At 54.8% G+C, this 69,349-nt stretch overlaps 1 protein-coding gene across 8 annotated transcripts; it reads left to right on the plus strand.

Annotated features, from left to right (window-relative positions):
• The first annotated feature begins 263 nt into the window (after positions 1 to 263).
• On the plus strand, positions 264 to 58,837 carry NKAIN1 (sodium/potassium transporting ATPase interacting 1). Of its 8 annotated transcripts, none has more exons than XM_089301126.1 (7): positions 264 to 733; positions 50,892 to 51,029; positions 53,030 to 53,110; positions 54,667 to 54,880; positions 56,346 to 56,406; positions 56,820 to 56,901; positions 57,048 to 58,837. In XM_089301126.1, exons 3-7 carry the CDS (start codon positions 53,031 to 53,033, stop codon positions 57,055 to 57,057), a joined length of 447 nt encoding a protein of 148 aa, XP_089157252.1. In that variant the 5' UTR covers positions 264 to 733; positions 50,892 to 51,029; position 53,030; the 3' UTR covers positions 57,058 to 58,837. The 8 variants fall into 8 exon arrangements, 7 of the variants coding, with proteins under 7 accessions (XP_089157252.1, XP_051712721.1, XP_051712723.1 ...); XM_051856761.3 differs by having other exon boundaries at positions 326 to 733; positions 54,683 to 54,880; XR_016211171.1 differs by having other exon boundaries at positions 543 to 733; positions 56,820 to 56,895.
• Positions 58,838 to 69,349: the final 10,512 nt, after the last annotated feature.

The following is a 69,349-nucleotide window of genomic DNA, read 5'->3' on the forward strand; positions in this document are numbered from 1 at the left end:
CACATCAACACGGAAAAGGGTATTGTTTCTTCACTTTGTTCAAGAGAAAACGGACGCCCAGAGAGGTGACGCGATTTGTCCAAGGTCACACAGCGAGCCAGCGGCCAAGTCCGCATTGGGCTCAGGGCTGCCAGCCCCCAAGCCCGCACTCTCTCTTGTCGCGCCCGGCCTCTCTTCCACCCTCCCCCACCTTTCCCTCTCCCCTCCCTTCCCTTCCCGCGGCCGCCCCGCCCCACCCACCTCTCCCTCCCTCCCGTTGGCGGCAGCGGCGGCGGAGCCACGTGGTGGGGCCGGGAAGCCGCGGCCGCCGAGCGCCCGGGCTGCTGCCCCAGCTGGGCAGTGCTGAGCTGCGCCGCGCCGCGCTCGGTGTCTGCACTCCTGGCTCTGCGTTCCCCGCCAGCCACCCCGGGGCAGGCGGTGCGCCCGATCGCCGGCCCGCCAGACAAAGGAGGCGCGGCGCGGCAGAGCCAGCGCGCGGTCGGACGGACCATGGGCTCGGAGCGCGGGCGGCCGGCGCCAGCCCTGGGGACCTGGGGCTCCCGGGCTCGGCCCTAGGCGGTCGGCCCCGCCGCCCGGGGCGCCCAGCGGAGAGGACGCGGAGCCCGCGCGGTGCGGAGGAGGCGGCGGCCGCCGAGCGAGAGGGGGCGCCGCGGTGGGCGGCCCGCGCGGCCCCGGAGCCATGGGCAAGTGCAGCGGGCGCTGCACGCTGGTCGCCTTCTGCTGCCTGCAGCTGGTGAGCGCCGTGCGTCCGGGGCAGGGTGGGGCGCGGCGGGGCGGGGTCCTGGGCGTGCGGCTGGGGTTGTGGCCCCCGGGAGTGTGTCCCGGGCGAGTGCCTGGTTGGGGGTGGTCCGGAGTCACGGAGCGGACGGGCGGAGCCTGCTCCCGCTGGCCCGGCTGTCTCTTTGTGTGCGCTCCTCGGCTGTGCCCGGCGCTCCCCCGCCCGGCACTGCACGCACGGCTCAGCGCGTCCTGCGCGCGGGTCCCCGGCCCGCCCGGCGCCTGCCCCACGGTGCGAGTGGCCTCCTGCTGGAGGGCGTGCTGAGGGGCTGGCTCTCCGGGGCTGGGGGTGTGTCCCTCCAGGTCGCGCGTGTGCGTGGCTCTCTCCTCTGGCCCCTGCCGCCCATCGCCGCCCCGGCGTGAGTGTCACAAAAGTGCTCCCTCCGGGTTCCTCTGTGATGTGTCTCCAGACCGCTGACCATTTCTGGGCCATGCTCATCACAGGCTCCGAGAACCCCTCAACCCTCTTTTGTGCAGTTTCTGCCTCCTTTCATCCTCTGGGCTGGGCAGCCGGGGCCGCCCCCCTGGAGGAGGTGTCCAGGAACTGCCAGATCCCGGCCGGCGTGACCTCACCTGGCGCCGGACACCCCTCCCAGCTTGCGTGCACCTGGCCACCGAGGCCGTGGGTCGTCTGCCAGCCTTCAGCTCTCCCAGAGCAGCCGGGTGGAGACAGGCAGGTCCGCTCCTCTGCCTGGACTGGCACCAATTGCCTGGGGACACTTGAGTGCCCCCGGGAGCGTCCGGGGGACTTGTGCCTCCTCCTTGCTTAGGGAACTCAGGTCCTTGTCTCAGGAGGCCAGAAGAGTGAATTTGGAGGCCGAGGGAAAGCAACTGTGCCGGTCCGGTCAGGCGCTGGCAGTGGAACTTGGGGGGCGTTTAAGGAGAGGGGAGTCTCCTGCCCACCCTCAGCTCAGGCCCAACCACGGTGGGTGGGGGGGTGAGGGGACTCCTAAGGAGGCAGAACTCTGTGGGAGTGTTGGGGAAGCTGGACTCCACGGCCTGGGTGTCCTCTCTTGCCCCCCTCCCCCCCAGCAGGTGCAAAGATAGTGGGACGCTCTAAGCCCGGGTGTGTAGATCTCAGCTTTGCCTCTCTCTTGCCTTTCTCCTCTCGGGGACCCCAGCCCCAAACACGCCATCCCCAGACCTGTCCTTTTGGGCAATGGTAGAAACAGCCCAGGCTCAGAGCACTGTAGCCCTGCTACCCGCAGTGGGAGACTGGGCGGTGCCTCTGGTCAGTGGGCTGCGCTGTCTGTAAATGGGGGTCCCCGTGGCCTGCAGAGCGGAGAACGCCAACTCCAGAAGGGCCGCCGAGATTGCCTGTCTTGTTGGCTGCTAAATCCCCAGCCGCTGGGCCAGGGCCTGGCACTCCGTGAATATTTGCAAAATGAATGAGATTTGACGGTTCCTAGCTCATGGCACAAACACCTGCTTTATCTACTTTAAGGAACAAAAAATGCCAAGAAACGAGAAACTGCTTGGAAGATTCTGTTTCTATGTTTGTTAGTGTCTAAGACCTTGAATGAGGGTGGTTTCTTTAATTAGAAAACAACTATATCCTGGAAAAATGAATAAATCAGTAGATAATTGGAGCAGATGAAGGTGAGCGTCCCCCCCAAGGTAAACCTGCTACCAGTGTGTCCCTCGCTCGCAGTCCCTGTGGACGTGGTGACCACGGTGACCCAGAGGGGACCCAGGTGGCTGACCACAGCCTCTGTTGTCTTCTTGGTTATGAAGTAGTTCGTTCTGTGCCTGGGAAGTCCAGGGCTCCTTGGGGTGCTTACTGCTCTGCGGAGAAGGCAGCCTCCCTGCCTTCACAGTTCTCCCTGGCTGGGCTGCACCCACTCGTTCCCATAGCACAGGGGTGGGGAACGTCTGGCCCATGGGCCGTATAAGGCCCCTGGAAATCACGTGGTCTGGCCCTGCCAAGGCAACCACAGGTGGGACTCAACATTCACTACATCTGTAGCAGGCTCAGTGTTAAGTTGGTGATTTTGTGTGACCTGCAAATGGTGCCATAATAGATCCGAATGGCCCTTGGCAGAGAAATGGTTGCCTACCCCTGATTTCACTAGCACGAGGGGCTCTGGAGTGGGGACACCTGTGTGGGATTCCGGCTCTCCCACGGCCTGGCCTGGTGGCTTTGGGCAGCTTGTGAGTATTACAGGAGAGAAGGTGGGGGAGGCTGGTTGCCCAGGGAGACCCTCCAGCTGTCCCTCTGCCTGCGGGCCTCTGCTGCAGGCAGCCTCCACAATGTTCCCCCGGCCTCTGGAAGTCCCCAGCCTGAGAGGGGAAGGGCAGTTCAGTTTTCTCATCCCAGGAACTGGGTTGTCGGGGGAGGCGGGAACTAAGTGTTTTGCAACTAAGAACAGAAGAGGAGACATTGTGCCACTCTGCTTTTTCTTTTTAAAATATTTTATTTATTTATTAGAGTTACAGACAGAGAGAGGGAGAGACAGACAGAGAGGTCATCCATCCGCTGGTTCATTCCCCAAATGGCCACAACGGCCAGAGCTGGGCTGATCCGAAGCCAGGAGATTCTTCCGGGTTTCTCACCTGGGTACAGGGACCCAAGCACTTGGGCCACCTTCCTCTGCTTTTGCAGGCCATTAGCAGGGAGCTGGATTGGAAGTGGAGCAGCCGGGACCCAAACTGGCGCCCATCTGGGATGCCAGTGCTGTAGGCAGAGGCTTTACACCACAGCACCGGCCCCCACTTTACTTTTTTCAAATGGAGCTCATCATTATGTCAAAGCAGGCTGGGTCTCTACACTTCTGTAGTTGGGATAGATCTGCTTGGGTGTGGGAGTAGGAGGTGAGGGGTTATGGAGGTTTGGGGAAGCAGGCAAGGGCTGTGTCATTCGGGCTGCAAGTGTAGGATAGTAGTTAAGGCCCTGGAGTTCAACAGGACAGAACCAGATTCCAGTCCTGGCTCTGGCACCTTCTGTGTGGTCTTAGGTGAGTTACCCTCTCTGAACCAGTTTTTTATCATCTGTTAAATAGAGCAAAAGTAAATAGCTCCTTACTGTTCACATTGTGGTGAGATGAAACCCACGCAATGGAGGTAGCACCGTGCCAGGTACAGAGTGAGCGGTAGCTTTTTATTTTTATCGTAATGATTCATACCGTGGGAAGATGCCCTGGAATTGTGGCTCCCACGTGTCCAGGTGCCACCTGCAGCAGATGGTTGGACACTGAGCTGAGAGGCAGGAGGCCTGGATTCAGATCCGCTTGGCCACTACCATCCTGCTCCTTCGGGAAAGTCTCTTCCTCATGCTGAGCCTTGTTTTTTTTTTTTTTTTTTTTTTTTTTTTTTTGGTCTGAAAAATGGGAAGAAGCGGGGTCTGGCTCCCCAAGGTCCTGCCAGCTCTGCCTGGGACTGGAGCTGACGTGTGGCCTGCCCTGGAGGTTTCTTTGCATCCTGGTCGGTCTGGTTCTGTCCTTTGGGTCCTTTGCTTTTCCCTGTCTTGAAGGCTTGTTAACACGATTCCTAATTGTTACTCCTTTGCCTTCTCCCTCCCTTGGCCAGACCCTGCCCTTTCTTCTTTGTTCGCCTCTTTCCTGAAACCTTCCACGCTACTCTGTTCTTCCAGTAAGGGGATGAACCAGGGAGCTTTGCCCTAGGGAGTGGTCATCAATTTCTTCATCATCATCATTATCACTCCCATCTCAGGAGTCCTGTGCTAAGCACTTTATATGCATTACCTCATTTAACCAAATGAGCTTACATATGTAAAGTGCTTGGCAACGCGCCTGGTACATGTTAAGTGATCAATAAACTTTAGCTCTTGGACTGTTTGTGTCCTTATTGTCATTCCACACATCGGGGTGGATGTCTTTACTATCCCCTTTTTCGGATGAGGAAATTGAGGCTCCCAGAGCTGCTGAGGTTGGCCCAAGGTCAGTGTCAGCACCAGGGTAGGAGCGCTCTTCTGCCTGAACAGACAGCTCGCTGTCAACCCCAGCCCTGTGCTGCTGCTCACCTTTAACCAGCGTATCATCTCAGACGGGTCCAAGCCTCAGTTTCCCCATCTGAACATGAAAATGATGTTTTGGTAGGCTCACGCATTGCTGTGCCTTAGTGCCTGGCGCTGTGAGCCGGGGGGCGCTCCGTAACGTGTCACTGCCATGGCTGTTCCGGCGCCGGCTCTGGGTGACCTTGGACGCATGCACCTGCTCTCCTGCACTCTTGAGCCTTGGTCCCTACCTCACAGAGTTGTAGAAAGGGCTTCCTTTCTTAGGCATACGCCAGGCACGCAGTAGGTATTCAGGAAGACACCGCTTTCATTCTTTCCCCTTCCGGAAAGCTCCTTGCTTTCTGGAAGGTGGTGGGTGGACGAGGGGGACAACAGGAGCCCGGGCGTGCAGCTTCCAGCTGAGCTGCAAGTAATGGTGTGAAGCCCGGTCAAGCTGATTGATGTCGTTATTAGCCGCTGTGATGGTGAAGGCCAGAGGGAGCTGGGCTCCGGCGGGGGCCTCTCTCCTGAGCAGCTGCATCGGCCAGCTCCTGGCTGCCTCGGGACAGCTGGCTCTGCACGGGGTGCCTGAGGCCCTTCAGCCAGGCTGCAGAGTCCGGAGCGTGAGACTGTCCAGGCCGCTGGCCCCTTTTCTTCTTCTTTCTCTGTTGGGTGAAGTGACACTGTCCACTCCCTGGTGCAGATGGACAGCCTGAGGCCAACAGCCCTCGTGGCCCTTAGGAGGTGGGCGGAGTGAGGAGGAGTGGGACTGGCCCTGCTTCTGCTCCCAGGCGGGGGGAGTGGGGGTGGATGATGTATAAATAAGTGCCTCATAAATGGCAGCCGCTCTCAGATCTGCCACAGAAGTTAAGAGCACTGCCTGGGGTCAGGCAGACCCTGCTGCTCTGCTTTGTGACTTCCAGAAGGTCCCTTAGCCTCTCTGAGCCTCTGCCTCCTCACCTGTAAAGTAGTCACGACTTGGGGTAGCCGCTTCTACCCCTTGGCAGTTGGGGGGATTTGGTGAGATGATGGCCGGACAGCACCTGGTGCGGCGCCCGGCCCGGGGAACTGCTGCTCCCTCTGTCTCGCTGTTGTTGGCCTGGAGACTTGGACGTGGGAGGTCACTTCAGCCCCATCTCTGCCTACGTGAGAGGCTTTTAGTGATCAGGGTCATCCCTGTAAATACTCCAAGGCTTCATTTCTTCATGTGGAAAATACGGGGCCCAGGGTGGCACTGTGACATAGTGGGTAAGGCCGCTGCCTGCAGTGCCAGCATCCCATATGGGTGCCAGCTTGAGGCTCGGAGGCTCCACTTCCAATCCAGCCCTCTGCTGTGGCCTGGGAAAGCAGTAGAAGATGGACCAAGTCCTTGGGCCCCTGCACCTGTGTGGGAGACCCGGAGGAAGCTCCTGGCTCCTGGCTTCAGATTGGGCCAGCTCTAACCATTGCGGCCATTTGGGGACTGAACCAAAGGATGGAAGACCTCTCTCTCTGTCTCTGCCTCTGCCTCTCTGTAGCTATTCAAATAAATCTTAAAAAAAAAAAATTAAAAATACGGGGCCCGTGGGAAAGCACAGCAGTGAGGGTCTCCTTCGTCTGCTGCGAGCCGGGCCCTGTGCCGGGCACTTTGAATGTCTTGGTTCTTGTCCCCTCTGGCTCGTCCACTGCCACGTAAGCAGTAGGAACGGACTGAGGAGTGAGGCCCGGATCTGGGCTCCCAGTTCTGCCCTGTGTGCCCCAGTGCTCCCTGCTGGGGGTTGGAGCGGGGCTGGAGTGGAGGCTCTGCCCGGCATGAGTTCCTGTTAGGTGATGAGGATTCTCAGAGCTACTCCAACGCCCCCTCGCCCCATCTCAGCCCGTCCCAAGCTCTGTGTTGGGCTTGAGCTGTGGTGCAGGTTGAGAAAAAGTAACCCCGGCAAGAAACTACTTGTGTGGACAACTTGTCACTCCCATAACCACTCTGTGAGTTAGGTGTGGTGGCTTTTTTTTTTTTTTAAGATTTATTTATTTATTTATTTGAGAAGCAGAGTTATAGACAGAGAAAGGGAGAGAGAGAGAGAGAGAGGCATCTTCCATCTGCTGGTTCACTCTCCAAATGGCTGCAATGGCCAGAGTTGTGCCAATCTGAAGCCAGGAACCAGGAACTTCTTCCAGGTTCCCTATGTGGGTGCAGAGGCCCAAGGACTTGGGCCATCTTCTGCTTCCCCAGGCCACTAGCAGGGAGCTGGATTAGAAGTAGAGCAGCCGGGACTTGAACTGGTGCCCATACAGGATGCAGGTGCTGCAGGCAGAGACTTAACCCACTACGGCACAGCGCCGGCCCCAGGTATGGGTTTTATACCCATTTACTGCTGGACATACCGAGGCTTGGAAGAACAGAGTGCCTTCTTACAAGGGCCCAGGAAAGAACTCTCGATGAGTCATCAGGGGAGAGGATCCGAGAAGAACTGTTCGAAAATGTGGATCAAGCAAGCTGTGACCAGTGATCACAGGGCTTGTCGTCCAGCGTTAGGAGAGGTGAGTGACAGGAGCGCAGACTGAGACCACAGGCATGTTTTTTTTAAAAAGTCGTTCCAGGCCATGGAGGGGTGGAGCTGACTCTGGGCCATGTCCCAGTGCCTTGCCTTCCCCTGCTTCGGGCTGGAGAGGGATGCTGCTTTGTTCAGAGACTGAGGGAGAGAGAGCCCCAGCCAGCAAAGCCAGCATCCCCGAGTCACCTGCGTCTGCCAGCGCTGGGGAGTGGGCACCGAGGTTCAGAAGAGCCGTTCACCATGGTTTCAAGATTGAATGGATTACCTCGGCCTCCCGGCCCCTGCCCCTCGGAGCGGCTGGCAAATGCAGAGGCAGGGAGGTGGCCTGGGGAGGGCCTGGGCTCCGGGGTCCGGCTGTGGCTTGAGTTCCAGCTCTGCCTCTTTGTAGCTGGATGCCCTTGGGTAAGACACTTGACCTCTCTGAGCTCCACCTGCACTTCTCTAAATCAGAATAATGATAATCTGCCTGGGAGAGCTGTGGGGAGGCTCCTTAGTGATATGCAGAGGGGGCGCTCCTAAAGACTTTGAATCGTAAATACCCAGGCAGTGATCAGCAGGTGCCGCATGCGGGGTGGGAAGTGGAGAACAAGTCCCCCCCAACTTGTGGAAGACCCTCGCTGGGGCAGTGGTTCTGCTTAATCTGTGTGACCTTGGCCTTGCTGTCCCTTGGTCTTCTTGTCTGCAAAATGGGAATAGTAATAGCACCCTCCTCATAGGACAGTCATGAGATAAGGCAGGGGAGCTCTGGGCGGGGCCTGGTGTCACCTTGAGGGAGGCTTGGCCCTCTCCGGGCCTCTGACCCTCTGGGAAGGGAGCTGGCTGGGTTCATTCTCACCTCAAAGCACCCTGCCAGCTATGTCTGAATGAGCAATGAGCTCCCTCCTTCCCAGGAGGAGGTCAGAGTCACTGCTCTCACCTTGCTGCAGGCAGTGGTGATGGATGGGGGAGCTGGGCCTGGGGCGGGGAGGAAGCGCTGCCTCTGATGGCCTGCTCAGGGCTGCACACCTGGGAGTCCGGTTGGCAGGGCCTCAGCTGACCTCTCCTTCCCTCTGTCTGCCTGCCTGGATGAGGGCGCTGTCACCGTCCCGAAGGCCTTGATGGCATCTGTGTTTGTAATGTCGTGTCTCAGACTGCAGAGGGTCAGGGCCGGGAGGTTCTGCCCTGCACTAGCCGCTGGGGCACTGCAGGTGTTTCCGGAATTCCAGAAAGACTAAGGCTCCGAGAGTACGAATTGCTACCGGCTAAAACCCCATCCCGAGCGGAGCTCAGCTTAAGTGTAATGTAAGTGCCAGGTGGGATTCTAGGTGCTAGGTCACCAAAGTGCCCAAAACGTATCATCCGCTGCCAGTCAGAATCCCAGGATTCGTGTAGTCGCTCGCCTTGCAACTTTGAGCCGGCCCTGGACCTCTCTGGGCCTTTCCTTGCCTGGTCTGTGAAATGAGAAATCAGGGGAGGGTGTTGGGCTCTTTGGTGGCTTTCACACTCTACAGAGGCTCTGCAGGGCTGGGGTGGGGCTGACGAGCAGGTGGTGAGTCTCCAGTCCCTGGCGAGGAGTAAGAATTCACGTGTAAGATGAATGACTGTGTGGACACCAGACCCCTTGCAGCCCCCAGATGCTGGTCCTCGGGCCAGTGCCAGTGGCATAAAGTGGTATCTTATTCTGGGTGATGACAATTGTGGACATTTTTGTGCTCTTACCGTGTCCCTTTGCTTTAAGCACGCTCCTTCCTGCCCCCACTTTGAATCCCACGGCACGACTGAGCGCCTGGCACAGGGGCAGGGAAACGGGCGGGCGCGGGTGTTTCCCCTTTGCCTGCTCTGCCACTCCCTGCCCTCGAAAGAAAGGCAGCCCTGAGGTCTTCAGGGTAGGAATTGGCTCCTAAGCCTTTCTTTTTGGGGGTGGCGGGGTAGGTTCTGCAGCCCCAGCCTGAACCAGAGATGTGGGTTTTCAATTACACAATTAAATGCACAATTAGGCATAATTACCAGTGCTCAGAGCCCGAGACTGCTCATAATAGGCGTGTAATCTAGTGCAGCCTCTGTTTATACTACTCAGCGCGCTCCCTAATGATGCCAGGATGCCTTCACACTGCACTGTTGCTATGGAGACAAGCCCGCCACCACCAGGCGAAAGCTGACAAATGGTGTTCTGGTCCCGGGCCCCTGGATTGCTTCTGAGGTCTCTGCAGCCAGCCCTGGGGTGGAGGGGCCGGCCAGGTGGGCCAGGAAGGCAGGTCAGCCCTCCCTTCCTCTGACGCAGTTTCCCCCCCCCACTCCCACCCCCGGTCAAAGCAGCCTTGGCATTGCCAAGGGTGGGCGGGGAGGGGCACATCAGTGGCCTGGGTCAGCAAGCCCTGAGCACGATGGCTCAGGTGCTATGAAAGTTCTTGTGGTTGTCCCTTTAAGCGTTGTCAGTCTCGCAAGGAAGCTGAGTCCTGGACAGGGGCCCTGTGGACACCTGGTTCCCAGGTGGGCCTGGCTCTGCTGTGACCGTGACCTATGACCTTGGGGGAGTCCCTGCCCCTCTCTAGAGAGCTCTGTTTTCCTGTTTCACAAGTGGACTGTGGGGTCTCTGCACGTGTTTTTGTCTCGGAAGTGGAGGAGACCTGTGAGCATTTACGACACGAGTACCTGGAGTAGTTCAGCCGTCCTCACAGGGGCTCTTGGTGGGGGGCACGGCTGTGACCCCCCACTTCACAGAAGCAGAATCTAAGGCTGGGGTGGCTGCATGGGTGGTGGCAGGGCAGTAAACAAACCTGGCCCCTCTTCTCCCCCAGGCCCTGTGCCTTCACATGGGCCCACTCGTGTCATCCTCACGAGAGCCCTGCAGGTGGGACCATGTCCTGGGTGAGGGCTGTGAGGCTCAGAGTGGCAGAGTCGCTTGCCCAGAGCCACACAGCGAGGCAGTGGCAGAGGTTGGTCTGACTGGTGCCAAAAGCCAGGGTTCCTAACTTGGGCTTCCCAGCGGAGGTCATGAAGAGGCAACAAGACTTCCCTCAACAGCATGTACCAGGGCCCCCCAATGTAGGCATCAGCCTGGGCCCCGCTGTGAAGGAAGCAGCGAGTCCTGGAGTCCCTCAGACCCAGCACTTCACTTTGACCTTGAAGGACACGGTGGTCATTTTCTCCTGCTTCAGCCCACCCCCACCTTGAGGAATAGAATTTGGTCTGATCTGATTGATTGACCTGAAAGGCGGATGGACACAGAGGGGGAGAGAGATCTCCCACTTGCTGGCTTATTCCTCAAGTGCCCACAAGAGCCAAGTGCCAAGGCTGGGGTCAGGCTGAAGCCAGAAACTAAGAATGCAACCTAGATCTCCCATGCAGGTGGCAGGTCCCAGTTAACTCAGCCATCACCTGCTGCCTCCCAGGTACACGTGAACAGGAAGCTATTTGAAAGGCAGAGAGAGAGAAGGAGAGACAGAGAGATATGTTCCATCCACTGGTTCACTCCACAAATGGCTGCAACAGCTGGGGCTGGGCCAGGCCAAAGCCAGGAGCCTGGAACTCTGTCCGGGTCTCCCATGTGGGTGGCAGGGGTCCAAGGACTTGGGCCATCTTCCACTGCCTTCCCGGGTGCAGAAGTGGAGATTAGAAGTAGAAAACCGACGCTGGCATTGCAGACGGTGGCTTAACCTGCAGTGCTACAACGCCAGCCCCCAACACAGTATTTCTGGACACTTACTCCGTGGCAGCCACACAGACAGATCAGTCGCTCCATCTTGCCACTTAATGCGTGGTGTTTGGCAAGTCGCACGACCTCTCTGTACCTTACTTTTATACTTACTTTTATACCTGTGGTGAAGGCAACAGCCCGTGTCTTGCAGGGTTGTTGGCAATGCAAGCCAGCGCAGCTACCCCTCATCAAACCCGCACCATGTGCCAGGCCTCGCCCAAGAGTGCGGCCAGTGAGTGCCAGGGCAGCCATCTGCCCAGCAGGGGGCCCGCCTGCCTGCAGGTGTCACCAGAAGTAGATGGCCGTTCCCCTCGCCACTTTCCTAAGTCTGCTTAGAGAATGAGACACTGGGGCTGGGGGGCGGGGACAGCACCCACTGGCGACCCCCAGGCCCGGCCAGCTGCCTGACATCCTGGCTAGCAGATGGACATTCTCAGGTCTGGGGCTTCTGAGGGGGGCATCAGACATCACCCCCACTCTCACTCTTTTTTTTTTTTTTTTAGATTTATTTATTTATTTGAAAGTTACACAAAAAGAAAAGAGAGACAGGGATACATCTTATACCTGCTGATTCACTCCCCAAATGGCTGCAGCAGCCCCGGGCTGGGCCAGGCCGAAGCCAGGAGCTTCTTCCAGGTCTCCCACGTGGTGCAGGGGCCTAAGCACTTGGACCATCCTCCACTGCTTTCCCAGGCCATAAGCAGGGAGCTGGATTGGAAGTGGAGCAACCAGGACTTGAACTGGCGCCCACACGGGATGCTGGTGCACGCAGAGGCTTTCCTTGCAATGCCACAACACCGGCCCCCACCTTCACACTTTATTACTGAGAAAACTGAAGCCCGGAATCACAGCACAAGTCCGGTGGAGTTGGGATGCAGCCCCTCTGGATGCTTCTCTCCCCCGCCCCCGTCGGTCTGTTTGGCAGAGCTCTGGGGGCTGTGGCTGGGGTGTGTGCGCTTGAAGCCGCACAAGCACTCGTGGGGCAGGCGCTGGCACGGAGAGATTTGTGGATCAATAAACAGCCCTGCCCGCTTCCTCTCTCTTCATTTATTCATGAACTCTGAACTCCTTGGCTCCAGAGAAACTGCCTGGAAGAAAGCAATTAGAGCATAATTACAGCCACTCCTATCATCAGCTCTCAGTGGGAGGGGAAGGGGCTGCCAGGGGCGTGGGGAGGGAGGACCCGGGAGTTCCCTGGAGCCCCACTTGGCAACCCCCAACTCCGCACCTGCTCCGCCTCCCCTGAGTCCCAGGCTCGGAGGGCCCTGGGTGGGGCTGGAGGACCCGCCCCCCCCACCCCCCCCCGCCAGGCCGTGAAGTGCTGATAAGGACGGGGCCCTTCCAGGCTGGGCTTGTGGGGTCCTCCCTGCCAGAGGCCGGGCCAGGCATTCAGGAAAACTGAAGCGCACCCTTGGCTCCTGCTTTCTAGAAATCCTCTTCTCAAGACTGCCAGGGCCACAGGAAATGTAAATTACCTGGAGGAAGCAATTACCAGGCAGGACTCCATTCACTGCCCAGTGACACACTGTAATAACAGGGTGCGCAGTCAAGATTGATGGGGGGTTTCTGACCCCAGAGCTGCTGCTCTTCCCCACAAGGTGTCCACCCACGAGGAGAAGCCCCCCCAGGGCGGGCCTTCTGTCATCTCCTGTGCACAGCAGGCATCTGAGCCTCGGGGCCGACAAAGCCTGAACAAGGGAACACGGAGTTGGTGCAGGACTCTGAACCGGGCCCCTGCAGCTCCAGACCCTTGAACTTGGCACTCTACTGGGTGCTTTGCTTTCTTGCCTTCCTCTCTCAGGTTGGGCCCCAGGTCTGGGGAGGCCTCGAAAAGCTATTGCATGTGCCTCCCCTCACCCCCCCCCCCAATCTGTCTCCTGGCTGGAGGAAATGCACTGAGCCCTCCTGTTGCTCTCTTGTGCCCTGTGCTGGCTGAAGAGAGGGTGGGAGGGCCTGGCCCTGGGTCTGGGCTGTGGCTAACAGGCCAGCCTTGGCAGAGGAAGGTGAAGGCCTGGCAGCTGAGAGGAAGCCCAGCTGTAACCAGGGAGACAGCCCCAGAGCCCTTAGCTGTGACACGGAGGGTGTGGCATCATCACAACAGGGGTGGAGGGGGCTGCCACCTGCATGGACAGAGGAGCAGGTGAGGGGCTAATGGAGTTGGAGAGGGGACGCAGGGCTGCAGGGTCACTGATTCTCCCTCCTGGAAATGCATTTGGGCATCCTAGGACAACCAGGCTTCCTTCTTCCCTTATGCTGCCCCACCTGACCGGAGGTTGCCATGACAACTAGCTCCTCATCATTGGCCCTCTGTAGGGCCCTGCCCCCTTTCTCTAAGTGACAGGTGGTCACCGTGGCAACAGGCCCTGCGCCCAGCAGGGGCTTGGCTGGCCAACTTTCCGGTGAGGACCTTCACAACCCGCCCTAGGCCGCCTGGCATCCATCCTCTGAGTGATCTCAGCAAAGCGCGGCTCTGATCCTGTCTCCCCTCTGGTCCGCCCTGCCCGCGGCTCCCCTCTGCCTTCAGGATGATCCGCTCTCCAGCTTCCCAGACGCTAGTGGGCAGCAGACGCACTTGCAGGGCTTGTGGACATCCACACTGCTGGGCTTCGCCCGAGTTTCTGATTTAGCAGGTCTGGGGGAGGGCCCTGGAGTCTGCATCCCTACCAAGGAGACGCTGATGCTGCTGGTCTGGGGACCACACCTTGAGAACTGCTGGTTTAGACAGACACTGAACGTCTGCCCAGGCTTGCATGCTCACCTGAGCTCAACAGCTGTGTGTCCTCAACTTGGGTCACGTTGACCTAAGCAGCCCGAGTCTTTCCAACCTCAGTGCCTTTGCACCTGCTGCTCCTGCCTCTGGAAGTCCTTTCCCAAACCCTTATCTCCTTAGGCCGGCCCATCCCTCATTGCCTCCTCACAGCATCTCTGTACCCCTATGTCCTCACCACTCACTGACAGCACCTTGCCCCTCCACCTGCATCATGGTGGGGACCACACACGCTCTTATCATTCTGCTCCTATTTCCACAGCCAATCCCTCTGCCTAGGCTGTGAGCTCACCGAGGCCTGGAAACTGCAGTGGCCCTCAGAAGGCACTCAGTGAGTGTGGGAAGCTTGAATGAACCCCATTGTGGCAGCCAGCCAGTGAGGTCGCCATGGGGTGCGAGGTGCTGGGATCCAGTGGAGGGGAGGCAAAGGCCCGGCCGTGCAGGCTCAGGTCCTGTCGGTGGTCCTGTTGCCACCCAGCCAGTGCCACACAGGAAGGGAGGACAGCAAAGGGTCCAGGTGGCTGGAGAGGGCTCCGCACAGCCGCTGGTCAGGCAGGAGCAGAGCAGTCTACAAGCAACGTACAAGCCTTGGCACGCACCTCGTCGCCCTTGCTCCTCACTGCAGCCTGCCCTGCACAAACTGTCATCCCTGTCCTACAGATGAGCAAATGGGACCCAAGAGGGGGATTTGCTGGGCTGCAGTCACAGCCTGCACAGGGCAGAGCTGGGACTTGAACTTGGCTTTCCTAGTGCTAAATCCTCGACTCTCCACCTGGCCCTTGCCTGCCCCTGGAGCCGAGGCACCTGTGTGGCCTGAGACTGTCCCTTGGGAATGGCCTCCCAGTGAGGATTTGCTGGTTCGATTATAAACAAGACACCTCCTTGCAGGGGACCTGGGAAACGTTAGCTGGCCCTGTCCCTGCCTTCCTCTGCCTGTGCCCCTTGCCACAGGCCAGGGAGTCCACAGAGCCGGGGACCTGCACCCAGAAGTGCCCATGCCCCGAGCCTGACTGGATAGTCAGGACCCAGAGCCCCCTAGCTGGTCACCCCCAAGCCCACTCAGGCCTGCCAGGGCCCTTTCAGAGGAGGCCAGCCTGGGCTGCTGGTGTGTGCGCCCCCAGCCCAGGGGCTAGACAAGGAGCGGCTGCTTGAGGGCAGGAGTGCTTGTTGTGGACATGAGTGTCCAGCCCTGGGTGTGAGGCCCCAGCCAGAAATGGGAACTCTCGCTGGGCCTGGCTTCCCCAGAGGCCGAATGACATTACTGCCTTCTGGCCCAGATTGCCAAGGAATCAGACACTGAAATCTCAAAGCAGCCCTTCCAGGCCATTGCGGCTGGGTGAGGAGACAGTCCGTGTCTTATCTGGGAGTTGGGAGGCTCGGCTGGTAACTGGAATACTTAGACCAAGGACACGGAGGCCACTGTGGGGTCCCCTCCCTGGTCCTGAAGCCCCCCTCCCCCACCAGACATCAGAGAAGGGTCTAGGGCTGGGATGCAGGCAGAGGACTGCCCCCTCCCCCGACCCCCCGAGCCAGAGCAGCCTCCGGCACTGCCAACTGCTCAGCCTATCAGTGCCTGTCCGCTGGTCAGCAGCCCCAGGAGCCATCTGGGCCGACTGCAGTCCCCAAGCTGCCACTCCCCTGTCATCCCCAAGACAGGCCAGCAGGGACTCTGGGTTCCTCCAACGGAGTGAGAGGCTGTCTGGGGCCCAGCCTGGGGGGGGGGTCACACCGTAGTTGTGGTTGTCGCGGTTGTCGACTGTGACAGGTTGGACCAGGGCCCAATAGGACAGGAAGTGGGGGGTGGGGTGGAACTGCGGTTTGTTTCTAGGCCTGCTATGGCCAAGTACCAGTTCTTACGCTCCTAGCTGCACCGGGCGTGGGTGAGATTTCTCCCATTTTGCAGAAGAGGAAGAAGCTGAGAGGGTTGGAGTAATGCTGCTCCTGCCTGCTGGGCAGTGAACTGGAGTGAGCAGCTTCGTCTCTCTGAGCCTCATTTCACCACCTGTCAAGAGGAGGTGATGGTGCCTGCCTCTTAGGGCAGCAGCGCAGCACCTGGCACTTAGCGAAGGCTCAGACCGTGGAGACACTGTAATTATGGCCAGGACAGCTCATTATTAGGCGCCTAGAGGGCAGGTGTGAGTAGTCAGGACATGGCTGGATGGAGGCGTCCCAGGCATAGCATCCTGGAACTCAGAAGCCAGGAGAGTCCCCAGAGAACATCCCTCCAACTCTGTATTTGTCACAGGAGTACACAAGGGCTCAGGGAGGTGGTGGGGACCCTAAGTCCAATTCTGTCTTCTTTCCTGGCTGCCCCAGGAAAAGGCTCGGCATCGGAGCCCTTCGTGATCTGCTGCATGAAGTGGGTGGGTCCAGCCAAAAATCCCCCAGAGCAGGCGTTGTGACAGCAAGTTAAGCAGCCGCCTGCAACACCAGCACCTATATGGGCACAGGTTCATGTCCCAGCTGCTCCACCTCTGATCCAGCTCCCTGCTAATGGCCTGGGACAGCAGCAGAAGGTGGGTCAAGTGGTTGGGCCCCTGCCACCCATGTGGGCAACCTGGATGAAGCTCCTGGCTCCTGGCTTCCTACAGAGAGAGGGAGAGACAGGGAGAAAAATCTTCTGTCTGCTGATTCACTCCCCAGATGGCTGCAAGGGCCAGGGCTGAGCCAGGTGGAAGCCAGGAGCCAGGAGCTTCATCTTGGTCTCCCATGTGAGTGGCAGGGGCCCAAACACAGTCCATACTCTGTTGCTTTACCCAGGCCATTAGCAGAGAGCTGGATTGGAAGTGGAGCAGCCAGGACATGAACTGGAACCCATATGAGATGTCTGCATCAAAGGTGTCATTTCCTACTGTGTCACGGCACCAGCCCCGATCAATTTTTTTTAAGGATTTATTTATTCGTTTGAAAGTCAAAGTTACAGAGAGAGAGAGATAAAGAGAGAGAATACCTTACATCCATTGTTTCAATCCCCAGCTGGCCACAATGGCCAGGGCTGGGTCAGGCTGAAGCCAGGAGCCAGGAGCTTCTTCTGGGACTCTCACATGGGTGCAGAGGCCCAAGAACTTGAGCCATCTTCTCCTGCTTTCCCAGGTGTGTCAGTAGAAAGCTGGATTGGAAGAGGCACAGCTGGGACACAAGTTGGCGCCCTCATGGGACTACAGGCCTAACTTGCTGCCTCATAATACCTGCCCTATGCCTCAAAAAAATCTTTTGTTTTTAAGATTGATTGATTTATTTATTTGAAAGGCAGAGTTACAGAGAGGCAGAGAGAGAGAGAGAGAGAGAGAGGTCTTCCATTGCTGGTTCACTCCCTGATGGCCACACCGGCCAGGGCTGGGCCGGTCCAAAACCAGGAACCAGGAGCTTCATCCGGGTCTCCCATGTGAGTGCAGGGGCTGAAGGACTTGGGCCATCCTCTACTGATTTCCCAGGCCACAGCAGAGAGCTAGATCGGAAGTGGAGCAGCCAGGACTTAAACCACCACCCATACAGGATGCCAGCACTGCAGGTGGCAGCTTTACCTGCTATGCCACAGTACCAGCCCCACCCCCCAAAAATCTTAAAAATAAAATAAAACAAAGCCAGAGCTCCTCCAGCTGGTGGAAGCAGTCAGCCCCTCTGCTGCACCCTGAACGAGAGTGCGTTTCCCCACGGTGTCCGTGTTTCGGGGCAGAGGTTGGCGGGGAGCAGTGGCAAGGCACCCATCAGTCCAGGAGGTGCCACAGGAAGTCACAGATATCACAGGAATATGGAGCCCAAATGCCACTGCCGCTGGGTGACCTCGAGGGGCACTTGGTGTCTCTGGAGAAGGGCGGCTGCTCTCTCGGTGCAGGGGTGGGTCTGGTAAACTCGGGGCTCTGGAGCCCAGGACCTGGTTCAAGTCGGTATTGGCTGCGTGCCCTTGGGCAAGCTACTTTGCTTTGTGCTTCATTCTCCCCATGTGCCAGGCGGGTGTGTTTCCGCGCGTGTTAAATGAATCAAAGCATTCTAAGCGTTGGAGAGGTGCTTGGCACATAATGCGTATTAGCTGTTAGCACCTCTTAGAGTGTTCCTGGGATGAAATGAAATGGGACCTGAAAGAGCCGCGCTCAACACACGCGCACAGAGGTCCGAGGGCTGAGCTCCCTGTGCTTTCTCCCCGCGCCCCTCCTGCTCCCCCGCTTCCTCCTGGCCCGGAGCCAGGCGGAGATTGCAGGACGCCACTCGACCCTCTTTCCTCCTGCTCCTCTGCCCTCCTCTTTAATCTTCCATCCTGCCCCTGGACCCACCGAGAGAGAAAGAGAAAGAGAGAGAGAGAGACAGGTGGAGGGAGAGGGTCTCCTGCCGGCTGCACTTCCCCGCCTCCTATTCTGAGATCTTGGGCTGGAGACCCTCTGTGTGCAACCCTGTGGAATCATGAGGCAATGAGCCTTTCTCGCCTGCACTTGGGAGAGCTAAAGGAGACGGTGCAGCCAAGTGCGTTTGGCACAAAGCCTGGCACAGGTCAGTGCACACAGAATATCAGCCTTTGTTGGCCATGCTTGCGTCAAGCTGAGAGCCAGACATTTTGAAAGGAAACCCTGGGTGGGGGGCCTCTCCTGCCATCTGCCTTGGCTCTTTCAGCCCCCAAGGGACACGCCCCCACCCTAGTCCTCACTCGGGCAGGGCACACCACCCCCCATAGCAGGCAGGTTACCCGGAAAAGAAGTAGAGACCGCAGAGGGGTGGGGGCAGACCTTCAGCCTGTGGGAGGGAAAAGGCAGTGCAAGGGGCTCCAGCAGGCCCCCTCCACACTTCTTCCAGCCACGGCGTCCTCCTGCGTCCCACAGAGCTGATGGTCCCACAGCACAGCTCTGAAGGGTTGGCCAGATGTTGGTGGCTACTGCGAGTCCCCGCTGGAGGAGAGGCAGGAAGGCTGGGATCCAAGCCAAGGCGGGGACAGTCAGTGGTGTAAATGGCCAGGAGGATCCCGAAACCCCAGAGTGGCTCCTGACCCCTGCCCGCCACTGTTGCTAGGCAGACTTCCCCACCTGGCTCTTAGTCGGGGGGAGGAGAAGCCAGAGTGCTTGCAGTTGCCATGGCAGTGAGGCTGGTTTTCATCAGCCTCCTTCCTGGAGCATCCGTTCAGGAGGCGCCACTGGAGAAGTCTGGGGACTGGATTTTTCCTCCTCCATCAGGTCGCAGGACCAGTGGCCCCAGCCCGGAGAAATGACTTCCATTCCCAGCACAGCAGGTGCCTGATACCTCCAGGAAACTGGGAGGGCTCGGTGCCCCTTCCCAACCCCTGCTGTCTCCCCACTCAGACTCAGTCCCTGCTACTTGTTGTTTTGTAGATTTTTTTTTTTTTAATTTGAAAGTCAGAGTTACAGAGAGAGAAGAGAGAGATCTCCCATCTGCTGGTTCACTTCCAAATGGCTGCAATGGCAAAGGCTGGACCAGGCCAAAGCCAGGAGCCAAGAGCCAGGAGCTTCTCCTGCACATGGGTGCAGGGCCCAAACACTTGGGCCATCTTCTACTGCTTTCCCAGGCACAGTAGCAGGGAGTTGGATTGGGAGTGGAGCAGCCAGGACTCGAACCAACACCCACATGGGATGCTGGCACCGCAGGCCAGGGCTTTAATCCACTGCACCACAGCACCGGCCCCTCCAGGGCCTTCTACTTGCCCAGGTCTCTCCCTGCACAGGTTCTCTGTCCATGCTCTCCCCACCTGAACCTTCTCCTTTCCTCTGGCCTTGCCCACCTCTCGCCCTCAGATCACAGGCTCAGGAAGTCTTCCTTGACCGCTGGGCTCCTGGCACCCTTTCTTCAGAGCACTTAACACTGTGTGTGTGTGTGTGAGTGTGAGAGAGAGACAGAGACACAGATATACACACACTCTGAGTGTGAGCTCTATGGGGGAAACAGCTGTGCCTGAGTGTTTTCTTTCTTCTTTTTCTTTTGTTGAGATAAAAGTCACACACCATCAAATTATCCATTTTTTTCAGATTATCCATTTTACAATGTACAACTTAGTGCTTTTTGTATATTCACCACTATTTAATTTGAAAATACATATATTTTTAAATTCTGGAATATTTTTATCCTAGGGCTAGCACTGTGGCACAGTGGGTTAAGCTGTTGCTTGTGATGCTGGTTCAAGTCCTGGCTGCTCTGCTCCCAATCCAGCTTCCTTTTAATACACCTGGGAAGGGCCGGTGCTGCGGCTCACTAGGCTAATCCTCCGCCTTGCGGCGCTGGCACACCGGGTTCTAGTCCCGGTCGGGGCACCGGATTCTGTCCTGGTTGCCCCTCTTCCAGGCCAGCTCTCTGCTGTGGCCAGGGAGTGCAGTGGAGGATGGCCCAGGTGCTTGGCCCTGCACCCCATGGGAGACCAGGAGAAGTACCTGGCTCCTGCCTTCGGATCAGCGCGGTGCGCCGGCCGCAGCGGCCATTGGAGGGTGAACCAACAGCAAAAGGAAGACCTTTCTCTCTGTCTCTCTCTCTCACTGTCCACTCTGCCTGTCAAAAAAATAAAATAAAATAAAGACTCAAAAAAAAATACACCTGGGAAGGCAACAGATGATGGCTCATGTGCTTGGGCCCCTGCCACCCACCTGTGAGACCTGGATGGCGTCCCTGGCTCCTGGCTTTGGCCCGGCCCGGTTCTGGCCATTGTAGGCACTTGGGGAGTAAGTCAGAGGATAGATCAATCTCTTTTTTTCTCTGTTGCTCTACCTTTCAAATAAGTAAGTAAGTAAGCAAATAAATAAATAATATTTCTGGGCCAACGTTGTGGCATGGTGAGTTAAGCAACCACTTGCAATGGCAGCATCCTATATGGGCACTTTTCAAGTGCTGGTTGCTCCACTTCTGATCCAGTTCCCTGTTACTATGCCTGAGAAAGCCGTGGGAGATGGTCCAAGTGCTTGGGCTCCTGCACCCAAGGAGGAGACCTAGATGGCTCCTGGCTTTAGCCCATACCAGCCCTGGCCGTTGTGGCCATTTCGGGAGTGAACTAGAGAATGGGAGATTGATTCTGTCTTATTTCTCTCTCTCTCCTTCCCTCTCTCTCTCTTTCTGTAACTCTGCCTTTCAAATAAATAAACAAATTTTTTTAAAGAAAGAATATTTGGGGCTGGCGCTGTGACAAATAAAGTCACTGCCTGCAGTGCCAACATCCTATATGAATGCCGGTTCAAGTCCCGGCTGTTCCACTTCCAGTCCAGCTCTCTGTGGCCTGGGAAAGCAGTGGAGGATGGCCCAAGTCCTTGGGCCCCTGCACCCATGGGGTAGTCCTGGAGGAAGCTTCTGGCTCCTGGCTTTGGATCTGCCCAGCCCTGGCCATTGTGGCCATTTGGCGAGTGAACCAGCATATGGAAGACCTTTCTTTCTCTACCTCTGCCTCTCTGTAACTCTGACTTTCAAATAAATAAATAAATCTTTAGAAAAAAAAAGAAAGAGAATATTTGGAGAATATTTGTATCCTGAAAAGAAACTCCAAACCCACTCACAGTCACTCTGCAGTCCCGCTTGCCAGCAGCCCCTGGCAATCACTGCTTTACTTTTTGGCTTTGCCTGTCCTGGACACTTCGTGTAAGGAAGTTGTCCAGTGTGTGACTGTTTTCACTTAGCAGAGTGTGTTCAGGGCCATGTGTGTCACAGCGTGTATCAATACGCCATTCCTTTTCATGGCTCAGTAGTATTCCATTGTGCACATATCTTCAGACTGTTCCTGCATTTTTGTTGCTGTGAGCATCTGGGTACAACTTTTATCAGAGCTTAGTTCTCAGGTTTATATTCCTACAAGTAGAAACGTTGGGCTGTGTGATGATCTGTGCTTCACTTGGTGCGAAATCACTCATTGCCACCAGCCAAGTCTGAGAGTCCCAGGTTCTCTCCATCATTGTTACATGCATTGTTATTGTCTGTGTTCTTGTTTGTAGCCATCCTAGTGGGTGTGAAATAGCATCACGTGGTTTTGAAGCCCCTTTCCCTAATGACTCTGACTTTGAGCATCTTTGCACGTGCTGATGAGCCGCTGGAGCTGGCACACCTTGGAGGCAGTGCAGGTGTGCTTGCAAATCACCTCCCTAAAGCACACATTGCAATAAAGCGAGTTAACTGAAATTCCCAGTGCACAGAAATGTTATAAAGTTACATTAAGTGTGCAGCAGCATTATGTCTAAAAACCAGTGTGCATACCTCAATTTAAAAGTATTTATTGCTAGCAAATGCACCTTCAGTGAATTGTATTCCTCACGTTGGAGAAGAGTTTTGCCTCATCGTTGTTGATTTGAAAGGCAGATTGGGGGGCGGGGAGCACTGTGGCATAGCAGGTAAAGCTGCCTCCTGTGGCATGGACATATGGGCCCCAGTTCGAGTCCCAGGTGCTCAACTTCAATCCAGCTCCCTACTAACACGCCAAGGAAGGTAGTAGGAGATGACCCAAATGTTTGGGCCCCTGCACCCGTGTGGGAGACCAGGAAGAAGCTCCTGGCTCCTGAATACAGACCAGCCCAGCTCCAGCCTTTGTGGCCATCTAGGGAGTGAACAAGCAGATAAAAGATTTCTCTCTGTATCTCTCCCTCTCTCTCTGTAACTCTGCCTTTCAAATAAATAAATAAATATTAAAAAAACAGCATTATTTTAAAAAGAAAGGCCTGGCATTGTGGCATAGCCGAGTTAAGCTGCCACCTTCAATGCTGACATCCCATATGGGCATTGGTTCAAGTCCCAGCTGCTCTGCTTCTGATAGAGCTCTCTGCTTATGCACTTGGGAAAGCAGCAGAAGATGGTCCAAGTGCTTGGGGCCCTGCACCCATGTGGGAGACCCGGATGAAAATCCTGGCTCCTGGCTTTGGCCTGGGCCATCCCTGGCTGTTGTGACCATTCTGGGGGGTGAACCAGTGGATGTAAGTTCTCTCTATATTTCTCTCTCTGTGTAAGTCTTCCTTTGAAATAAATAAAATCAATCTTAAAAAAAAAGGCAGGCAGACAGAGATCTCGTATCTGCTGGTTCACTCTCCGACACACAACAGCTGGAGCTGGGCCAGACCAAGGCCAGGAACCAGGAACTCAGTCTGGGTCTTCCATATGGGTGGCAGGGACCAAGCCCATTTGAGCCATTACCTGCTGCATCCCATTAACAGGAGCTGGAATTGAAAGGGCAGCCTGGACTTGAACCCAGGCACTTTGATATGGGATGTGGGCATCCCAAGCAGTAGCTTAGCTATTGCACCAAATGCCTGCCTGTTGATGCTGATGTTGACGCCTGTTGGCTGCTCAGGGTGGCAGTTGCTGGAGGCTGGAGTGGCTCTGGCAAACTCATTAAATAAGACTGCGTAGAAGCTGGCCTCGTCGGTTGTTCCTTCCAGGAGAGATTTCTCTGTAGCATGCGATGCTATCTGGTGGTGTTTACCCACAGCGGGGCTTCTTTCAGAACTGGAGTCAGAGGCTGGGCACTGTGGTATAGCGGGTAAAGCCACCACCTGTGGTGCTGGCATCCCATATGGGCGCTGGTTCAAGACGTGGCTGCTCCACTCCAATCCAGCTCTCTGCTGTGGCCTGGGAAAGCAGTAGAAGATGGCCCAAGCCCTTGGGTCTCTGCACCCGCGTGGGAGACCCAGAGGAAGCTCTGGCTCCTGGCTTCTGGTCAGCACAGCTCTGGCCGTTGCAGCCACTTGTGGGGGTGGGGGTGTGAACCAGCAGATGGAAGACTTCTCTCTTTCTCTGTCTCTACCTCTCTCTGTAACTCTTTAAAATAAATAATAAATAAATAAATCTTAAGAAAAGAACTGGAATCAGTCCTCTCAAACCAGGCCACTGCTTTCCCAGCTAAGTAGTCTTCCAGGTGTTTTGCTGTCATTCAGCTATGTCCCGCATCTCCCCCAGGAGCCGATTCCATCTCATGAAACCACTTTCTTTGGTCACCACAAGAAGCAACTCCTCACCCATTAAAAATTTTTAACTTTTTCCTTTATTTGAAAGAAAGACACAGTCAGCCAGCCAGCTAGGACTGAGCCAGGCTGAAGCTAGGAGTCAGAAACTCAATTCAGGTCTCCCAACTACTTGAGCCATCACCTGCTGCCTCCCAGGGTGCACGTTAGCAGGAAGCTGGAATTAGGAGCAGAGCTGAAATTTGAACCCAGGAACTCAGATATGGGATGTGGGCATCCCAAATGATATCTTACAAGCACTGCACTAAATGGCCAAATTTGATCATGAGGGGTGGAAACTGTGGCACAATGGGTTGAGCTACCACTCATGATGCCAGCATTCCATATTAGACTGCCAGTTCGAGTCCTGGCTGCTCCACTTCCAATCCAGCTCTCTGCTGTGGCCTGGGAACGCAGTAGGAGATGGCCCAAGTCCTTGGGCCCCTGCACCTGCATGGAAGACCTGGAAGAAGCTCCTGGCTTTGGATCAGCTCACCTCCGGCCATTGCAGCCATCTGGAGAGTGAATCAGCAGATGAAAGGTGCCCTCTCTCTCTCTCTCTCTCTCTCTCTCTCTCTGCCTCTGTCTGTAACTATGCCTTTCAAATAAATAAATAAGATCTTAAAAAATGAAAAACATTTGATCATGAGTTTGTAGCTTTTCAGCCCCGCCTTCCAGCTACACTTTGAATTCCAGTTCTCTTCCTGTTTCCACTACCTCTGTAGTCACTTCCGCCGCTGAAGTCTTGAACCCTCAGCGTCCTCCAGGAGGTGGGGGCCAGCTTCTCCCAGACTCCTCCAGTGTTGACATTTCCACCTCTTCCCATGAATCACAAATGTCCCCAGTGGCGTCTGGAATGGTGATGCCGTTCCCGAATTTTCCATTTCCTTGGCCCAGCTCCATCAGGAGAATCACTGTCTGCGAGAGCTCTCGCTCCGTGAACTGTGTTTCTTAAATAATAAGGCTGGAAAGTTGAAATCACCCCCTGACCCACGCTTGCAGAGTGGCCGTTGCCTAAGCAGACATGAAAGCGACGTTGGTCTCGCTGCACAGCTGCGCCAGGGCTCTTGGCTGACCACGCACGTTGTCGGCGAGCAGTCATGTTTAGAAAGACATCCTTTTTTTTTTTTCCCTGAGCTGAAGGTTTCTGCCGTGGGTTTAAAATATTTAGCAAACCGTGTTGTAAACAGATGTGCTGTCATCCAGGCTTTGTTGTTCCATTTGTGGAGCACAGAGAGAGTAGATTTAACACACGAGGACTTCAAAACGTTCGTGGGAGATGGAATTAAAGGATAAGCTGATTTTGATCCCCAAGATTTTGAAAGCACGGCATTGTTTTGTCACCATACATGTTTCCCATGAAATTGTCCAAGATTCACTGTGTAATTCCTCAGGGCCCTTGGGTTTTCAGAATAATAAAAGAGCGCTGACTTCAACTAAAGTCCCCAGCTGCATTTGCCCCTAAGGAGACGACCAGCCTCGCCTTGAAAAGCCTTGAAGCCAGGTGCTGACTTCTCCTCTCTCGCTATGGAAGTCCTAGACGGCGTCTTCTTCCACAACGAGGCTGTATTATCTACGTGAATGCTTGTTCTTTAGCATAGCCACCGTCATCAGTTGTGTTTGCAGCTTCACTTTCCACTTTATTTATTTTTAAAGCTGCATTTATTCATTTGAAAGGCAGAGTGACAGAGACAGAGGAGAGAGAGAGATCTTCCATCTGCTGGTTTACTTCCCAAATGGCCACAAAGGCTGGGGCTGGGCGAAGCTGAATTCAGGAGCCAGGAGATTCATCCGGGTCTCCTTCATGGGTAGCAGGGGCCCCAAGTACTTTTCTGCTGCTTTCCCAGGTGCATTGGCAGGGAACTGGATCAGACATGGAGCGGCTGGGACTCAAAAGGGATGCTGGCTCTGCAGGCGGAGCCTTAACCTGCTGCGCAGTGCTGCCTGCCCCATGGCTGCTTTGCTTTCTTATCATTTATGTGTTCACTTGAGTAGGGCTTTTTATTTCTTTCAAGAAATTTTCCTGGGGCTCCTGGGATGCAGAAGGTTAAGCCTCCTCCTGTAATGCCAGCATCCAATATGGGCACCGGTTTGAGTCCTGGCTGCTCCACTTCCAATCCAGCTCCCTGCTGATGTGCCTGGGAAAGCAGTGGAAGTTGGGCCCCTGCACCTGCTTGGGAGGCCTGGAAGATCCTGGCTTCAGATTGGCACAGTCCTGGCTGTTGTGGCCATTCGGGGAGTGAACAAGCAGGTGGAAGTCTCTCTCTCTCTTTCTCTCTGTCTTTGTCTCTGTCTCTGTCTCTCTCTCTCTCCCTCCTTCCTTCTCTCTCTGTATCTCTGCCTTTCAAATAAATAAATCTTTAAAAAAATTTTTTTCCTTTGTGTTTACAGCTTGCCAAGTATTTGCCACAAAAGGCCCAGCTTTTGGCCTTACCTCAGGATTTGACAGGCCTTCCTTGCTAAGTTTGTTCATTTCTAGCTTTTGATCTATAGTGAGAGACAGACAGCTCATGGTAGGTTATTAATTGGCCTAATTTCAATATTATGTCCCAGGGAATAGGAAGGCCCAAGAAGAGGGAGAGAATCTGGTACTACCAGTTGGAGGAACAGTCAGAGCACACAGAATTATTTATTTATTAAGTTCTCTGTCTTGGATGGTTGTAGTTTGTTGCACCCGCAAGCAATTGCAGTGGTAACAGTCAAATATCAATGGTTGGTTGAGGGCACATTAGCAGGAAGCCGGGATCAGAAGTGGAGCTAGGAGTTGAACCCAGGCACGCCAGTACAGCATGTGGGCATCCTACATGGTGTCTTAATACTGTGCCAAATGCCTACCCTCCCCCACATGGACTTAAAACCATCTTATCTATGTCTGTAAAAAAAAAGTGTGGAATTTTTTTAAAAGCAGATTTATTTATTTACATCAAAGGCAGAGAGACCTTCTATCCACTTCCATCCCCAGATGGTCAGGGCTGGTCCAGGCCAAGGCCAGGAGCCAGGAACTCTATCTCTGTCTCTCACATGGGTGGCAGGGGACCAAGTACCTGGGCCATCTCCTGCTGCTTTCCCAGACACATTAGCAGAGAGCTGGATCAGAAGCGGAGCAGCCAGGACTCGAATCAGTGCTCGGATACGGGATGCTGGCGCTGCAGGCGGCTGCTTAGCTCACTGCACCGAAGCTCCTGAAATTCTGAGAGAGACTGCATTGAATTTGTAGGTTAATTTGGGGTCTAGTGGCATCTTCACAGTGTTGGGTCCTCCAGTCTGTGAACAGAGTATGTCTCTCCATTGATTTAGATCTTGTTTAGTTTTTTTTCCCCAACATGGTTATGATTTTTTAAAGGATTTTATTTATGGATTTGAGAGGCAGAGTTACAGACAGAGAACGGGAGAGACAGAGACAGAGAGAGGTCTTCCATCCGCTGGTTCACTCCCCCAAATGGCCACAATGGCCAGAGTTGTGCTGATCTGAAGCCAGGAGCCAGGAGCTTCTTCCGGGTCTCCCTCGTGGGTGCAAAGACCCAAGCACTTGGGCCATCTTCTGCAGCTTTCCCAAGCACATCAACAGAAAGCTGGACCAGAAGTGGAGCAGCTGGGACTCAAACTGGAGCCCATATGGGATGCTGGTGCCGTAGGCGGAGGCTTATCCCTACTACACCACAGCACTGGCCCAGGTTTTGATTCTTTGTGGAAGAAATTTATTTATTTATTTATTTGAGTGGCAGAGTTACAAAGAAAGGAAGAGGGACAGAGCGAGCTTCCATTGCTGGTTCACTCCTCAAATGGCCACAACAGCCAGGACTGAGCCAGGCTGAAGCCAGGAGCCAGGAGCTTCTCTCACATGAGTGCAGGGGTCTAAGCACTTGGACCATCCTCCACTGCTTTCCCAGGTGCATTAGCAGAGATCTGGATCGGAAGTGAAACAGCCAGGACCTGAACCGGTGCCCCTATGGGATGCCAACTTCACAGGTGTCGGCTTTACCTGATACACCACCATAATGCCAGCCCCGATGGTTCTGATTTTTAGCTTACAAGTTTTGGGCCTTCTTAGTTACATTCAGTTGCTGTATTTTTTCTTTTTAAATATTTATTTTGTTTATTTGAAAGGCAGAGTTAGAGAGAGGAGAGACAGAGAGAAGTCTTCCATCCACTGGTTCACTCCTCAAATGGCCGCGACAGCCAGGGCTGGGCCAGACCAAAGCCAGGAGGCAAGAACTTCTTCCTGGTCTCCCTTGTGGGTGCAGGGGCCCAAGGACTTGTGTGATCCTCCACTGCTTTCCCAGGCACATTAGCAGGGTGCTGGATTGGAAGTGGAGCAGCCAGGACCATATGGGGGGTGCTGCCATCTCAGGCAGTGGTTTAATGAGCTATGCCACAATGCCAGCCTCCTATTTTTTTCTTTTGGATGCCATTGTTTTTTGTTGTTGTTGTTGTTTGTTTGTTTGTTTGTTTGACAGGCAGAGTGGACAGTGAGAGAGAGAGACAGAGAGAAAGGTCTTCCTTTGCCGTTGGTTCACCCTCCAATGGCCACCGCGGCCGGTGCGCTGCGGCCGGCACACCGCGCTGATCCGATGGCAGGAGCCAGGTACTTACCCTGGTCTCCCATGGGGTGCAGGGCCCAAGTACTTGGGCCATCCTCCACTGCCTTCCCGGGCCACAGCAGAGAGCTGGCCTGGAAGAGGGGCAACCGAGAAAGAATCCGGCGCCCCGACCGGGACTAGAACCCGGTGTGCTGGCACCGCAAGGCGGAGGATTAGCCTAGTGAGCCGCGGCGCCGGCCCTTTTGGATGCCATTGTTAATGAAATTGTTTTATTAATTTATTTTTAAGATTTATTTATTTATTTGAAAGTCAGAGTTACACAGAGAGAGGAGAGGCGGGGGTGGGGGTGGGTCTTCCATCCACTGGTTCACTCCCTAAATGGCCACAATGGCCGGAGCTGTGCTGATCCAAAGCCAGGAGCCAGGAGCTTCTGGGTCTCCCACAGGGGTGCAAGAACCCAAGGACTTGAGCCATCTTCTACTGCTTTACCAGCTCAAGCAGAGAGCTGGATCGGAAGTGGAGCATTCAGGTCTCGAACCAGCGCCCATATGGGATACTGGCACTGCGGGTGGCAGCTTTACCCGCTACGCCACAGCGCCGGCCCATTTTCTTAATTTCCTCTATAGATTATTCATTGCTGGTATATGGAGATGCAGCTGGTTTTTATATATTGATCTTGGGTTCTGTAACCTCGCTGATCTAACTTAGTAGCTCCAATAGCTTTCTATGGATTATTCATCTTCTTGCATACACGAGAACTTGTCGTCTGCAAATGGAGATGGCTTTACTTCTCCCTTTCCAATCTGGACGCCATTGATTTCTTTTCCGTGCCTAATTGTCCTGGCAAGAACCTTCGTGACAGTGTTAAACAGAGTGGACATCCTTGGCTTGTTCCTGACCCGAGGGGGAAGCTTCCAGTCTTTAACCGTTCAGTGTGGTGGGGCTGTGGGTGTGCTGCGATGCCCTCTGCCGGGCTGAGAAGGTGCGGTGCCCTTCTTGCTCTTGGGTTGAGCGTTTCCATCGTGGGTGGGGCTGTGTCTGTGTTTTTCCGCTGCACTGTCTCCACTGCGCAGGGCTCGGACCGACAGTCAGAAGTATTCAGTGGTACAATTGTACAATTGTACAAATGAGGTTGGAGTGAAGAGGACTCCGGGTGCCTGGTGACCCTGGCCTTCCCGGGACCCTTCCTGCAGTGACGTAGTCTGTGACCACAAGCTTGGGCCCACTTGCTTTCTTTCTCTCTTTCTTTTGATTTATTTTATTTATTTGAAAGGCAGAGTTACAAAGAGAGGAGAGAGATTTTCCATCTGCTGGTTCACTCCCTAAATGGCTGCAATGGCCAGGGCTGGGCCAGGACAAAGCCAGGAGCCTGGAACTCCATCTGGGTCTCTCATGTGGATGACAAGGGCCCAAGCACTTGGGCCATCTTCCGATACTTTCCCAGACGCGTTAGTAGGGAGCTGGAGGCCAGCGCCGCTGCTCACTAGGCTAATCCTCCGCCTAGCGGCGCCGGCACACCAGGTTCTAGTCCCGGTCGGGGCACCGGATTCTGTCCCGGTTGCCCCTCTTCCAGGACAGCTCTCTGCTATGGCCCGGGAGTGCAGTGGAGGATGGCCCAGGTGCTTGGGCCCTGCACCCCATGGGAGACCAGGAAAAGCACCTGGCTCCTGGCTCCTGCCATCGGATCAGCGCGGTGCGCCGGCCGCAGCGTGCCGGCCGCGGTGGCCATTGGAGGGTGAACCAATGGGAAAGGAAGACCTTTCTCTCTGTTTCTCTCTCTCACTGTCCACTCTGCCTGTCAAAAAAAAAAAAAAATTAGGGAGCTGGATGGGAAGTGGAGCAGTCGGGACTTTAACTGGCACCCACATGGAATGCTGGCATCGCAGGCACAGCTTTACCCACTATGCCACAATGCCAGCCCCTAAACTGCCTCTTGGTAAGGGCCCAGCTGTGCTGAGTGGCTTACTGGCTGTGTGGCCTGGGGGTAAGGGCTGGCTTCTCCAGTTGCATTCCCAGCACCTGTAGGTTTGGGGGCAGGGGAGGAGTGAAGCGTGCATGAGGGCTTGTGCGGGCTGCCTGGATTTGGGGCCCATATGGGATGCAGCTTTACCCACTAGGCCACAGCACTGGCCCCCCCACTTTTAAGTTGACTTATTTGAAAGGCAGAGTTCAGAGAGAGAGGGAGAGAGAGGGATCTTCCATCCACCGGGGCTGGGCCAATCCAAAGCCAGGAGCCAGGAACTCCATCTGGGTCTCTCCCCTGGGGAACCAAGGCCCACAGTCTGTGCCGCAGGGAGGTTGGCATGGCTAACACTTTCCCGGCAGTGAGTGCGAAGAATTCGCAGAACCTTTGGCACACAGCCCCGCCTCCACGCCTCATGACAGTCTCATGAACAAGCTACTGCCATCAGCATCCCCACTTTACAGCTGATGGAATTAGAGAACAGAGGTGTGGGCTTCAAGCAGTCATTAAGACTCCACCTGGGGGGCTGGCGCTGTGGCGTAACAGGTAAAGCCGCTGCCTGCAGTGCTGGCGTCTTATACGGTTGCTGATTCGAGACCCGGCTGCTCCACTTCCCATCCAGCTCTCTGCTGTGGCCTGGGAAAGCACTGGAGGATGGTCCAAGTGCTTGGGCCCCTGCACCCACCTGGGAGACCTGGAAGAAGCTCCTGGCTCCAGGCTTCGGATTGGCGCAGCTCCAGCCGTTGCGGCCAATTAGGGAGTGAATCAGCAGATGGAAGACCTCTCTCTCTCTCTCTCTGCCTCTCCTTTCTCTGTGTAACTCTAACTTGCAAATAAATAAATGAATCTTAAAAAAAAAAGAAATCCATCTGGGACACCTGTGTCCTGTCCTGGAGTGCAGGGCTTCGAGTCCTGGCTCCTCTCCCCATGCTGACTTCCTGCTAATGTGAACCCTGGGAGAAAGCAGGTGATGGCTCAAGTACTTGGATCCCTGCTGCCCACAAGGAAGACCCACAGCGAGTTCCAAGCTCCTGACTTTGGCCTGGCCCAGTCCTGACTATTGTGTTTTTGGGGAGTAAACCAGCGGATGGCAGATCTCTGTCTGTCTTTGTCTCTCTCTGCTTTGAATATTTTTTTAACAAAAGAATGTTCTAGTATATAAATGGCTTACATGGTCCTTAAGCTTCCCTGTGAAGAAAACAGGACACTGTTAACCTCTTTGGGGCCGGTGAGAAATTAAGATCCGGAGGGGGCAGAGTGGCTTGTCCAATCTGTGATAATTTATTCCACACTTTAAATTTATTTTATTTTATTTATTTGAAAGGTAGAGAGAGGAAGAGAGCCCCCATCTGCTGGTTCACTCCCCAGGTGCCCACAACAGCCAGGGCTGAGCTAGGCCAACACTGAGTCAGAAACTCCATCTGCGTCTCCCACATGGGTGGCAGGGGCTCAGCCACTTAGCCATCACCTGCTGCCTTGCAGGGTGCACATTAGCAGGAAGCTGGAATGGAGAGTGGCACCAGGACTTGAACTCCGGCACTCCAGTATGAGATGCAGCAGCGTAACCCTTGTGCCAAACGCCTGCACTTATTATACGCAGAGTCCTTTATTCATAGCATCTCACTGAGCCCAGGAGACAGGTGTGCTTATTCCCCTTTTACAGATGAGTAAACTGAGGCTCCAGGAGGTAACTCTCCCAGATCCCATGACTGGTAAGAGCTGGGACTCAGCTCCAGGTCTGCCCATCTCCAGAGCTGGAGCTGGTGACCGCTGGGCTCCTCAGCCTCGGGCCTGATGTTGGCTGCTGCTTGCTTTGCTCTAGTCACTCCTGACATTCAGAACATCGCCTTAATGAATTCTCTCAGCCTAAGTGCCCGCTCCATTAAGGCACTTTCTGCCACGAGTTTTTGGCTTAATTATGTGGTCTCGTTCATTGTACTTAGTCGGGGAACTGATTAATCACCATTTTATTTACCCAAATGTTCATTTGTCTGCAGCCAGCGTCTCCCGGGAGAGCCTTGTTTTGCTGTTTTCCTGGCTCCAGGCTCTTGCCCTCCACCTCTGTCTTCAGCGTTTCTCTTTGTCAGGAAGCTCTTCCCCGACCGCGGGGGTTTCCCCGAGCTGGGACAGGGCCCTGGGTGCCTCAAGAATTTGGGCTTGGGCAGAGTTGGAGTGGCCAGCGCTAGGAAATTGGGCGTCCTGGGAGAAAGGGGGCCCGAATCTCCACCTGACCTCTGCTTCCAGCCCGTGCTCCTGCTCAGCCAGAGAGCGCCGTGCTCAGGGCACGTGGCTTCACATCCCACTGGCCCCTAGGGACCCATGGGCTCAGCCCTGGTACCTGAAGTCCAGTGGGATCTCTTGTCGTTCCTTCAGCCACTAAGAGCCACCCCCAGGCTCCCTTGTCACCCAGACATGTCTGCCTTTTGCACTGGAGGAACTTGTCTGGGTTTTGTTCTGGGGGTCTTGCACCCTAGAAGTCCCCACGGTCCTAGGCAAACCGGGCCGACTGGTCCCCCCACCCACACACGGGGTTCACCCAGCCTCATTCCAGCAATTCTTTTAGTGCCTGTATTTTGTTTTCTTACAAAAACTTTACTCCTCAGGTAAAAATCTTCTAGAAATACTAGGGGTGCCACAAAGTTCATGGAAGATGGAATTAAAAGTTCATTTTGGTGCAAAAATTTTTGAGATGTGTACATAGTTTATCTCATAATAGGCACTTTATGTGAAATCTTTTTTTTTAAGATTTATTTATTTATTTGAAAGAGTTACACAGAAAGAGGAGAGGCAGAGAGAGAGAGAGAGAGAGAGAGAGAGAGAGGTCTTCCATCTGCTGATTCATTCCCCAATTGGCTGCAACGGCCTGAGCTGCGCCGATCCGAAGCCAGGAGCCAGGAGATTCTTTTAGGTCTCCCACGTGGGTGCAGGGGCCCAAGCAATTGGGCCATCTTCTACTGCTTTCCCAGGCCATAGCAGAGAGCTGGATAGGAAGAGGAGCAGCCAGGACTAGAACTGGCGCCCAAATGGGATGCCGGCTCTTCAGTCCAGGGCGTTAACCCATTGCGTCACAGCACTGGCCCCTCTGAAATCTTTTGAAAACTCCTACACCTCAAAGACCCCCATGATCCCACTCCCCAGAGTTAAGAGGTTAACAGTTTAGCGATTCTGTTTCTTACACACAAAAATAGGATCCTGGGGTGGATGTTGTTCGGCAGTGGCGATGCAGGCTTTCCATTTTGAGTGCCTGGGTTCCAGTGTCCGCCACGCCACTTCCAATCCGGCTTCCTGCTAAGGCACCTGGGAAAGCAGCAGAAGATGACCACTGCCACCCACATGGGAGACCTGGATATGGCGTTCCAGGTTCCTGGCTTCAACCTGACCCAGCTACTAGCCGTTGTGGTCATTTGGCGAGTTCACCAGTAGATAGAAGATCTCTCTACCCACCCCACCCCCTGCCGCCTTTTAAATAAAAAGAATCTTTGAAAACAAACAGGATCCTGCCATTCAGGGGGCTCCAGAGTCTGCCTGTTCACGCTGCACAATGTGGCCTCTAGCCACACCCCCTCTCCATGGCCTCCTTGGGTTCTGTCCGAGGGAGGGAGGTATTAGACTGTTGACAGTGTTTCATTCTTATGGTCAGTTCAAGGCCATGCGTGAGTACCTCGCACTCTGGGAGGCACGCCCTCCCAGGGTTTTGCCTCATTACTGCTATGATTTGATAGTCCTGGTAACATGTCTGGAGTGCTTCCTGTGCTGGGCACTTGGCATATACTACACCATTTCATTGTCACAATTCCAGGGAATGTGTGGACTGTTGTTCTCCCCTTGTACAGAGAGGGAAACTGAGGTTCATATAGGAGATAAAGCCAAGCTCACACAGCAGGTGAGTGGCAGAGCCAGGACCCACGCCCAAGCTGCCAGGCTCCAGAGTGTGCCATCTTCCCCACTGCCTAAGCCACATCTCATGGTTTCCCAAAGGGTAGATAGGAGTGGATGGTGCTGGGGTCACACGCCCTGCTTACCTGGTAGGGCACCCGCCCCAGGCAAAACCCTTGGAGGATTTGCTGAGAGGGTACCTGGGCAAAACTGGCTGTCTCCAGCTTCTGCCCCAGGGCCTGGTGGGAGGTGGTGGCATGGAGACCCCCAGATCCAAGGAGCAGCCCCTTCCCCAGGCAGAAAGCATGGGGGGCCCCAGGAGGACTGAGGAGCTGTGGGGAGGCCTGGGCTTGGGAGAGAATCCAGACCCCTCAGTTCCCGAAGCACCGTTGTGAGGTGGGCATCCTCAACTCCACAGACAGAGGAGGAAACAGTGACAGAGCCACTGCCCTGCGGCTGTCTGTGCCTTGCTAACACGGCCGCCCACGGCGAGCCTGTGGGCTTGGACCAGATGGTCAGTGAGATGACAAGCTCAGTGGGATGGAGGGAGCTTCAATTTTATTTATTTATTTTTTGATTCCCCCTTGGTAGCACCCTGGCCCACCAGGCCTAGCAATTATGCAAATTGATGTAGATATATGCTAACGAAGTCCTGCCAAGCAGTTCTGTTGGAGGTGATGGGACAGATCTGCCCAGAAGGGGCCTGCAGACCCCACCCCGCTGGGGAAGGGGTGGGAACGGGTCAGTGGTCACTGAAATGAGGGAGTGGGTTGCCATGGAAACAGAGGCAAGCCCCTATCCAGACCAGGGCTGCCCAGATCAGCGTCCTGGGTCAGCCCCTGCCTCCCTGGCAGCTCCATGCTGGTCTCCAAGGGCTAATTATGCAGAAGGTAGTGACCAGCTGCTCCTTCCCTCCCCTGGCCCAGCTGGGGTAGTGGGGGGGGGGGCTGGGTCACAGCAGGAGGGCGTGGGGACAGGCAGATGGCGGTCTGTGGCTTGGGGGCACCAGAACCCGGCCTGAGTAGGAAGCAGTTCCTTTGCCAGAGCAGAAGGCACCTGCAGCAGGGCTGTAGAGAATGAGGTTCCCACACGGCCAGGGCAGGCAAACGGGCTCAGACCCAAGGCCAGGGTGTGGAGGGGGGCTGGGTCCCCATATGGCCCTACTGGTGGCTTAAGCCTTCCATGCCCCCAGGAGCAAACTTGTCCACTTGTCGGGCCTCAGTGTCCTCACCTGTAAACGGAGGTGGGATTACGAGACGGGACAAGAGTACTGAACACAACAGGTGCGCTATGAAGTCTCCGACTGGCCCCGCAGAGCCGTTGTTAAGCTCCCGGGAGAGTTTTGTTTCCTCTCCTCCTGGGAAGGAACTCTGTCCTCTTGCCCCTCTTCCTGTAGCCCTGCGCTCTGGGCTGGGACTTGGGTCACCGTGTCGCTGCTAAGGGCAAATGCTGGGCGGCCGCCCCCATACTCACCCCGAGTCCTCAGGACTTAGCACACGAAAGGCGCTGGAGAAATGTTTTTTGAATCCCTGGGTGCTGAACTCTGAGTGTGTGGGCCCCCTGGGAGAGGTAAGCGCTAGCTGTTAGCTAACCCTGGGAGCGCAGGGTCTTGGGGAAGCTGATGCCTGGGAGGCCCTTGGGTCCTGAGCAGGCTCTGCCCCGATCCGCTGGGTGGGAAGAGCAGCGGCATAGACTGCCACCGGGCAGCCACACTGGGCTGCGGGGAGAGGGTGCTCCTGTGGCTGGCAGCACCTGGAGGAGGGGTGACCTGGGGTAGCCAGGCAGGAAGAAGCAGGGCCATGGGGGCCCCTGCAGAAGGTAGCGGGGGGCTGGCAGAGGCAGTCTAGGGGGAAGGACCATTAGGTTCTCAGCAGAGGCCACAGGGCCTCCGAGGCCAGTCCCCTGGAGGCAGGAGGGCTGCACTGCCAGGGCCTAGACAGCAGCCTGGAGCCACAGAGGCCCCCATTGTACAGATGAGAACACTGAGGCCGAGTCACAGCACATTCCTATCACAGGGAGAGGGGGACTTCAGTCCCCTGAGCCGCTTCGCACCCTCTAAGGGGTGAATCAAAGGTAGAGACATGGTTCTTTCACTGTTTTGCAAAGGCAAGTTTGTTGTAAAAAGTTTCAGAGACAGAGGCCTGTGTTTCAGGCTCGGTGTCCCCAGGGACAGCTTCTCCCCACTTAAGCTGTGTCTTCCCCTGGCTCTGCAGCCTGCATTTGCCAGCACACACACTCACACACACACCCACTCACTGACACACACACACACACACCCACTCACTCACACACACACACACACACACACACACATACTGGCTGTCCCCCTCCCCTGCTGGCTTTTGTCTTGTCCACAAACAGAATCAAAATTTTTTAAAAAATTTGACAGGTAGAGTTATAGACAGTGAGAGAGACAGAGAGAAAGGTCTTCCTTCCGTTGGTTCACTCCCCAAATGGCCGCTACGGCCGGCCCTGCGCAGATCCAAAGCCAGGAGCCAGGTGCTTCTTCCTAGTCTCCCATGCGGGTGCAGGGAACCAAGCACTTGGACCATCCTCCACTGCACTCCTGGACCACAGCAGAGAGCTGGACTGGAAGAGGAGCAGCCCGGACTAGAACTCGGTGCCCATATGGGATGCCGGTGCCACTGGCAGAGGATTAACCAAGTGAGCCATGGCACCAGCCCCATCAAATTGTTTTAAAGCTTGCTTTTTTAACTCAACAATGATAGCCTTGGCCTGCTTGTAGTGGGATGGGCCTGGGACGCAGGCAGAAGGGCTGCTGGTGTCCTGGAAGAGAGTGGGGGCGGGGGCAGATTCGTGTGCATGTACATGTGTGCGTGAGTCTGTGTGTGTGTGTGTGTGTGTGTGTGTGTGCTGGGCACAGAGAGGAGTCTCCACAGGTCACTGCACACAGCGGAGGGGACCCAGCAGAAAAGCCCCTTCACCATCTGCCTCTAGACTTGAGCCCTGGGGGGCAGGAGCCGCAAGGCTGCTTCACCGTCACCTCGCCCAGGGCCGGTGCTCAGGAGCTATGTGTTCAGTGCCCCGAGTCTCCAACAGCCCCATGTTCCTGACCCTGCCGAATGCCACATGGTCTCTGGGACTCTGCCCCTTTGGCTCCCTTGTGTTGCAACTCCTGCTCAAGCGGCATTGGCCCCAGATGGACCCCAGAGACGGGGCTGCTCCTCCGCTGTCACTTTGCTCACCTCGCTAATGAAGGCTCTGGACCAGCCGTCTCCAGGGGTCCTCCCGGCGCTGCTGGCTGCAGCGTCAGTCCCACTCCCTCATTTCATGGATGAGAGGCTGAGTCGAGCTTAATTTTGTCAGCTGCCTCAGAAATCCACTGGGAAGGGGGGAGCTCGGGCCGGGGACGCAGCAAAAGCTGTGGCCACGCATGGAGCCCTAACTGCAGGCCAGGCCCCGGCTGGGTGAGCCCTTTGCTCGCACTGTCTGGATCCTCGGGACTCTACAGCAATGGAAGAGACTGAGGGACAGGGGGTGTCCCCTGTCCAAGGTCACGTGGGGAGTCAGTGACCAAATGAGGCTGGAACTGCAGTCCGCCATCCCCCAAACGCAGAGTCTGTGTCCTTGGTGAACTGAAGCCAGTAGGAGAGGTGGGCAGGGTGGGTGTTGGGGCATGGCAGATTAAACTAGCCCTCAGGATGCCCCATCTCGTGGGGGTGTGTGCATGAGTCCCAGCTACTCTGCTTCCCAGCCAGCTGCCTGCCGATGTACTTGGGTACTTGGATTCCTGCCAAGACCCAGATGGAGTTCGTGGATCCTGGCTTTGGCCTTGCCAGCCATGGCTGTTGTGGGCATCTGGGGAGTGAACCAGCAGATGGACGATCTCTCTCCCTCTGTCTCTTCATCTCTCTCTCTCTCTCTCTCTCTCTCTCTCTCTCTCTCCTACTCTGCCTTTCAAATAAATAAATAAATCTTTAAAAAAAATTTAAAAAGGTCAAACCCAGGCCAGACTAACGCCTTCTCCAGGAGTGGTAGGGGAACCTGCCCTGTCCCCCAGACTGCCTGGCTTTTGTGGCTGAGGCCCATGGTGACGTGGCTGGAATTTTGGCCGGGGAAATTATTGACTTGTAGGAGTGGCTGCTCAGAGCTTGGGGCCAAAGGCTCCTGATGGGGTCTGTGGGCCTGAGCACAGCCCCCTCCCCACCTCTCCCCCAGTCAACCGCCTGGGGCTGGGGTAGGTCCAACTGCCTTATTCATCTCTGCCCCCCCTCCATCCCCACCTGGGTTGGGCTCCTGGGGTTGGCGTCTAGACAGACAAGAGCATCCTACTGAGAACAGAGGCAGCCCTGACTCGAGGCTGAAGGTTCCCATGGCAACAGCATCCCCCTTAGCTGGCAGCTACCGGATAAATAAATAATCACCGATGGGGGTGGGGAGCTCAGAGTGGGGGAGGGGCAGCAGGGGAGGTTTCACTCTAGACAGAAGAGTGTGGGTAAGGCTGGAAGTACGCTGGGGAAACGGTGTTGGCATTGCCCGGTGGGAATGTGGGTGGAGAAAAATGGGCGAGGGTGAGGGATTTGGGAGGTGAGAGCCAGGACTGGATGGCGGGCTGGGCCTTGGGCCTGGGGATAGAGCAGGGTCTGTAATGCAGGTTTCTAGCTCATGCAGCTGGATGTGTCGCCGGGCCCAAGGGTTGGGCGAATTAGGTCCAAGTGAGCCCTCCAGTGAGTCGTCGGTTATAACGCGGAGCAGGCAGAAACTGAAGCTTGGATGGCATGTATGTCTTGGGACAAATGGAGCATGAAGAGGGGCTCTGAGCCCCTTGTAAAGGGCCTGAGTGCACAGCAGGATAGGATGAGCTTCCCTAGAGCCTGTGAGGATGGAGGTGGAGAGGGGGTGGAGAATTAGCATTTAGCACCTGCTGTGCTGGGCCCTGCTCTTGCCCCCTGGGAAAACCCTAAGTCCTCATGGAGCTTGCTGTGGAATGTGGGAGACGGACAGTGAGTGAACAGGAGTGAGCATCATGGGAACCGCCGGCCATAAGCGCCTTGGGAAGATAAAGCAAAAGTGGAAGCTGGGAGTTCTATGGAGTATGGCACTTTTTTTCACTGTTAAGGAGATTTATTTATTCACAAGGCAGAATGGCAGAGAGAGAAGGAGAGAGAGAGAGAGAGACAGAAAGAGAGAAATTTTGCATCCACTGGTTTACTCCCCAAATGCCTGCAACAGCTGGGGCTGGGCCAGGCTGAAGCCAGGAGCCAGAAACTCCATCCAGGTCTCCCATGTGGGTGGCAGGGGCCCAAGCACTTGGGCCATCATCAGCTGCCTTCCCAGGCACATTAGCAGGGAGCTGAATTGGAGGCAGAGTAACCAGGATTTCACCCTATTCATTCCAGTGTGAAATGCAGGGGTCCCAAGTGATGGCTTAACCCACTCTGGACAATGCCCACCCTGGAGAACAGTAATTTTAAGTAGTGCTGACTCCTCATGCCCTATGAGGAAGATTCTGTGAATCATATCTTATTTTTTGATAAAGAAACTGAGGTACAGAGATATTAGTGACTTGCCCAGAATGGTCTAATAACCAGTGGCTGCAGGATTCTAGCCCATGCTCTGTTCCTAACCACTGGGTCATCCTGCTCCTGGGGCCGTGCCACAGGCGGAAGCCAGGGAAGAGCAGGTGCAGGCAGGAGAAAGGGCCCCTGAGACCAGGTGGGATGAGAACACGAGGAGGTTGGGGGTTGCCAGGGACCTCAGTGAGAACGGAAAGCCGCAGTGTAGTGGGCAGAGTGAGTGGCAGGAGAGGTGGTGAGAGGGTCTTTTTTTTTTTTTTTTAATGAGAGAAGCTTGAGGTGTTTAGGAGCCAGCGGGAGGGTCCTAGGGATAGGAGGATGTTGAGTTTCCAAGAGAGAAGGGCCAGGGTGTTGTGGGCCACGGTAAGGGAGGGGCAGCGGGGGAGAGTGTGACCAGGTGGTCCCTGAGAGAGGGTAGAGGAGGCTTGGACACAGTAAGATCTGGGACGGTCACTGGGGAGACCTAGCCAGGCTGCGGGACATCAGGAGCCCTCTGAAGTCAGCACAGCCGGCCAGTCTGTCCGGGGTGACTTTCTCCAGCCGCACAGGGGAAACGAACGATGGCCAGGCTCGGGCTTCTCCTGGCGAGTGCGATGGAAGGGACTGGCCCCAGGCAAGACTGACTGATGTCACAGGGAGGCTGCAGTCCCACAGCCAGCGTTGGCTGTGAAGCACCCGGAGGGCTGTGGAATGCACTAGACAGGTCCTGCCACCCCAGAGGGTGTGGAGAATGGAGCTGGGCAGAGCAGTTACTGTGTGGGTGGGGCAGATGGAGGAGAAGGCCATGGGAGAGGTGGTGTGGAGACTGGGGCAGAGGAGCTGGATGGGGTGGCCCCAGATGTCAAAGTCAACCAGGAGGGTGCAGGGGCCAAACTTATTTTCAAAGATGGTGCCAGGCCTGGCGGCCAGAAGAACGTGGAGGAGGGTGGGGTGGCTGCAGGCTGAGCCTCAGGGCCATGTGCTCTGGATGTGGCTAGGGGACCCCAGAGGATCCCAACCCCACCTTTGGGCCCCGAGGAACATGAGACGAGAGAAGAGAAGCAGAATTCCTTAAGGGGCTTCAGGGAGAGCAGAATCCTGGGTGCAAAATGCAAGGAGCAGAGGGATCCCTCCTCCAGGGAAGGGAGCTGGAGGTCTGGGGGTCTGGGGGCACTTGCCGGTTGGGCATAGGAAGGGGGCAGGGAGGGCATGGGAAGGGGGCACTGAGGGCCACTGGACCCGGGAAAGCAGCACCAGTGCAGGGGGCAGTGATGGGCAGCAGTGTGGGCCCTCCCCAGGGGACACTGGCTTCTGGAAGGCAGGGCTGCGAGGCGCAGGAGCCTTGATCTCATCTGTCACTCTGGGTCCTTGGTCAGCGGACTTCTGTGTGGCTGGGGTTCTGTGTGGCTGGCGTGAGATTTGCATTTTAGAGAAAGTGCTAAGGTGGAGTGGGAGCGGATAGGAGCAAGCCTTCCTATGCCCAGAGATCCAGGAGGCGGCTGCAGTGGTTACCCCCAAGGACTTTGCTGCTGGCCCACTTAGGACAGAGATTTGAAAAGCTGGCTTGACCTGGCCTGCAGGCTGCCTGGGTAAAAATATCCCCAAGGTCTTTTCATTCCCTCCGTGCACTCGCATTTGAAAATTTTACAAAGGGGTAGGTTGCTGTTGCTCCACGCGCATGGTTCCTCGCATCGAGTAACAAAGGCTCACTGAGGCCGGTTAAGATTTATAATTGCAGGTGGCGGGCGTTGGCACAGCAGCTAAGATGCTGCTTGGGATGGTCACATCTCATACCACAGTGCCTGGGTTCAAGTCCCAGCTCGGCTTCCAATTCCAGCTTCCTGCTCACTGCAGCCTGGAAGGAGATGATGGCTCAAGGCTTGGATCCCTGCCAGCCTGGGCAAAGCCAGGATTGGGTCCTGGGCTCCTGGCTCTAATCTGCTCAGGCCCAGCTATTGTGGCCATTTGGAGAGTAAAGCAGCAGATGTATGAGCTCTCTTTCTCTGTGTCTTTCAAGTAAAGGTTTTTTTTTTTTTTTTAATTAAAAAATATATACAATTACTGTAGTTCCCAGATTATGGTTTCTAAGCTGGTGTAGCCAGATGGGAAAGATTTTTATCCTATTTTGTTCTTTTTTTTAATGATTTATTTATTTTTATTTGAAAGTCAGAGTTACACAGAGAGAGGGACAATCAGAGAGAGAGAGAGAGACAGACAGACAGACAGAGAAGCAGAAAGAGAGATCTTCCATCCACTGGTTCACTCCCTAGATGACCACAATAGCCAGGGCTGAGGTAGGCTGAAGCCAGAAGCCAGGTGCTTCTTCTGAGTCTCCCAAGTGAGTGCAGGGCCCAAACACTTGGCCCATCTTCTGCTTTTCCTAGCCATTAGCAGAGCGTAGGATTAGAAGTGGAGCACCCAGGACTCAAATTGGCATCAACATGGGATGCCAGCCTTGCAGGTGGCAGCTTTACCTGTTATGCTACGACACCAGCCCCCTATTCTGTTCTTATGCCTATTTGTTAATTAGCTGCAGATCACTGTTGCACAAGCAGAAATTCTGAAATATTGGGCTTGGTTTGATAATAAAAATACAGTAAACTGAGAATTGAGAATATTTAATGAGACACTGAATGTTGATTCTTAAAAAGATACAGTAGTCACCCCTGTAGTCATTTACCTGCAGTGAGAATATCAAGTTCCAGAAATGAGCAATTCGTAAGCTCATTGTTTGCTCATTTATTTATTTTATTTTATTTTCATTATTAGGATTATTTTATGCTAAAAAGAGAAGAAAAATTCTAATAAAAATAAGTATACACACATACATAGAGACTGTATATGGGCAAAAACACACATCACATGAGGAGAACAATTGTTCAGCTTCTCTTAGCCACAAAGCTTATTCTCTTTACCCACAAGGTTGGATTCTATTAAAGATTTTGTGTTTGAATAGCAGTGTCAGAAGCAGGAAGGGAAAGGAGGGCGGGGAGAGAGAAACAGAGAGAGTCAATCTTCCATCCTCTGGCTCACCAGACTGCCACACAGTGGCAGGGGCGCAGGTACTCTGGTGATCTTCTGGTTTTTGTTGGGTACTAAAGGGTCTGTCCCTAGGCTTCTAGTAGCCAGTAAAGGAGTCATTAGTCCCACAGTTCTGGTAGTAGTGCGTGAGCAGGTGGCACATCCCGGGGCGCAGAGTGTGGCCGGATCCTACGAAGAGCCGCCGTGCCCCGGCCCATGAGCAGGGCAGCCGCACACGGGGGAATTTGGTGCTCCAGGAGTCCACGTTGTGGTTGCTGATCCCAGCATGCACCCTGCCCCCATCCAGTGGAGCTTTTCTTATTTTATTTGTAAAAAAAAAAAAAATTATGTTTATTTGAAAGTCAGAGTTACAGAGAGAGAAGGAGAATCAGAGAGAGAAATCTTCATTTGCTGATTCACTCCCCAAATGACCACAACAGCCAGAGTTGGGCTGATCTAAAGCCAGGAGTCAGGAGCTTCATCCTGGTCTTCCATGTGGGTGCAGGGGCCCAAGCACTGCAGCTGTCTTCTGCTGCTTTCCCAGGCACATTAGCAGGGAGCTGGGTGGGAAGTGGAGCAACCGGGAATGGAACCAGTGCCCACACGGGATGCTGGCACGGCAAGCGGCAGCTTAACCTAGTGCGCCATAGCACTGGCCCTGCTGTTTTTTTTTTTTTTTTTTTTTTTTTTTTTTTTTTTTTTTTTAAGATTTATTCATTTATTTGAAAGGCAGAGTTACAGAAAGGCAGAAGCAGAAAGAGAGAGAGGGGTCCTCCATCCACTGGTTCAATCCCTCAAATGGCCATAACGGCCAGAGCTGAGCTGATCTAAAGCCAGGAGCCAGGAGCTTTCTCTGGGTCTCCCATGTGTTTGCAGGGGCCCAAACACTTGGGCCACCTTCTACTGCTTTCTCAGGCCATAGCAGAGAGCTGGATCAGAAGAGGAGCAGCGGGGACTTGAACCGGTGCCCACATGGGATGCCGGCACTGCAGGCTTCAGCTTTACTCGCTGTGCCACAGTGCTGGCCCCGATAGATCTTTAAAGAATAATCAGCAAGGAAGAAGCTCCTGGCTCCCAGCTTCAGATTGGCTCAACTCCAGCCACTGCAACCGTTTGGGGAGTGAATCAGCAGATGGAAAGGTTCTCTCTCTCTCTCTCTCTCTCTCTCTCTCTCTCTCTCTCTCTGCCTCTACCTCCCTGTAACCCTTTCAAATAAATAAATTTAATTTAAAAAATAAAGATCTATTTATTCATTTGAAAATCATAAGAAGAGAGAGAAGGAGGGGGGAGAGAGACAGAGAGAGAGAGAGATTGATTTTCCATCCACTGGTTTATTCCCCAAATGGCTGCAATGGCCAGGGCACGTATAAACTGCTGCATTCAGTAAAATAAGGGTCTAATCATCAGCTTGTTCATGCGATGTCTGTTATATTCTCAAAACAACTTCTCAGGAGGGGTGGCTTCTCTGTGGTTGAAGAAATAGGTTCAGAGAAGGAGAGTGACCTGCCCAGGTCACACAGCACAGCTAGGATTTGAACCTGCCTTTGAGTAACTTTCAAAGCTGCTGCATTTAAAAAAAAAATTATCCAATGATATTGACTCCATCTGTGAGGCCACAGAACAGAAAGGAGGTTTGAGTGGGGCCAGGGTGGAGATGGGGTGCCACCATCTCTTAGGTGGACATATATGGGCAAGGGGTCTCAGCTCCACCATGTGCCTGAGCACCTGTCACAGCCACTGGCTCCATCCTCTGATGGACCAGGTGCCGGCTGAATCCAGAACGCCAAGCCGGACCCCAAACCACCAGAGTCACGGTGCAGGGGCGGGTGAATGGAAGTGGGGGAAGAGAGTTGGGGGTGGGGAGCAGCAGAGAAAGGGCCCTGCAGCTGGCGAGTTCCTTCCCAGGGTCAGCAGACCATGGCCGTCAAAGCTGGGAGGGCGAGACGGGCATGTGGGAGTGAGCCAGTGCTGGGAAGCGCTTTCTGCCCCGTATCCCTGTGTCTCTTCGCCTCTCAAATAAAATAAATCAGTAAAACTGGAAGGGCCCTTAGGGATTATCCAATCCAGTAACTTCCACACCTATGGGGAGAAGTCTGAGACCCAGCAGGGAGGGTGACCTGCCCACGGTAGCCAGGCAGGCAGAGGCAGAGTCTCCACTGGGACCTGCACCTCTTGACTGCCAGGCCAGGGCCAGCTGGGAAGGGCGGTGCATTGGTGCCAACATGGGACAGGCTATAGGGAAAGGCCTGGTCTGCCACCAAGCTGCTGTGTGGCCATGGGCAAGTCACTTCTCTCTGTACCTCATGTTCTCTTTCCTCAAAATGAAATCCTGGTTTGGGCAGGTTAAACCACTGCTTGGAACACATGCATCCCATATTAGAGTGCTGGTTCAAGTCCCAGCTACTCTGCTTCTGATCCAGCTCCCTGCTAATGCGCCTGGGAAGCAGTAGATAGATGATGGCTTAATTACTTGAGTCCCTGCCACTCACATGGGAGACCCCATGTTCTTAGCTCCTGGCTTTGGCTTGGTCCAGCCCCAGCTGTTGCTGCTATTTGGGGGAGTCTCTCTCTCTCTCTCTCTCTCTCTCTCTCTCTCTGTCACTCTGCTTTTCACATACATAAATAAGATTAAAAAATGAGATGATGATCCCAGCTCTGCCTTTCTGCCCAAGGAGATGAACTTGGGACGCTCCTTACGGCCAGGCTGGTGCCAGGTGGGTAGGTGCCAGGGTTGGGCCTCACCGCCAGGCTTCCCTCACCACTTTGCCCAGACCTGCAGCTTCCTTGGCCTCTGCCCAAGCCTTGCCATCTGTGTAGCGGTGTCAGCACCACCTCCTCCTGCCTCCCTGCTGGGGTCCTCTCCCTTTCCCTCCCCACCAGACCCTCCACTCTCCCTTCCTGTTTCAGTCAGGACTCTTGGTTGTGAGCGACAGAAATCAGAAGTGTGAGGGTCTTCAAAAAGTGTGTGGAACATGAACATGTGTATTGAAAAAAAAAAAGTGCAAAGATTTCAACATTCTTTTGCACCAAAGTAAACTCATAGTCATTATTCTATGGCTGGATTAGTTTGAGGCACTAAGGACAAGGCATCGCTTTGAAAAAGAGGCCCCATCAGAGCCACATGAATTCTGCCACAGTTGAAGCAAGAACAGATACCCAATTTATGGTGAAACACTGGTGACATCACTGATGACTTATGAAAAGTTTATGAGGACAAAGCTCCAAGGAAATCAGCAGTTCACAAATGGATAACTCCTTTTCAGGAGGGTCATGACAGCGTGGAATCTGTAGCCCGGGGCGGCAGACCATCCACATCAGATTGGAAAAAAATAATCTCGTTTGTACTCTAATCGAAGAGGACCGATAATTAACAGCAGGAACAAGAGCCAACACCATAGCCGTCCCAGTGGGTTCAGCTGACGCGATTCTAACTGAAAAGTTAGACTGGAGCAAAGCTCTGCTTGGCGGTGCCAACATTGTTGGACCCGGATCAGCTGCAGACAAGAGCATCGCTTTCAATGGAAATTTAAACAAGTAGGATCAAGATCCCTGAAGCAAGGCTGGCCGGCGCTGTGGCGTGGAGGGTAAAGCTGCCACCTGCAGCACCATGCGTTTTGTATGGGCACCGGTTAGAGTCCTGGCTGCTCCACTTCCGACCCAGCTCCCTGCTATGGCCTGGGAGAAGCAGCTGAAGATGGCCCCAGTGCTTGGGCCCCTGTATTCATGTGGGAGACCCAGATGAAGCTCCTGGCTCCTGGCTTTAGCCTGGCCCAGCCCTGGCCTTTTGGGGAGTGAACAAGCAGATAGGAGATTTCCCTCTGCCTCTCCCTCTCTCTGTAACTCTGCTTTCAAATAAATAAATGAATAAATCCTAAACAACACAAAGCTCTGAAGCATTCCTTCTATGAATTGTAACAGGAGATGAAGCAGGACTTTACCTGAAGACAACGCGCAATCAAAGCAAGCGCTACCAGGAGGAGGGCGTGGGAGCAGGGGCCCTGACAGCAGGCTTGGGGGATGCTCAAGGCATTTTGCTTGTTGATCTTCTGGAGGGCCAACGAGTGGTAGCATCTGCTTACGGGGACGGTGCCGTAAGGAACTGAACCACAGCTCTCCCAATGCCTGGCGAGAGTCCTGCTCCTCGACAGCGTTCCTGCTCGCCCCTCTCAGCAGACAAGGGCAATTTCATGAGCGTCTCCATGGGCAGCCTTAGGCATCCACTTCCAGCTCTGGTTTGCTCCTTATTTCTTTGTGTTTCCTAATCTTAAAGACCTTTTTAAAGCGGACCAGCACTGTGGTGTAGAGGGATAAGCCGCTGCCTGAGACCCCAGCATCCCATACAGGCCCTGATTCGTCTCAGCTACTCCACTTCCCATCCAGCTCCCTGCTGATGGCCTGGGAAAGCAGCAAAAGATGGTCCAAGTGCTTGGGCTCCTACCACCCACGTGGGGACCTGGATGAAGCTCCTGGCTCCTGGCTTTGGCCTGGCCCAGCCCTGGCCATTGTGGGGAGTGAATTAGGGGATGAAAGATTGAGATCTCTCTCTCTCTCTCTTTCTGCCTTTCAAATAAAATGAATAAATCTTCAAAAAAGAAAAGAAGAAAATGGCCAGCACCGCGGCTCACTAGGCTAATCCTCCGCCTTGCAGCTCCGGCACCCCGGATTCTAGTCCCAGTTGGGGCGCCAGATTCTGTCCCGGTTGCCCCTCTTCCAGTCCAGCTCTCTGCTGTGGCCAGGGAGTGCAGTGGAGGATGGCCCAAGTGCTTGGGCCCTGCACCCCATGGGAGACCAGGAGAAGCACCTGGCTCCTGGCTTCGGATCAGCACGGTGCGCCGGCTGCAGCGCACCGGCCGCGGCGGCCATTGGAGGGTGAACCAATGGCAAAAGGAAGACCTTTCTCTCTGTCTCTCTCTCACTGTCCACTCTACCTGTCAAAAAAAATAATAATAAAAAAGGAAAAGAAAAGAAGAAAAGCCTTAAAAGGCACTCAGTATTCTTCAGTTAAGGTGACAAGATGGCACAGGCATGGAGACATCCCTAGGAGGCTCTGTGTTAGGGACGGACTCAATATCTGGTTTCATTGCTTGCAAAAGTGAACTTGTTGGAGCTTCTGCTGAGAAATCAAGTTGGTATTTTTAAAATTTAATTCCATTTCCCTGCAAACATTGTGAACCCCTCCTTGTACCAGGAGGAGAGCTAGCTGTTGACAAGGCTCGATCCTGCAGTCTCACACCCTGTCCCCAGGCACTCCCCTTTCGGTTTACTCCTCACCCCTCCCCTCTCTTCCTCTCCCTCTGCCCCTCCCCTCTCCCAGTGGTGGCTTCTTCCTCAGGTAGGCCACGCCCCTGTGGTGACAAAGATGGCCACCAGGAGCGCCAAGCTGACACCGTCCCCACTCAGAGCAGCCTGCTCCTGCAGATAGCCAGGTGACAGGGCCAGGACACAGGGTGAGTGCCCACGCCAGAACCCGTCACTGTGGCTTTGATTATTTGACTCAGCCTGGGTTTGGGGTGTCAGCTCTGTCCAAGTCACGTGGACAGAGTGGCCGTGGGCGTGTCCCAGAACCCAGAGGATTCTGTGACCAGAGGAAGGGTGCTGGCAGTCGGGCACCATGGGTGTCCTTAGCTCCTTTATTCCTAAGATTGAGCTGGGGACTCTGGGCGGGGTCTTCCAACAGTTTGTGGGAAATGCTGACGATGAGAAAAGTAGGCATGAGTTTCAAAACATTTTTTTGCACCAAAATAAACTTACCTTTTTTTTAATAAAAACAATTTAATGAATTTATTTTATTTGTTTGAAAGAGTTGGGGCCGGCACTGTGGTGCAGCAGATTAAAGCCCTGGTCGGCAGCGCCAGCATCCCATATGGGTGCCCGTTCAAGTTCTGGCTGTTTCACTTCTGATCCAGCTTTCTGCTAATGTGCCTGGGAAAGTAGTGGAGGATGGCCCAAGTCCCTGGGCCCCTGCACCCACATGGGAGATCCAGAAGAAGCTCCTGGCTCCTGGCTTCAGATCAGCTCTGCTCCAGTCGTTGTGGCCATTTGGGGAGTGAACCAGCAGATGGAAGACCTTTGTCTCTCTGTCTCTACTGCTCTCTATAATTCTTTCACATAAATAAAAGAAATCCTAAAAAGGAAAATAAAAAGAGTTACAGCAAGATAGGGAGAGAGATTTTTTTCATCCACTGGTTTACTCTGCAAAACCAGCTGGGACTGGGCCAGGTCAAAGCTGGAACTGGGCCAGGTCAAAGCCAAGAGTTGTTGAACTCCTTCCAAGTCTCCCACATGGGTGGCAGGGTACCAAGAACCTGGGCCATCTTTGGCTGTTTTCCCAGGTGCATTAGCGGAGAGCTGGATTGGAAGTAGAGCAGGTGGGACTTGAAGAGGCACTTTTTTTTTTTTTTTTTTTTTTTTTTTTTTTTTTTTGACAGGCAGAGTGGACAGTGAGAGAGAAAGAGAGACAGAGAGAAAGGTCTTCCTTTGCCGTTGGTTCACCTTCCAAAGGCTGCTGCGGCCGGCGCGCTGCGGCCAGCCCACTGCGCTGATCCGAAGCCAGGAGCCAGGTGCTTCTCCTGGTCTCCCATGCAGGTGCAGGGCCCAAGCATTTGGGCCATCCTCCACTGCACTCCCGGGCCACAGCAGAGAGCTGGACTGGAAGAGGGGCAACCGGGACAGAATCCGGCATCCCGACCAGGACTAGAACTCGGTGTGCCGGCACCGCAAGGCGGAGGATTAGCCTAGTGAGCCGCGGCGCCAGCCGAAGAGGCACTTTAATATGGGATGCTGGCATCAGAGGCGGCGGCTTACCCCACTGTGCCACAATGCTGGTCTCTAAACTTACCTTTTAATTCCATTTTAACATTTAACATGAATGCATTCGTATCCTAGTTAGCTTTTGCTGCATAATGAATCACTCCCAAACATTTCATTTCATGTCTCGCAATCCTATGGGTCAGCAGGGACATTCTGGTCTGGACTCTGTGACTGTGGCCAACAGGTGGGGGGACCAGCGAGGGAATGACCTTGGATGGCCTCACTTACATGTCTGAATGTGGGTGGGCCATCAGCAGGGCTGCCTCGGCTCTCCTGCCCGTGGCCTCTCCTCCACAGCAGGTGAGCTTGGGCTTGTTCACAAGATCTGTGTCAAAAGAGAAGCAGGCTAGGGGCCGGCGCCAGGGCTCACTTGGCTAATCCGCTGGAGGCACCGGCATCCCATATAGGCGCCGGGTTCTAGTCCTGGCTGCTCCTCTTCCAGGCCAGCTCTCTGCTGTGGCCCGGGAGTGTAGTGGAGGATGGCCCAAGTGCTTGGGCACCTGCACCCGTGTGGGAGACCAGGAGGAAGCACCTGGCTCCTGGCTTGGGATCGGCGTAGTTCTGGCTGTAGCGGCCATTAGGGGAGTGAACCAACGGAAGGAAGACCTTTCCCTCTGTTTCTCTCTCACTGACTAACTCTGTCAAATTTAAAAAAAGAGAGAGAGAGAGAGAGAAGCACCGATTCCCGTGCACGTCTCAAGCCTTCCTTTGCATCACGTTTGCTGGAGTCCTCTTGGGCAAGTCACATGACCGAACACAGAGTTAATGTGTGAGGGCACTGCCAAAGAGCATGGAAACGGCAAGAGGCAGAATTTGAGGCCAGTTTTGCAAACTACTCCACCTCCCTGGGGAAAGGAGAGAGAAAAGGAACCCCTGCGCCTGGCGCTGTTGTGCATCGGGTTAAGATGCTGCCTGTGATGCCGGCATCCCATATGGGAGCCAGTTCAAGCCCTAACTGCTCCACTTCGAATGAGGCTCCCTAGGAAACCAGGGGAAGATGGCCCAAGTGCTTGGGCCCCTGCACCCACTTGGGAGACTCGGATGAAGCTTCTGGCTTCTGGCTTTGGGCTGGTACAGCCCTGGCTGTTGCAGCCATTTGGGGAGTGAGCCAGCTGGTAGAAGATCTCTGTGTAACTCTGCCTTTCCAATAAATAAAATAAATCTAAAAAAAAAAAAAAAGGAAAATGCTCTCTAACCCATGGATCCCACAACCTCGGAGGAGGTGGCTCAGGCTCAGGAAATTATTGGAGCCGTCAGCTGGGGCAGGGAGAGGCAGTCCAGATCCTGACTACACAATGGGGAGGAGTAGGAGCCTGAGCTGCTGGTAGGGAGCCCCTGGCAGGGAGGAAGGAGTCTGAGCCCTGGCTCCTGGCTCCCTCCAGCAGCCCCAAAGTGATGACCATGCGTAGGGAGGCCTCCACCTGCACAGACTTGCCCCTGCCTCTCAGCATCTCTTTGGTACCCATGGGTTGGATGGCACTGAATCTTGTGTCTCATGGCACAGCTGTCACGTGCTCCACAGGCCTCCCAGGCACGACCGTGGCCTCAGCCCATCTCTTCCACAGGTGGCTGCGCTGCAGCGGCAGATCTTTGACTTCCTGGGCTACCAGTGGGCGCCCATCCTGGCCAACTTCCTGCACATCATGGCGGTCATCCTGGGCATCTTCGGCACCGTGCAGTACCGATCCCGGTATCTCATCCTGGTACGGCTCGCCGTCCCCTTCCCAGGCCCACCCCGTCTCTCCCTGCTCCTCCAGCCAGAGGTGTCCCCCCGCCCCACAACCTTGGTGCTCACTTGGGCTTGGTTCCAACCCAGCTGGTGGGAGGATGCTCAGATCCCAGGGCCACTTTCCCCAAAGAGGTCAAGGTTGGTGTTTCTTCCTAGAGATGTTCTCAGGGGAAGAACCCAATTATAAGCTGGATGTACCCTGAGCAAAAATAAGCTCCCCCAGGGCTGGCTCCGTGGCATAGCGCGTTAAGCTGCTGCTTGCGATGCCACCATCCCTTGTCTGCGCCAGTCTGAGTCTAGGCTGCTCCACTTCTGATCCAGCTCCCTGCTAGTGCACCTGGGAAAGCAGCAGAAGATGGCCCAAGTACTTGGGACCCTGCCACCCACATGGAACACCCAGATGGAGTTCTGGGCTTCTGGCTTGGGCCTAGCCCAACCCCAGGTGTTGTGGCAATTTGTGGAGTAATCCAGTAGATGGAAGATCTCTCTCTCTGTTTCTCCTCTCTCTCTCTCTCATTCTGCCTTTCAAATAAATAAATACATGTTTAAAAGCGATTCCGAATTGGGGCAGGTGCTGTGGTGTAGTAGGATAAGCTTCCTTCTGCAGTGCCAACATGGAGTCCCGGTTGCTCCACTTCCAATCCCGCTCCCTGCTGATGGCCTGGGAAGGCAGTGGAGGATGGCCCAAATTATTGGGCCCTTGCACCCATGTGGGAGGCCCTGAAGAAGCTCCTGGTTTTGAATTGGCCCAGCTCCAGCAATTGCAGCCATTTAGGGAGTGGACCAGCAGATGGAAGATCTCTCTCTCTCTCTCTCTCTCACTGCCTCTCAAATAAATAAATAAATCTTTACAAAAAAAGAAATTCAGAATCCGTATGTCTGGAGGGTAGAACCAAGGAATCTGTTTTTGTTTGTTTGTTTGTTTGTTTGTTTTGACAGGCAGAGTGGATAGTGAGAGAGACAGAGAGAAAGGTCTTCCTTTTGCCATTGGTTCACCCTCCAATGGCCGCCACGGCTGGCGCGCTGCGGCCAGCGCACCGCGCTGATCCGAAGGCAGGAGCCAGGTACTTATCCTGGTCTCCCATAGGGTGCAGAGCCCAAGGACTTGGGCCATCCTCCACCGCACTCCCGGGCCACAGTAGAGAGCTGGCCTGGAAGAGGGGCAACCGGGAAAGAATCCGGCGCCCTGACTGGAACTAGAACCTGGTGTGCCGGCACCGCTAGGTGGAGGATTAGCCTATTGAGCTGCGGCGCTGGCCTGGAATCTGTGTTTTTTAAAAGATTAATTTGATTTGATTTGATTTGAAAGGCAAAGTGACAGAGAGGGAGAAACAGATCTTTCATCCGCTGATTCACTCCCCAGATGGCCGCAACAGCCAGGGCTGGTCCAGGCCAAAGCTAGGAGCCTGGAACTTCATCTGGGTCTCCCACATGGGTGGCAAGGGTACAAGTACTTAGACCATCTTCTGCTGCTTTTCCCAGGCAGATTGGAAGCAGAGCAGCTGGGACTTGAACTGGTACTCTGATATGAGATGTAGGCATCTCAGGCAGTAGCTTAACACACCACGTAGCAATGCTGACCCCAGGAATCTGCATTTTTAACAAAGTCCCTGTGTGATTCTACTAGACCCTGCTGGCCTAACAGTTATGGTTCTCTGAAGAGCAGAGAGAACTGGCTGTCAGAGGTATAGGGTTTGGGTGCTGGCCCTACCTCCCCCTCTGTGTGATCTTAGGAAGCTCAAACCTCCCCTTGACCTTGTTTATTTTGTCTAAGCAGAGGCCTGGGCCTCCCTTGCAGGTCTGTAGTGGGCACTGGATGTGTGTGAGCATTTGTAAACTCCAGCATGCTCTCTGAGTAAGGGACTGTCCTAGTGTCCCCTGCACGGGTCTCCTCAGTCCTCCAGCTCTGTCTCCACTGACACCCCCTCCCCGCTCCCCCAGGCCCCAGGCTGACCCCACCTCTGCTTTCCACAGTATGCAGCCTGGCTGGTGCTCTGGGTGGGCTGGAATGCCTTCATCATCTGCTTCTACCTGGAGGTCGGGCAGCTGTCCCAGGTAAGCCTCAGGCCAGGCAGTGCCAAGGGCAGGCCGGACCTTCCCCCTCCCCTACCCCGGGGCTCCTGGTGTGGTGTGGATCGGGGACGTCCTGTCCTGAAGAGACTTCCCTCTCTCCCTGCATCCAACTAATCTGCGCTCCCCTTTCTTCATGCCCACATTTTTGCTCCTGGCCTCCTCTGTGCATCTCAGAACCAATGACAAAGCAGCTGAGGCCGAGGAGCAGCCTGTGTGCAGATGAGCTGGAGGTCCCAGTTGATCGCAAGCTCATAAAAGCCAACGGGAGATGGTGGCCCAGAAAGTTCTCCTGAGACTCCATGACAGAGGTGGAGCATTCAGAGCAAGGGAGGTGAAAATGCCCTGCACTTTTTCCTGTGCAGACAGAGACTTGGGTCCAATTCTGATCCATGCTTTTCAGAGGGGAAAGAAACTACTTAGGGCTTGTTCAGGGACAATTGAGCTTACTGTGTCACATGGGGAAATATTGAAGAAAGTCAGGCCATTTAGCTTGAAAAAGAGTAAAGCCAGAATGACACAAATTCTATTTTTAGATACTCAGGAGGCATAACATGTGGATAAGAGCATTGGCTTCATAACCTGACCCTCTTAGATTCACATCCTAGCTCTTCCATGTCCAGCTGGGTGACCCTGGGTGAGTGGTTTGGGCTCCTTGAACTTCAGCTTCTTCACTCAGTCAATGGAGACAGAGCTGCACGTGGTTGCTGGGGGGGCGGGTGGATGAGATCACACATCTGAGTGCTGGGCTCCCAGTCAGCCCACAGTGGATCTCTAAATGACTGAAGAAGTGAAAGGATCAATGAACACATGGATGTACACCTTGGGTCAGAACTTCTGATCCAGGTCAGCCCTTCTCCACTCAACACGTGAAGAGGAACAGGGGTTTGGCCCTGTGGTTGAAACACCGTATCTCACACTGAAGTACATGGGTCTGAGTGCCGGCTCTGGCTCCCCATTCCAGCTTCCTGCTACTGCAGATCCTGGGAGGTAGCCAGTGATGGCTCAAGGAGCTGGGTCCTTCCGCCCAGCTTGGATTGAATTCCTGGCTCCTGGCTTTGGCCTGGCCTAGGCCCTGCTGTTGCAGGCATTTGAGAAGTGAGCCAGCAGGTGGGGAGCTTTTGTCTCTATTTCCCCATCTCTCTCTGCCTTTTAAAACAGATGCAAAGAGGAGAGTTTTCCCCAGGGTCACACACAGAGGAAGCGGTGTAGACTGAATGGGCTGTGCTAGGGCCTGAGTTGAGGGCTTCCCCAATGGCTGGGAAAGTGGACTGGCCAACTCCTAGTGTCCCCTCCAGCCCTGACATGGGCTCCTCTGAGTCAAGCACCAGCCCGGTTGCATCTTAGGAATGGAAGCATGCAGCCTGCATGATCATGAAATGCCACCTACTGGCCAGTTATGGATGTGCAGTTCTGACTCCTGGTCCTGTCACTAATCAAGCCCCAGAGCTGCACCGACAGTCCAGGGGAGAAGCAGGCCTCATGTCAAGTCTTCTGGAGCCTGGGGAGTATTCCCTTCCCTCCCCTGCTCAGTATCCCAGGCCCCTTTGCTCCCAGGATCGGGACTTCATCATGACCTTCAACACATCCCTGCACCGTTCCTGGTGGATGGAGAATGGGCCAGGCTGCCTGGTGACGCCTGTTCTGAATTCCCGCCTGGCCCTGGAGGACCACCATGTCATCTCTGTCACTGGCTGTCTGCTCGACTATCCCTACATCGAAGCCCTCAGCAGCGCGCTGCAGATCTTCCTGGCAGTGAGTCCTTCCATCCCCCACCCCCACACTCCCAGATGTGGGAGCCTCCACCCCAAGCCCTTTCTTTAGCCCTAGTTAAGCAGGAGTGAATCTAGGTCCTGCAGCCTGTCTGGGCTTCTGGTCAGATCTGATTCCATATCTTGCCCCAGCTCCTTTTATGCCTACCCAGCCCCCACTTGGGGAGTGAGCAAGATTAACAAACAGGCTGAGGCACCAGCTGTGAGTCAGTCTTGGGTTTAACGTACCACACAGGAGTGGGTGCTGTGGCACAGCAGGTTAAGTCACTTCCTGGGATGCCCACGTCCTATATCAGAATACCTGAGGTTGAGTCCCTCCTCCACTGCCCGTGCACCCTGGGAAGGCAGCAGGTGGTGGCTCAAATGCTTGGGTGTCTGCCACCCATGTGAGAGACTGGGATGGATTTCCTGGCTCCCAGCTTTGACTTGGCCCAGCCCTGGCTTTTGTGCCCAGTGGGAGTGAATTAGCAACAGAGATCACTCGCTGTCTCCCCTCCTCTGTCACTCTGCCTTTCAAAAAAACAAAAAGTACCATACTCCCACTGTGTGATCTTGTACGTGTCACTCACCCTCACCATGCTTGTCCTTATTCACAACAATGAATGACAGTACCAACCTCTTCTAGTTATGAGAATACAAAAATGGCTCCAAGATAGTAGGAGCCGCCCCTCCCCCTTCCACTGAGTAATGACATGGAGAAGAATCCATGTATCACTGTGTCTACCAGCATGTCAATCCCCGACTTGAAATTTTCATTGTTTATAAGCAAAAAAACAAAAAACAAAAAACAAAAAACAAACAAACAAAAAAAACAAAACAAGCAAGCAAACAAAAAATCTTCCAGTTTCTGGGAGGGCCAGCCCTGACCCCAGCACTTCATACCCACAAAGTGACACAATTGTCTTTCCAATTAACATGCTAATAAGGCATTGCTCACTTCCAGAAAACAAACACAAAAATAACACGGAGGCTCAAGAGGTAAAATAATTACTTGTCACAGTCACTTTCCCAGGATGGGGAATGGGATCAGAAATGTTTGATTTTAAGGTTCAGTTTATTTTTAGAGATTTACTTTATTTATTTGAAAGACAGAGTTACACAGAGAGAAAGGTCTTCCATCCACTGGTTCACTCCCCAGATGGCCGCAATGGCCAGAGCTGAGCTGATCTGAAAGCCAGGAGCCAGGAACTTCTTCCAGGTCTCCCACGCGGGTGCAGGGGCCCAAGGACTTGGGCCATCCTCCGCTGCTTTCCCAGGCACATGAGCAGGGAGCTGGATCGGAGGTGGAGCAGCCGGGACTCGAACTGGCCCCATAGGGTTTACCTGCTGTGCCACAACACTGCCCCCCTCCCCAAGGTGCAGTGTTTTGAACTTAAAGTTGTTAGGGTCGGGCTTTATCCTGGCAGCGCCCCCCCTCCCTGACTCGTCTCCCCCCACCCTGCCCCCAGCTCTTCGGCTTTGTGTTCGCCTGTTACGTGAGCAAAGTGTTCCTGGAAGAGGAGGACAGCTGTGAGTAAGGCGCCACCGCGCCTCCCTTCCCTTCAGCACCCTGGACAGGGCCCGGGCCGGGCGGGCGGGAGGGAGGGAGCTCAGGGTTGGTTTCCGCTTTGGAGGGGCAGGCGCGGCAGCAGCCGGTGGAGGGGTCTGCGTAGGCAGACGCCACCGCAGCCGCTCCAGCACCACGGGCGCTAACGTCGTCCTGCTCATGCGAGCTCTCGGCCTCTGGTTCGTGCCTGGCTCCCTAGGGCTTCACTCCTTGCAGAGCCGCCCGTTTCGGGGACTTGACCCCTGCTAGCCTGGGCCTCCCCTGGCTTCTCTGGCTCGGCTTCCCGGGGTCGGATTCTTCCTTTCAGGACCCAGCCTGCCATGGTTCGCGCCCCAGCCGGCACGCCCCTAACTGTGCGCCCCCTCCCCCTCCGCAGTTGACTTCATCGGCGGCTTCGACTCCTACGGGTACCAGGCGCCCCAGAAGACATCGCATCTGCAGCTGCAGCCTCTGTACACGTGGGTCCTGGCCAGGAGCTGGCTGGGGATGGAAGGGTGGGGTGTGGTGCTGGGGAAGAGGAGAACGGGGGAGCGCAGGGCAGTCGCATCTCTCCGCCCCCATACCTTTGGAGTCCACTGCCTTAACCTGTCTTTGTTTCCTGCAGGTCGGGGTAACTTCTGCCCTACGCCCTTGCAGGCGCTGCGCCCTCGGAGGCTGGACGGACAAGCGCCCGCAGCCGGCTCAGGCCGAGACGGGCTGGCGCGCCCCCTGGCGGCCCGTGGACCGACTGCAGCCTGCGCCGGCCCTACGTGGGTCTGCGGCCAGAGAAGCGGACTTGTGGACTTGGACTTGGCCCTTTGCCGCCTGGACTTGGGGGTGGAGCAAGGCGAGGCAGGGGAGGGGGATATCGGGATTTGTATTTTTTTTTATCTCAGTCTTGGCGTGCGCTGGGGCCTTCCTGCATTCTCCAGTCTCTCCCTTTCACCTTTCACCCAGCACCCTGCCCCTGTCCAGAGAGAAGCATCCGGGCAGAGAGTTTCACCCCATGGCACCACACTCATTCACCAGCCCTGGAAGAGCTACTGTGAACTTGGGGCAGGAGTGCTGGGTTCAGGTCGCAGCTCCCTCACCAACTGTGTGGCCTCTGGCAAAGCCTTGCCCACTCTGTGCCTCAGTTACATTGAGTAATTGAAATGATCTCTCAGCAGGTGGACCCTTCTAGCTGCCTCATTTGACTCTCAGTTCCCTGGGCAGAGATTATAATTCCCATTCTGCAGACATGGCCCAGAGGTGTGATTTGCGTGAGGCCACACAGCTGGGCTTTAGGTGGGAGCAGGCGTTGAACAATGTGCTTCCTGATTTCAGTCTCCAAAACCCAGTGTCGGGTCTCTGTATTCCACTTCTAACCTCCCACCCCACCCCTTCCAGCTTGGACACTCCTGAACCCATGTGGTCTCCACCTCACTCACACGCCCGCCACCCTCGTCGACGCCTGTCGTAAAGCAATATGCCCGCTTGCTCGCTCACCAGATGCACAGAGCCCAGAGCCCTGAATTCAGCCCGGCCCATGGGGAAGCCGTGCTAGATTCAGCCCGTACCCACCCTCAGCAAGCTCTCTCCTCCAGGGAAATGAAGTCACAGCTCAGCACTCCCTCCTGGTCCCTGAGCCAGGCCTGCTGCCCCCATGCTCTGCTCCCTCTTAGCAACTCCACCACCTCCTGGGAGACGGGAGGTCCACGGCACAAGGGCTGGTCAGCACCGCCTGACACCTGTGTCTGCACATCACCAGCGTTTGCCACCACTCCAGGGTCCAGAAGTGACCTCTCCCAATCCCAGAGGCATTTTAGAGGGGTGAGGGGGGATGGGCAGTAGGGGGTCAGCAGGGCCAACACCCCCACCCTTCCTTAGGGGCAGAGAGAGGTGAGAGCTCTCTCTGCCAGCCCTCCTCCAGAGCCACCCCCGGGGACTCTGCACACTGGCTGGTGTCCGAAGTCCTGAGGACCAGGCCTCAGCGTCCCGATCTGCGGAACAGGAGCAGCCCTGGGAGGTGCTGGGGAAAGGAGGGGAGTCCAGATGGTGCGGGTGCTTTGTGTACCTGGGCCTATCTGTGGTCACCTCCCCCCTCCTTGTCTCCACCCTTCCATCTATCCTGAGCTAGAACACCAGCCCCACCCCGCCCCGCCATCCACACCCGCAGGCTAACCCATCAGTCCCAGGCCATCCTCTGGCCACCACAGGCACCAGGTTCCAGACTCAGCCAGGTCAGCCGGCAGGGCCAGCGCCGCCTCCAGCTCTCGCGTCTCCACCCCTCCTCCACTGGCAGGTTTAGCCACTGGTGCTTTGAAGCCTTTTGCTTTTATAAATGGTCTTTGCCGGGGGGCCCTTGCCAGGTGGGGAGTGCGCCCCGGGTTTCTGTGCAGGTGGCTTGATTAAAGATGATGTTTTCTTCTCTGCCTTCCTGTCCTGCCCTCTGAGTCTGCATCTATTGATAAGCTTTATTTTGATGCCCCAAATTTGAAATCAACACATAGTTTTGCTTGCTTGTTTTCTTTTTTTAAGGTTTATGTATGTATTTATTTGAAAGTCACAGTCACAGAGACAGAGAGAGAGGTCTTCCATCTGATGGTTCACTCCCCAAATGGCCACAGTGGCCAGAGCTGAGCCAGGCCAGAGCCGGGAGTTTCATCCTGGTCTCCCACATGGGTGCAGGGTCCCAAGCACTTGGGCCATCTTCCACTGCTTCCTCAGGCCTTTAGCAGGGAGCAGAATTGGAAGTGGAGCAGCTGGAACTCTGGAACTTAAACCAGCGCCTATATAAGATGCTGGCATCATAGGTGGCGTTCCCCACTGTGTCACAACGCCAGCCCCAGTTTTTTCATAATATTCACCTTTTGTGAAGTTTTTAAAGACCCCCTTGTATTCACAGATTTCATTTTTTTGCACCAAAATAAATTTAATTCCATTTCCACGAACCTTTTGATATCTTTCCAACGATAGTCAAGTCTTTCCAAATGTATACACATATTCCTTTTTCCCCTCCCTTTTCACACCGTATTCTACTTACTCTTCAAACGCTTGCTGCTTTCACTCGACTCTGGTTCCTGGCAACCCTCCTGCAAGGATGCCTGTGGCTCTGCCTCTGCTCTTCCTCGGCGTCTGATCCCAGGCAGCAGAAGGCTCCGGGTCTGTTCTACACACCCCTGCGGACCACTCCTGACCATCGGGGGTGGGGGGATGGGGGCCAGAGGAAACCGGGCCCTAGGCACCACCTTCAGGGAGCTCGCCATCTAGCGGGAGCGCGCTGTGTGGGCAGTGGGTGCCGCCGCCGGGCGGTCAGTGCTGAGGACACAGCGTAGCTGTTGACAGCTCAGAAGCCAGAGTGCGTGCAGCAGGCAGGACAATGGCAGGGCAAAGATGTGGTCGCAGGAGAACACGTGTCCGGGCCAAGGAAAGTAGGAAGCGAAGTAGTTTGGAGGAAGCCTTGCTGGGAGCATGCGCGCCATCAGTTTACTGTCACAGCTTCAGATCAGGGCTGTTTCTCGCGCAGAGTTCTATAAAAGCCCGCGGGGCTGGGGGCTGGGGTCTGCAGGGCTGGGGGCTGGGGTCCGCGGGGCTGGGGGCTGGGGTCCGCAGGGCTGCATCTTTCCCCGCGGCTCCAGGGGAGAAGCTGTTTGTGGCTTTTCCTCCGAGGCTGCTCGCCTTTCTTGGCTCCGGGCCTCCCTTCTCCATCCTTGCACCCATCCCAGCTCTGGCCGTTCTTCCCTGGCCACATCTCTCACCACGGCCAGAAAAGCTGCTCCACTTTTTTTCAAGACGTACTTTTGTTTACTTGAAAGAATTACGGAGAAGAGAGATTTTTTCCATCTGCTGGCTCACTCCCCAAGTGGCCACAACGGCCAGGGCTGTGGCCAGGCTGAAGCCAGGAGCCTGGAACTCCATCTGAATCTCCCAGGTGGGTGATGGGCCCACGCAATGGGACCATCTTCTGCTGTCTTCCCAGGCACATTAGCAGGGCGCTGGGCAGGAAGTGGAGTGGCGGGGACTCATTCCTATGGGATGCCGGCATCTCAAGCAGCAGCTTAACCCGCTGTGCCACAACGCCGGCCCCGGCGACTCCACTTCTAAGAACTCTGTTGTTAGATTGGGCCCAAGCAAATGGCCCAGGCTGACCCCTCTGTCTCACAGCCCTGAAGGCAGTCACATCTGCAAAGTGACTTGTCGTGCAGCAGTCACAGCTTCCAGGGATTAGAACGTGGAGCGTTGCTTCTACTTCTTCTTTTTTTAAATTTACTTATTTGAGAGACAGAGCGCTTCCCTCAGCTGGTTCACTCCCCAGATGCTCTCAAGAGCTGAGATGGGGCCAAGCCAAAGCCAGGAGCCAGGAACTCGATCCCGGTCTCCTGGCAGGAATCTGATTAGCTATGACTGCTGCTTCCCCGGGGTCTGCACCTGCAGGAAGTTGGAGCAGAGCGCAGGCACCGTGACACGGCATGTGGGCACCCTAACCTACGCCTTAAGTGCGAGGCTGAACCCCCGTCCCAGCATGTGGACGTCCCCAGGGAAGGAGCTGTGTCTGGCTCAGAGTGGCTGAACGTCAAATCGGGGTGCAGAAGCCCAGTGTAATGGCAATGGGGAACATTTCTATGCTTTTTTTTTTTTTTTTAAATGTGATTGACTGATTTATTTGAGAGAAAAACTGCTCAGTACTGGTTCACTCCCCAAATGCCCACGATAGCTGGGTCTGGGCTGGGGCAAAAGTGGGAAGTTGGGAGCTCAATGCAGCTCTCCCCATATGTGGCAGGAACTCAGTTATTTGAGCCACAATGATTGCCTCCCAAGGTCTGCACGAGCTGGAGTCAGGGTGTCGAACCCAGGCACTTAACTATGGGACACAGGTGTCTTAATCCCTAGGCTAAAATGCCTGCTCCTTGAAGACTTTTGAACCGTCCTTTCGAGGGGATTGGCAGGGCTGCTGGAGCAACGTGGGGAGCAGTGAAGTCTGCAGGAGGCCTGGCTTTCTCACTTCTGTCTGGGAGCAGGAGTGAGTTCTTGGGGGCAGGTGGGTGGTGATGAGCTCAGTGGTCATTATGAGCTGTGTAAACTCTGACGTGGAGGCAGACCTGGGTTACAGTGCCACTGGTCAGGCTTATCCTCCCAGGGAGGCAGAGAACCCCCTCCCCAGTGGGGGGGCTATCTCCAGCAACCTCTGCACATTAGAATAATCTCAGTAGGACCATCTTCCAATAACTGCTGAGTCAGCAAGGCGCCCAAGGGGGCCCCCCACACACTTTTTTTTTAAAGCAAAACAAATTGTGCATTGCCCCAGAGGCAGTTGATAAACACACAGTCTACTGGGATTACAGACAACTGCTTGTTTTCTTTTTCCCTCAGTGCGTTGGGATTTGGATCTTGCAACTTTTGTAAGATTGGTCCTTGTGCCAAGGCCTCATTGCATTCCCAGAATGTTCCGTGCTCCCGGAGGCCTGGGTGGTGTTTCTCAATATTGGAGACCAAAAGAATCTCTTAGAAACCAGATTCCTGAGCTCCAGTCACCCGGAGGTGCACTGACTCCAGTGTCTCCAGGGCAGTGACGGGAATCTGTGTTTTCCCCCAGTGTCCCCAGGTGCTCCAGGTTTGGGAAATAGCCCCGGGTGACCAGGCGGCCACAGAGTTTTTGAAAGTGCACTGACCCTATCATTATGGATGCCCAGGCAAACTGCACCTGCCGGCGCCCTGATGTCCAGAGGTGGATTTAAGGAATGTTGATTGAGAGATGAACTGCATTTTCTACTGACAGTCGTACAAACCCCCCACACTCACCATTGAGGGGGTGAATATAGATGGAGAGGAGGGCCGATGGCCTCTTTCCAGGTCTTGGGGTGAGGGACCCAGCGGAGGCCAAGGCAGGAGGGAAATCAGGGCGCTGGGACAAAGCAACACCGGAGTGTTCTCTGCTTTGCTGTCTTCGTTCTCTGCTAAGAAGTAAGGGTCAAAGGGCCAGCGCTGCGGTGCTGTCGCACAGTGGGTTAAAGCCCTGGCCTGAAGCGCCAGCATCCCATATGGGTGCCGGTTCTAGTCCTGGCTGCTCCTCTTCCAAGCCAGCTCTCTGCTATGGCCTGGGATAGCAGTAGAAGATGGCCCAAGTGCTTGGGTTCCTGCACCCATGTGGGAAACCTGGAAGAAGCTCCTGGCTCCTGGCTCCTGGCTTCGGATCGGTGCAGCTGCGGCCATTGCAGCCATCTGGGGAGTGAACCAGTGGATGGAAGATCTCTCTCTCTGTCTCTTCCTTCCTCTGTAACTCTTTCAAATAAATAAAATAATAAAAATAAATATTAAAAAAAAAGAAGTAAGGATCAAGCACCTGCTGTGTTCCACGCCCTGTTTCAGATACAGATACTAGGGCTAAAGCAATGAGCATGACAGACAAGGCCAGGATCCTCTGTCTCTTTCAGCTCACTTTCTAGATTGAATTCACTCTTTTAAAAATATTTGCTTGAAAGAGTGACAGAGACAGAGCTCTTCCATCTACTGGTTCATTCCTCAAGTGCCCACAACAGCTAGGATTGGGCCAGGCCAGAGCCAGGAGCCAGGAATTCTGTCCAGTTCTCCCGCATGGGTGGCAGGAACTCAAGGGCACGTTAGCATGAAGCTGGATTGGAAGCAGAGTTGCTGGGACTCTGCAACGGCCAGGCCGAACCAGGAGCCAGGAGCTTTTTCCATGTCTTCCATATGGTACAGGGGCCCAAGTACTTGGGCCATCCTCTGCTGCTTTTCCAGGCACATTAGCAGATTGGAAGTAGAGTAGCCAGGACTCGAACTAGCTCCTATAAGGGATGCCGGCACTGCAGACAGCAGCTTAACCTGCTGTGCCACAGGATCCCAGCTCCGTCGCTTCCTATCCAATGTGCTGCTAATGCGTACCCTGGGAGACAGTGGTGATGGCTTAAGTGGTTGGGTCCCTGCCACTCACTTGGGAGACCCAGATGAAGCTCTTGGCTCCTGGCTTCACACTGGCCCAGCCCTGGCTGTTGCAGCCATTTGGGGAGTGAAGAGTGGCTAAAAGTTTTCTCTTTCTGTGTCTGTCTCTAACTTTGCCTTTCAAATAGAATGAAAATAAATAATTTTTTAAACATACTTAGGCCAGGGCTGCAGGTGCAGGGAGCGCTCTCAGGGTTGCTGGATGGCACTGGCTCTTGGCAGGAGGCTGCAGGGTTCTCCATTGGGCTGCTTGAGTGTGCTTACAGCGTGGCAGCCAGCCCACCCCACAGCACGTGACCCAGAAGAGCGAGGGAGCAAGATGCCAAGGGGCCAGTACTGTAGTACAGCAGGGGGAGCCGCTGCCTGGGATGCCAGTGTCCCCTTTGGGGGCTGGTTCGAGTCCCAGCTTCTCCACTTCAATCTAGCTCCCTGCTAAGGGACCTGGGAAAGCAGCAAAAGATGGCCGAGTGTTCCAGCCCTTGCCACCCACATGGGAGATCCGGGTTGAGTTCCAAGCTCCTGGCTCCAGCTGTTGTGGCTGCTTGGGGGTGAACCAGTGGATGGAAGACCTCTGTCACTGACTTTCAAGTAAATAGACAGGCAGAATGGACAGTGAGAGAGAGAGAGAGAAAGGTCTTCCTTTGCCGTTGGCTCACCCTCCAATGGCCGCCGCGGGCTGCACACTGTGGCCGGTGCACCGTGCTAATCTGAAGGCAGGAGCCAGGTGCTTCTCCTGGTCTCCCATGCGGGTGCAGGGCCAAGGACTTGGGCCATCCTCCACTGCACTCCCTGGCCACAGCAGAGAGCTGGCCTGGAAGAGGGGCAACTGGGACAGAATCCGGCACTCCGACTGGGACTAGAACCCGGTGTGCTGGTGCTGCAGGCAGAGGATTAGCCGGCCGTAATAGATCTTCAAAGAAAGAAGGCCAGGAAGTGTGGCTCTCGGAGGCCACACGCCATCACTGCCACCATCGTCTGTCCCTCGGAAGTAGCCAGTGAGTCCTGTCCACACTGAGGGCAGAGCGAGGCCGCTCCACCTCTGGAGGGGAGGGCTGTCAAAGAGCCTTGGATGTATTTATTCATTTATTATTTATTTATGGACATACTTTAAAGCCACCACAGCAATTCCGATTAGTGTTCTAAGGCCCCTATATTAAGAAAAGTGAACAGGTGCTTGGAGGAAGTAGATGCTTTCTCTCCTCTCCTCCCCTCTCCTCCCCTCCCCTCTCCTCCCCTCCCCTCTCCTCCCCTCCCCCCCGCCCTCTCCCCTCCTCTCCTCTCCTCTCCTCTCCTGCCTGTGAGCCTGGGGAAGGGAGGAGCGGGTCGGGCGGGGGGGAACGCTCTGGGAGGAGCCTGCGGAGGAGCGCCCAGGAGCAGGTTCGGCGAGCCCCAGGCATGTCTGCTGCTGTCCCCACGTGTCTGTGCTCTGGTAGATCACATCCAGTCCCTAGTCCTGGACAGACTCTGCGTCCTGGATGAGAGAGATGTAATGCAAACACCACAGAGGGGCGGGACTGCTGTGCGGTTAGAGCCCTGCTGTGGATCTCTGCACCCCGCATCGAAGAGCCTGGTTTCAGTCTCAGCTCCACTCCCGCGAGCCAGCTTCCTGCACCTGCACACGCTGGGAGGCAGCAGGTGATGGCTCAAGTGCTTGGTCCCTGCTACCCATGTAGGAGACCTGGATTGCGTTCCTGGCTTCAGTCAGGCCCAGTTTCCACTGTTAAGTATTTCAGGAGTGAACCCATCTCTTTTTCTCTATATCTTTCTGCCTTTCAAATAAATTAATTAAATAAAAAGTAAAGAAAAACCTGATGAGGTGGGGTAATGGTAGTATGATTCCAGAACAGGGTGGAGAATCATGGTGGAAACACAGAAGAAGGCAATCAAGGGAGGCTTCACCGAAGAGGCAGCACTTGAACTGAGACTGGAAGGATGTGTGGACACAACTTCTCCAAAGGCATATGCGTGAGAGAGCCCAGCATGTCTGGGGAATTGCAGGGTTCAAACGAACCTGAGAGCATTTAGCGGGATCCCCATTGTGTCTCTTAAATATAGCAATAGCCCATGTTACTAGTAATAGTAATTATTAATAATAGCAATAGCCGATGTTATTAATAATAGCAATAAACAATGCTACTAATAATAGTAATACTTACTAATAACAGCAATAGCCAATGTTATTAGCAATAGTAACAATTACTAATAATGGCAGTAGGCAATGTTTTCAAGGGCTACCCACTTGCCAGACATGTGCCCAGCACTGTGTCCGCACTGTGTCTGAGCCAATTCTCGCAGCAGTGCCGCGAGGTGGTTACTGGTATTGGCCAGTGTTCCTAAATGAGGAAACTGGGACTAGTGAGGTGCCGGTACCAAGTCCAAGGTCACAGAGCGAGCAAACTGCAGGGCTTAGACCTGAATCCTAAGTTTCTGACTACAGTCCTGCACTTCTAGCCTCTGCGTTGTACTGTGTCTACACTGCTAAGTGGTCTTGCAGCCTCAGCACGCACACCCCTAGTGCCAGGAAGCCCCTGAGCTCTGGCAAGGACCTAGGGGCTGTGGGATCTTTCATGCCCCTCTCAGCCCTGGCAAAGCCAACAGCCTACTTGCGGTCAGAGGTCAACAGACCAAAGACAGACACTTTATCATATTTCAGGCCAGCCAGCACTTGCTGAATTTCAATCCAATGCCATTTATCCAAAGAGCTCTGGTTGGAGGCAGACAGCAGGGCAGCAGGTGGCAGCAGGGGCTGGAGGAGGAGCAACCTCTTGCAGGCGGGACCTCAGGGTGGACCTCCTGGGCTGACCCCAGGGAAGGGCATCATTTTCTCTATGCCAGCGTTTCTCAAAGTCAGCAGGATCGCCACTCTGGGTGGAGAGCCCTGTGGGGAACTGGCTGTGCCCTGTAGGCTCCTGACTCTGCCCACAGGATTCCCTGAGCTGTGACAACCGACTGTGTCTCGAGACATTGCCCAGTGACCCTGGGGAGCAAAACTACCCCTGGCAGAAGAATCAAGTGAGCAAAGTCTTCATGGGGGAAGAGTGAGGCTGGATAAAACCTGAACTTGAGCCTCATTGTTCTCATCTGTAAAATGGCACACTTCAGACTGCTCGTGATCATTAGAAGAGAGCACCTGCGAAACGCCTGACACGGGAGGCCCCCAACAGCGTTTGTCCCCTCCCTGTGGAGGAGAATGGCAACTCCCCAACCCCCTGCTCAGCAAACTAAGGGCTCTTCTGAGACTATGGTCTGTGATTCCTGAACTGGGGCCTCAGTGTTTCTGCCTTTGAAATGGCATTGTAGGCCGGTGCCGGGTAGATGCCTGCAGTGCCGGCATCCCATATGGACACTGGTTTGAGTCCCGGCTTTCTGCTGTGGCCTGGGAAAGCAGTAGAAGATGGCCCAAGGTCTCCCTGCACCTGCATGGGAGACGCAGAAGAGGCTCCTGGCTCCTGGCTTCAGATTGTCCCAGCTCTGGCCATTGCAGCCATTTGGGGAGTGAACCAGCGGATGGAAGACCTCTCTCTCTTTCTCTCTCTCTCTCTCTCTCTCTCTCTCTCTCTCTCTCTCTCCTTGCCTTTCATTCTCTCTCTGTGAAACTCAAACTTGCAAGTAAATAAATATATCTTTTTTAAAAAGTGGCATTGTAGTGAAGGGAGGAACGTTGACCAGATCGAGAGCTCCTGAGTTTTAAAATTGCTACCCTGTGGCGAGGGACTTTGGCCCAGCAGTTAAGATGATGCTTCGGACACCTGCCTCCCGTATCCACGGAGTGCCTGGGTTCAAGTCCTGGCTCTGCTTCCGATTCCAGCTTCCTGCTAATGGGCACGCTGGGAGACAACAGGTGAGGGCTCAAGTCCTTGGGTCCCTGCCACCCACGTGGAGACCTGGGATGGAGCTCCTTCCTGGTCCCAAGGCATTTGGGGAGGGAACCAATGAAATGAGGGCTCCCTCTGTGTCTGTCTTTGTCTCCCTCTGCTCCTCAAATAATATAAATTTTTAAAAATTCCACCCTCATCCAGGTACCATTTTTAAAAAGATTTATTTATTTACTTAGAATGAGAGAGAGAGAGAGATATTTTTCATAACTGGTTCACCCCACAAAGGACCGCAACAGTCGGGACTAGGCCGGGCCAAAGGCAAGAGCCAGGAGCTTCATCTGGGTCTCCCACATGGGTTCAGGGGCCCAAGCACTTGGGCCATCCTGCGCTGCTCTCCCAGGCTATAGCAGAGAGCTGGATTGGAAATGGAGCAGCCGGGCCTCAAACTGGGGCCTATATGGGATGACGTTACAGAAGACAGCTTAACCTGCTGCACCGTAGCGCCGGCCCCAGGTACCATTTTAAAAGACAGAGCATTGATGAATAATCCATTCATTTCCTATTTGTCAAGGACAGTGCTCCCAGCTCTGTGGGGCAGGACTCCACACACGACCTCCTGGGCAGTTATCGCCTTAGCCCCAGGTGGACTCCTGCTGACGCGAGCAACTTCCTCCCCGGAACCTGCACGATGGTTCTCTGGCTTTCAGCAATCCCGGAACAGGGGACTCCAGTCTGCCATCCGAGGGTCCCGGAATCTGATTTGGACCCGCAGCTTGAGCTGTGAGCCAGCGGGGTGGGCACAGTGAACACATCCTGTCTACACCTCCCTCTACCTTCCTGGTATCCCGTCCTCGTGTCCAGGGGTCCTTGGTGCCCTGGGGACACGTGAGGGAGAAGGAGATGAAGCCGTGGGGGCCAGCAGGACAGGTGACCGCTGATGGGAGGGAAATAATGACCATTAAACTCTCGCCAGGCCCTTACAGCATGCCCGGCGGACGCTGCCTCCTAGCCGGCACAGCAGCCCTGTGAAGCAGCTGCTGGCAATTCCCATTTTATAGATGAGGAAACTGAGGCCCAGAGGCATTATTAAAAATGACACAGGTGGTAAAATTTGTGGGAAGGTAATGCCTGTTTGTTGAGTGCCTCACTGGGTGCTTCTATAAGCAGCGTGGTCCATCCTCTCTGTCCTCTCCAGCCCATTGCACCTGCTAGCAGGGCTCTCTCCCATCTCCACTACCTTCCTCTGACCCAGAAACACAGCAACTCCTGCCGCTGCCTCTAGACATCCAGACTCGGATGAGACCACCCCTCCCTGCCGCTCAGTGGGCCCTCTGCACCCGGCAGCCTGCGGCCATGTCCTCCTGAGTGCCTGGCCAGCCTGCTGCCCAGCCAGGGTCCTGTCTCCCGCTGCTTTCTCGCTCTGGGCCTGGGAATGGCATGGGCTCTGACTTAGACCAGGATTCAGCCACTTCCTAACTGGATAACCGTGGCCCGCTCATTGGATCCAGGAGGGGACTTGTTCTCTCCCCCAGCCTCCAGGCATTGGTGTGCCTGAACTGAAGGCCTTGCTGCTGTGGGAGGGGCTGCTCGGGTGCAATGGGCCTGGGAAGTGGAGCTAGGCATGCCACAGTCGGATCCCGCCCCAGGAGCCCACGTGGGAAAGCAGCGAAGGCCGCCACCTGCAGTGCCAGCATTCCTGATGGGCTCGGGTTTGAGTCCCAGCTGCCCCAGTTCCGGTCCAGCCCCCTGCTGATGCGCCTGGGAAAGCAGTGGAAGATGGCCCAGGTCCACGTGGGAGACCTGGATGAAGCTCCTGGCTCCTGGCTTCTGCCTGGTCCAGCCCTGGCTGTTATGAATATTTGAGGAATGAACCAGCAGATGGAAGATTCTCATTCTCTCTCTCTCTCTCTCTGTCTCTCTGTCTCTCTGTCTCTTTCTCTCCCTGCCTATGCCTCTCCCTCTCTGTAGCTCTGCCTTTCAGATAAATAAATGAATCTTTAAAAAAAAAATAAAGAAAAAATAAGATTCGGCTCCAGGCTCCAAATCCCTGTCCTTCCCTGATACCTCAGCCCCACCTTGAAGGTAACAGCTCCTGGATCTCCACAGATGGGGGTGCGAGGTTCCAGGGGCCAGGAGGGCGGTGGATGGAGTCCGGCTTGACAAAGGTCCA

This window comes from Oryctolagus cuniculus, chromosome 7 (assembly GCF_051225735.1).
Source record: "Oryctolagus cuniculus isolate XC-2025 breed Fujian yellow rabbit chromosome 7, ASM5122573v1, whole genome shotgun sequence".
Taxonomy (NCBI): Eukaryota; Metazoa; Chordata; class Mammalia; order Lagomorpha; family Leporidae; genus Oryctolagus; species Oryctolagus cuniculus.

Coding starts and splice junctions, on each gene's coding strand:
- NKAIN1 (XM_051856760.3), top strand. CDS start 680: ATGGGCAAGTGCAGCGGGCGCTGCACGCTGGTCGCCTTCTGCTGCCTG. Junction 53,111..54,658: donor AGGTCGGGCAGCTGTCCCAG/GTAAGCCTCAGG, acceptor TCCCCTGCTCAG/TATCCCAGGCCCCTTTGCTC. Junction 56,407..56,819: donor CCTGGAAGAGGAGGACAGCT/GTGAGTAAGGCG, acceptor CCCCCTCCGCAG/TTGACTTCATCGGCGGCTTC.